General features: G+C 35.0%; 1 protein-coding gene and 1 non-coding gene across 2 annotated transcripts; both read right to left on the bottom strand.

The window, feature by feature from the left end:
• Positions 1 to 16857: 16857 nt before the first annotated feature.
• LOC127097862 (pathogen-associated molecular patterns-induced protein A70) lies at positions 16858 to 18230 on the bottom strand. Its single transcript, XM_051036350.1, has one exon. The coding sequence runs from the start codon at positions 18087 to 18089 to the stop codon at positions 17190 to 17192; it is 900 nt and encodes a 299-aa protein (XP_050892307.1). The 5' UTR covers positions 18090 to 18230; the 3' UTR covers positions 16858 to 17189.
• A 25290-nt stretch (positions 18231 to 43520) lies between these two features.
• Positions 43521 to 43593, bottom strand: TRNAR-ACG (transfer RNA arginine (anticodon ACG)). The gene has a single exon. It is a non-coding gene; the product is annotated as a tRNA-Arg (tRNA).
• Between the last annotated feature and the right edge of the window lie 28496 nt (positions 43594 to 72089).

The raw sequence follows: 72089 nt of genomic DNA, 5'->3' as shown, positions 1-72089 counted from the left end.
TATTGAGAAGTAAGTAGTCTTATCCTTTGGATGTAAAGGGACATCGTGGGGTTGTCGATTGGTCATTGAAAGCAACATTTATAAGGATACCTTAGCATTCGAAGGGACGATCATCATTTAATCGTAGGCTACAACGAAGGGTCATCGAGGGACAAAGTCATATATTCGAAGGCAACGTTCGAGGGACAAGGTCATATATTCGAAGGCAACGTTCGAGGAACTATGATTTATCTTGTAGGGACATTGACCTTTTGATCGAAGGGACTATGACTTATCTGTTTAGGGATGATGATGATTTAATCGAAAGGGTCTTTGCTAAGGGTATCCCCACATTCGCGGGACATGATCGTAATATCGTAAGGCAACAAAGAGATGGTTACCCTAGAGGTGCAAGTGTGGAAATGATTGGATTCAGATATATTATCTTGAATTAATTTATCTAAGTTCGATTATTTATCTTTCCATGCAATCCTATTAGCATACACCTAGACAGTTATATTCACAGTATGGAAAAATTAAAGTGCGAAAAATAAGACTACGCTATTACATGGCTTCGGGATGGGGTACATAATTTAAAAGGGGATATAAAATATCTAAATCTTAATTAACGAGTACAAAATAATAAAACCTAATTAAACTAAAAAGAAAGAAATAAAAAAATCCTAATTAAATCTATTACATAGAAAGTTCATGACAAATGAAATAAATAAACTAAATTTAAGAATGAATTAAGAATATTTTTAGTCTATAATAATAGAAACTCTTTTTTTTAATGAATTTATGGAAAAACTTAGACTAGATTGATAGAAATTTTAAAAGAAAAAAAATATATATAATTAGATTTTTATTATTCAAAATAGCCCATTTTAATTAATCAAGTGATATATAAAAATTTAATTAATAAACTAGATTAAATTATATCCTAGTTTAAATAACTAATATAATATATTAATTAGAAAATTAATTAATGGATTTTACTTTAATAATAGAAAAATAGTGGTGAATTAATTATAGTGGAAAGGGAGTAAACATAGTAAAAACACTGAAAAGCTAAAAAATAGGTCCTGGGGGCTCGAACCCAGGACCTCTACCAACGAGCCATGTTGGTCTATTCGTTATTTATTCGCCTTCATTAAAATATATATTAATTCTACATGGATTTTTCCCTTTTGACACAACACCACCATGCATGTTACAGCTTTCTCTCTTACGGCAAGCTACTTTATTTTTTCTCATGCTGTTTCTTTCATGTGAATACAACAAACCTGTAACTTCATTATTATGTAATAACAGCATGTGAAATAAACATAATCATGCTAGAAATGACAGATATAATTCTTTAATCATACAAACCTTGCCTTATGTATCTTCTTCTGCTGTATCTCTCCTCCTTTTCGTCCTTTTCCCTTTTTTCCCTCTTTTCGCTGCAGTCATATGAAGTATTTATAATGGTGTGGATTAGGGTTTAACCTTGCTAAATATTTGGATCCTTTCCTATACTTTAGGATCTCACCCTATAATTTAGGAGAGTTAGCTCTAACATTTTGCATGGGCTGGTATTTCAAAAGTTCAAATTCCACGTGAGGCATGGAATACCCATTCAAACTTCACTTTTCTAAATTATAATAAAATGCAATTTAATAATAAACCAAAAATAAAATTAATTTAAAGCTTTAATTGCACAATTAAAATTAAAATTTTGTTATTAAATTAGAGCCAAAATTATTTTTATAAAACAAAACCATCATGTGATAAATAATACTATGATTATTTATATATTTTTGGTTTGGATTTGGTCTTAAATATTTATTAAATATTATTATAAATAATGAATAATTTAAATGACTTTTAACAAATAAAAATTAATTTAAATTTTAGTTACATAATTGAATTAAAATTTAAACCTATTTCTATTTTTACTTTCCTCATTTAAAAAAATCAAAATTATTCTTACTTATATCAACCAAAATTATTTTATAATTTATGGGCTTTTAAAAAAATGTTACTCTTATAAATAAATTTTATTAAATAAAAAACGTGAATTACTAAATAAATACTATTTATAAATAATGAATAAATGGAACATGAGTCACTAAATTATAAAAAATAGTTATTATAATTTAATGAGCTTTAACAAATAAAATTAATTTAAAATTTTAATTATACAATTAAAATTCAAATCTATTTTTATTTATCATTAAATTAAAACTATTTTATTTATATATATATATATATATATATATATATATATATATATATATATATATATATATATATATATATATATAATTTATTTATATCATACAGATAACCAAAATTATCATTATTTTTTATATCTGTATCACATAATAAATAAATTAAAATTTATAATTTATATGAGAATGTATGCTAATGAATGAATGCAAATGTGAAATGAATGCCATGCATGAATCAATTTATCATAAAAATTAACAGGGAAATTTTGGGATATGACAATTATAAGGAGAAACGACTACTAGAGGAGAGTATTTGTAACCTGACGCTTCAACAAGATACGTACCTGCAAGAAGTACAAAAGGATTATATTTCTCTGACTCGAATAGGTTATGCTTTGAATTCCTTCAATATCCCCAACTCGTTAGTTGATAAGGTAAAGCTCTTGGTGAGGGAAATAACATGGAATATAAAGACATGGCCTTCGCTCCAGTCACTTTACCAGTTATAAAGGCATCACTTTCCATTGTTCAAGAAGATCTTGAAAACTTCCACCTTGAGAATGCCTCCCTGGCCCAAGACCTAAAAGAATAATCCAATGTCAGTCTTTTGGTTGTTTCTAAGTCCTTTAAGAATTCTTTACTTCAAGTGGACATTTTCACTCTTCTCTAGGGATTCCGAGGGAGAAAGTACAGTCAGGCCAAATGCTTAAAGATGGAAAAGTCGTCTCGCTTAGAGATTAGATGTGCCCTTATCCTCCTTTTTAAATGTAATACATTGCATTGGTAGGTGTGAGTAAATGAATTTGACATTGAGACATTGCTTTTACCTATTTAGAGTACATGTGTTTGATCCTTTGTTAATTGTTTTGGGTTTTGCATTAACTTACAAGGTTTTTGCTTAAAGTTTATTGGACGTCTCTGAGACCGTGCCAACCCAAGGGTCAGTACCACTTCCCCCTCCCCTCCCCCAGGTGAAAACCTGTTCCAAGGTTAACATGTGACATGCCCATCGCGGCCTTTGGAGTAGCTAGCTACCAAGAAGGGGTGGGTCATTTATATCCATTTTAGTCTTTTTTTCCACTTTCTTTGTGTGTGTGTGTGTGTGTGCGCGCGCGCTTTGCATTTTGGGTTTTTTATTCCTTTAGTCATATGTATGTGGCATTTATGATATCAACTTTGAGTCTTTGTGTTAGAGCTTAAATCTCTTTGGTCGTACTTCAGACTCGTTGTTAACTTATACGATCACAAAGAGAAGATATCCTTTAGAAATTGTGTTTTTTTTTCATTAATAATAGAAATATCGCAATACACTTTTTGAGGTTATTAATTATACAAAGAAATGATATCAAAGATAAAGTTATAAACATAACCACGTGGGTCTGCCACCGATTATTCACCCTGGTTTGTAGCTTGTTAGGTCAGCCATTCCTGCCTATTGGGCCAACATGATATGTTTTTCCTGTGGGAATCCAAATGTCCATGTTTCTTAGATGGTATGTGAGGGAAACTATGTTGATATACATGGCCTTAAACTCCCCTGGTCCTGCTGCAATGTCTGGTAAATTCTTTTGGCTCCTTCGAGGTTGACATTGGTCATGGTTGGCTCATTGTGAAGATTGCGGAATTTGAGCTTGATATGGACACAGGAAGACATAACATCTAGGTTCGTCGTGAAAGTTATGTCGAGTATGCAGTTGTAAACTCTCTTGCAAGCGACTACAAGGAACTACGAGTTCACAGTCCCAATATCCTTTCCTTCCCCATAAATACCATTAATTTAATGTACCCCAACAAATGGGTGGTGGTGCCGCCAAACACTTGTAGGTGCAACTCTTTATATGGATACAAATTTTTGTTCTTGAGACCCATATTTTCGAGAAGCTATAAATATATTATGTCGCAGAAGCTTCCATCATTGATCTGTATCTGGGATACGACAAAGTGGCCGACTGTGGTAGTTATGATTAGAGGGAAGATATTGTTGGGGTTCCCCTGACTTTCTTTCTATCCTGGAACCCGAGCATTTGTCAATATGGGGTCTTGGTTGAGGTAATTTCTTATTTCTTATAGACGACCATCAACTTTGTAATCTTCCTCTACATCATCTCCTTTGATGGGATGTTTTCCCAAGGCACACCTCTAGTAATGGTCGTAATGTGATGGTGTTTCCCCTTACTTTCTCATTCATCTTCACTACTTTCACTGTTAGTCACGACATCAACAACCTCGGATTTTATTAAACCTCGATGGCATCCTTCTGTTGAATGCATTTATTGGTGGTGTTGTCTTGGCTCTTGTGGAAGCAAAAATATTTTACCTTGTCGGTCTTGGACGACACTCTGACAGGGAAGGGGTTTTTGAAATCGGGCTTCCAGAATTCCGTGTTGGCACACTCACTATTGGTATATCTTTTCTCATGAAGTTTTTAGAGCAGTATATTTGTGATATCAGCCACAAGTATCACAATCAGATTCCTGTATTTGCTTAATGGAATCTTTCTTAGATGGTCGGACGGAACCTGGATTTGTTATTGCCTAATTATCAGCCCGGGCGATAAGTTTTTCCTCAAGGTTAATGAAATGATGTGCCCTATTTTAAAACTATGGGCCTTCATACGCCCTAAGAAGAAGTTATACTGCTTCAGAAAGTTCTTAAAAATCCACTATTTAAGGCTCTCAACATATCCTTTTACTTCCACAACCACCTGTGTGAAAAAGTGGATGTACGACCGTAAGCTCTTCTTCTTCCCATATGTGATTCCTCTATAGGTAGTTATTATCAGCAATTTCCTTTTCCGTGTTGTGAAATGAGTGATGAAAATCTTGCACAGATTGTTCCATGAATCGATGCTCTTGTCTGGTAGAGCTTTTAACTAGAGTTTGGACGATATTGTCAATGTTAGTGCAAATATGTTGCACATTGTTTCCTAATTGCCATGGTAGTAATTTAAATGATCATCAACATGTTTTATCTGCTCATTAGGATCTTTCTATCCTTCATACTCCTTCAACTTCAGAGGTTTTTCCAATGATTTTGGTATCTAGCTGTTAAGGATATTGACACAAAGAGGATGTTTATGTGGGTTCTAACCTGCAGTTTCTCTACTCGTTCCTTAGGAGGAACATGACTACCCTAGCCTCATTTAGGATTATGAGGAGGATTTTGATGTCTCTTTTTCTTTTGGTGATTTGGACATCTTATAGCCATATTTTGTTGTGATGTGGTTGACTTGGGGACAATTAATTGACTTCTCCTAGAGGCGTCTTCATGCACCATGTTAAATTTTGGATTTGTGTTTTGCAGACTTTATTCCAGACGAATGGACATTTCTTCTACTGGTTGTAAGCTTTATCTTCGAGCTATGTTATACATATTGTTCAAAAACTCAGTCGTGCCTTGTATTCCAAAACTAGCTTGTAATAATTGGAAATTAGGCAATGTCTCTGGTCTCGAAGTCATTGATGGTTCCGAAGGCTCCCCTTGTTGGAACTGCGAAATACATCCTACAAATGAATGATGTTGGATGAGATCTATATGTAATGGATTATTCAGGGTGACATTACCCGCACCTCCTTGAGGAGGAGGCGATGGATCTCTTGCGTCTTGAGCAGTGGTGGCGACTGATTCTCATAAATTAGAGAAGCAAGTGGCTCTAGATCCATCCATTATCGAAACGTTTGAGGCTAAAGATTTAGAAAGTTAAAAATGGAGTTGGTTTGTTACTAGAGTATATAAAAATATAGGACATGTGGTTCGATATCAGGAAATCAAAACTAACAAATTGAGAAGGTTTGAATCGACGAATGAGATGTCGATTCTCATAGACGACACCATTGTTCCATTGAGGAGCCAAAATTGATCAGAGATTGGAGGTTTCAAGATGCAACAATGGACTTGAGCTTCCGATGCATAGGGGGAAGGGCTTACATGAAAGGTTATCACTCCAAATCTCAAGTTTGTATGTGAATAAGATGGGTGAATGAACTTTAAATTTGAATTGTGTGCTTGAGAAATGACATGCTTCTGGATAGTTGAGAGTTCATGAAAGGATCTATCCTACGCATGACCTTGAGTTAGTAGTTATAGTTTTTGTATTAAAGATTTTAAGGCATTATCTTTTTGGTTCCATATTGGCAGTGTTCATTGATCACAAGAGCCTCAAATATATGTTCGATCAGAAAGAGTTGAATATGAGGCAGAGGATATGGTTTGAACTTCTTAAGGATTATGATTGAGATTTGAGTTACCATCCAGGTAAAGCTAATGTTGTAGTTGATGCGATTAGTAGGAAGTTTTTACATATGTCGATGCTTATGGTTTGAGAGTTAGAACTGATTGAGCAATTCATAGATTCGAGTTTAGTGTGTGAAGAAACTCCTAACAATGTGAAGTTAGGTATGTTGAAGCTGACGAGTGGTATCCTTGAAGAGATCAGAGAGGGTTAGAGATCTGATATGAGTTTGATAGATCGTCTCACGTTAATCAACCAAGGTAACAAAGGTGATTTCCTAGTTAATGAGAATGGTGTGATGAGGTTTAGAGGTAGAGTTTGTGCTCCTGATGTACATGTACTTGAGAAGAGTATTCTTGAGGAAGGACATATGAGTAGTCTAAGTATTCATCCCGGTGCTAAGAAGATCTATTCAGATTTAAAGAGGTTGTTTTGGTGGTCAGGATTGAAGGAAGATGTTGATGAGTTTGTGTATTTGTGTTTTACTTGCCAGAAGTAGAAGATTGAACATCAAAAGTTGTTAGGTCTAATGCAACCGCTGAATATTCCAGAGTGGAAATGGGATAGCATTTCAATGGACCTTGCGACTGATTTGCCAAAGACTGCTAAGGGCAACAATTCAATTTGGGTGATAGTGGATAAATTGACTAAATCGACTCATTTCTTACCGATGAAGATCAATCATTCCTTATAGAAGTTAGTTGAGTTATATATCAAAGAGATTGTGAGGCTGCATGGTATAGCTTCGAGTATTGTGTTGGATAGAGATATGAGGTTTACATCAAGATTCTGCGAGAGTTTGCAAATTGCGTTTGGGATTAAGCTGAAGTTGAGTTCCACTTGTCATCCGCAGACGGACGGTCAAACAGAGAGGACTATCCAGTCTTTAAAGGATTTGTTGAGGGCTTGTGTGCTAGAACAAGGAGGGGTTTGGGATAACTACTTGTCGTTTATTGAGTTTACCTACAACAGTAGTTTCCATGTTAGTATTTGAATAGCACTGTATGAGGCGTTTTATCGTAGGAGGTGTAAGACTCTTTTGTGTTGGTATGAGTCATGCGATAGTGTTGTGCTCGTACCTGATTTTGTTCAGTAAATGACTAAGAAGATTAAGATGATCCAAAAGGAAGAAAGCACTTGAGTTCTAGGTGGAAGTCACATATTTTTTAGAGTTACCCCAATAACCAATATTGGCCGAGTCTTGAAGTCTCGAAAGCTCACGCCACATTTTGTTGGTCCATACCAGATCTTGCAGAAGATCGGAGAGGTGGCCTATCAGATTGCCTTACCACCGCCGCTTGTTAATCTTCATGATGTGTTTCATGTGTCTTAGTTGAGAAGATACATTCTGGATCTGTCTAATGTGATCCAAGTGGACGATATACATGTGAGAGAGAACCTGATTGTCGAGACATCACCTATGCAGATATATGATCAGAAAGTGAAGCAGTTGTGTGGTAAGAAGATTCACAAGGGTCACTGACAAATGCCCCATCACAATCCATATCATAGAAGGAACGACAACAAGCAGGTAATAGATGAGACCAAAGCCAAGCACGGAGCATTGGATCCCAACCTCCAACCTATCTCCCATTGTCATATCTAATCGAACGATAATCCATACAATGCATTGGGTTAAGCAGAAACAATTTTAACCGAGTCAAAGTAATTAAGGAATTACAACTCATGATGACACAATTGTCATTATGAGACAATTGTCATTATCTGCATCATTATGGACAGAAATGCAACAACATTATTTCCTTCCTTTTATAGCTATGTAAAGTTACTGTCATTACTATTGTAATTATAGATGGCTCAATTATAGGAGAATGACCATACACTATTATGTATATTTAAGCACTGTTGATACAATGAGAACAACATCCTATTATTTCCAATTTCTAACTTGGCATCAGAGCTTTAAGCTTGAAAGCTCCCTTCTTTTTATTCGATCCAACCATGTCTTCTACTGCCAACACAAAGAAAAATGACCTACCCATAATAGTTTCTGTCAAGCTGGATAGAGACAACTACCCTCTATGGAAATCCTTGGTCCTTCCATTAATCAGAGGCTGCAAACTTGATGTTTACATGTTGGGAACAAAAGAATGCCCAGACCAATTCATCACATCAAATGAAACAACAAAGAAGGCCAATCCCGACTATGAGGATTGGATTGCTCGAGATCAAGCACTCCTTGGATGGCTACTGAACTCTATGACAATAGACATAGCCACACAATTGACCCACTGTGAAACATCTAAGGAAGTTTGGGATGAAGCTCAAAAGCTTGCTGGAGCACATACAAAGTCAAGGACAATCTACCTAAAATCAGAGTTTCACAACACTCGTAAAGGCGACATGAAGATGGAGCAATATCTCATGAAGATGAAGAATCTTGCAGACAAACTGAAACTGGCAGGATCACCTATCTCAAACTCCGATCTGATGATCCAAATCTTGAATGGATTGGATGCTGACTACAATCCTGTAGTAGTCAAACTTGCTGATGAAATCAATCTCAGTTGGGTTGATCTACAAGCACAACTACTAGCCTTTGAAAGTAGAATAGATCAACTCGACAAACTCAGCGGTCTCACAGTCAATGCATATGCAAATTTTGCCAACAAGACTGAGCAGAGAGGAAACAAACATGGAACACGAAACTGGAGAGGTTCCAACTTTAGAGCTATGAGAGGAGGCAGAGGTAGAGGAAGGCCTATCTGCCAGATATGTAATAGAGTCGGTCACACTGCTGCTCAATGTTACTATCGGTTCGATAAGTCCTACACAGAACCAAACAACTATGGTGAGAATGCAAAACAAGGAACCCACAGTGCCTTCATAGCCTCACCCTACCACGACCAAGACTATCAATGGTATTTTGATAGTGGAGCTAGCAATCATGTCATACATCAAGGTGGCCAACTTGGAGATCTTAGTGAAAACAATGGTAAGAACTCACTACTTGTTGGTAATGGAGATACATTAAAAATATTGGCATCTGGTTCTACTAAGTTAAATGATGTTAATTTGCATAATGTACTATATGTGCCTGAAATCACCAAAAACTTGTTAAGTGTATCCAAGTTAACTGCTGACAATAATGCTCTTGTTGAATTTGATGAAAATTGTTGCTATGTGAAGGACAAAGTGACAGGGAAGGAACTTCTAAAAGGGAGGCTTAAGGATGGACTATATCAACTCTCAACCAATAAAGATCCTTCTGCCTACATGTCCCTCAAAGAAAATTGGCATAGGAAACTTGGACATCCCAACAATAAAGTTCTAGAAAAGGTACTGAAAGATTACAATGTAAAGACATCACCTAGTGACCAATTTACATTTTGTGAAGCATGTCAGTTTGGCAAACTGCACCTGTTACCTTTTAAATCCTCTTCCTCTCATGCTAAAGAACCTTTAGATTTGATTCATACCGATGTATGGGGCCCTGCACCAATATTGTCTAAATCAAATTTTAAATATTATGTGCATTTTATTGATGATTTCAGCAGATTTACTTGGATTTTTCCCTTAAAACAAAAATCAGAAACTGTGCATGCTTTTAACCAGTTCAAAAATTTAGTGGAAAAACAATTTAACAAGGAAATAAAAGTGATTCAGTGTGATGGTGGAGGTGAATATAAACCAGTACAAAAACTTGCCATGGACTCTGGTATCCAATTTAGAATGTCTTGTCCATACACCTCCCAACAAAATGGAAGGGCTGAAAGAAAACATAGACATGTAACTGAACTGGGATTAACATTGTTAGCACAGGCCAAAATGCCAATGTCATACTGGTGGGAAGCTTTCTCTACTGCTGTTTATCTCATAAATAGACTTCCGTCATCTATAAATCCAAATAAAAGTCCTTACTCACTATTGTTCAATAAAGAACCTGACTACACGACCCTGAAACCGTTTGGTTGTGCTTGTTACCCTTGCCTCAAACCTTACAATCAACACAAGCTTCAATTTCACACAACTAGGTGTGTATTTTTGGGTTACAGCAATACTCACAAAGGCTATAAGTGTGTTAACTCTCATGGAAGAGTGTTTGTGTCAAGGCATGTAGTGTTCAATGAGAATCACTTTCCGTTCCAAGAAGGTTTTCTTGACACAAGAAATCCTATAAAAATTGTTACTAATGATATTTCTATAGGATTTCCTTCTTATCCTGCAGGTGTAGCTACAGACAACATAGATGATGCAACCGACAACGTTGTTGATCAACAAGAGCCAGAAGCAAATGACAATAACACCATAGAAGATGAACCAGTCGTGGGTGAAAATTCTGAACCTACAAATAACAACAATCTCAGAGACAGTAGTAGTGAAACGGAAAACCCAACAGAAGCGGTTGGAAGAGAATCGGTGGAGGAAATCACTCAGACATTCTCAGAAAATAATTCACCACCGCAGCAGAACATCACCAACACACACTGGATGAGAACAAGAGGCAAGGCAGGAATATACAAGCCCAAACTACCTTACATAGGGCTAACTGAAGCATCTAAAGAAGATAAGGAACCAGAGAATGTAAGAGAAGCACTAGTCAGACCAGAATGGATAACAACAATGGACAAAGAGTACAAGGCATTGATGGACAATAAAACTTGGACCTTGGTACCATTTCAGGGACAAGAAAATATCATTGACTCAAAGTGGATCTACAAAACAAAATACAAGGCAGATGGCACAATTGAGAGGAGGAAAGCAAGACTTGTTGCTAGAGGTTTTCAACAAACAGCAGGATTGGACTATGACGAAACATTCAGTCCAGTCGTAAAATCTAGTACTATAAGAATCATTTTGTCAATTGTTGTACATTTTAATTGGGAAGTCAGACAATTAGACATAAACAATGCGTTCTTGAATGGAAATCTCAAAGAAACTGTTTTCATGCATCAACCGGAAGGGTACATTGATCAAACCAAACCATGTCACATATGTAGATTAAACAAGGCAATATATGGTTTGAAGCAAGCCCCGAGGGCCTGGTATGATAGCCTGAGACACACACTATTAAGTTGGAGGTTCCAAAACACCAAGAGTGACTCGTCCTTATTTGTCCTAAAAGAGGTTGATCACACTACATTCCTTCTCATCTATGTCGATGATATTATAATAACCGGCAGCAACAATAAGTTCCTAGAAGCTTTCATCGGCCAACTTAATCTTGCCTTTTCACTAAAAGACCTTGGAAATCTACACTATTTTTTGGGAATAGAAGTCTATAGAGACAACAGTGGGATGTACTTGAAACAGACAAAGTACATAGGAGATTTACTCAAGAAATTCAACATGGAAAATGCAGCATCATGTCCTACGCCAATGGTAACCGGGAGGCAATTCACAACAGAAGGAGAACCAATGTCCAATCCTACACACTATAGACAGGCTATAGGCGCTCTACAATACTTAACCAACACAAGGCCTGATATAGCCTTTGCAGTCAACAAGCTCAGCCAATACATGAGTTCTCCAACAATAGATCATTGGCAAGGTATAAAGAGAATACTGAGGTATCTCCATGGAACAACAAACCTAGGCTTGCACATTAAACCTTCAACGGATCTTGACATAGCTGGGTTCTCAGATGCAGATTGGGCCACAAGCATAAATGACAGGAAATCCATGGCGGGACAATGTGTGTTTCTTGGTGAAACTTTGGTGTCGTGGGCCTCAAGAAAGCAAAAAGTGGTGTCCCGGTCAAGTACAGAATCAGAATATAGAGCCTTAGCTGATCTAGCAATTGAAGTAGCATGGCTGAAATCATTACTAGGGGAACTCAAACTGCTAATACTTCGAAAACCTGTTTTGTGGTGTGATAACTTGAGTGCTAAGGCACTAGCCTCCAATCCGGTTATGCATGCTAGGTCTAAACACATTGAGATAGACATTCACTACATACGTGATCAAGTTATTCACAATGAAGTTACAGTTGCCTATGTCCCTACTGCAGACCAAATTGCAGACTGTCTAACCAAGGCTCTAACTCACACTAGATTCAACATCATGAGAAGCAAACTTGGTGTCACTGAGTCACCACCAGTTTGAGAGGGGGAGTCAAAGCAATTAAGGAATTACAACTCATGATGACACAATTGTCATTATGAGACAATTGTCATTATCTGCATCATTATGGACAGAAATGCAACAACATTATTTCCTTCATTTTATAGCTATGTACAGTTACTGTCATTACTATTGTAATTATAGATGGCTCAATTATAGGAGAATGACCATACACTATTATGTATATTTAAGCACTGTTGATACAATGAGAACAGCATCCTATTATTCCCAATTTCTAACTAACCGATCATTATATATAAGTTTCACACACATCAATTTTAGATATCAAATTTCATTCCCAATTTCTAACTAACCGATCATTATATATAAGTTTCACACACATCAATTTTAGATATCAAATTTCATTCCCAATTTCTAACTAACCGATCATTATATATAAGTTTCACACACATCAATTTTAGATATCAAATTTCATTCCCAATTTCTAACTAACCGATCATTATATATAAGTTTCACACACATCAATTTTAGATATCAAATTTCATTCCCAATTTCTAACTAACCGATCATTATATATAAGTTTCACACACATCAATTTTAGATATCAAATTTCATTCCCAATTTCTAACTAACCGATCATTATATATAAGTTTCACACACATCAATTTTAGATATCAAATTTCATTCCCAATTTCTAACTAACCGATCATTATATATAAGTTTCACACACATCAATTTTAGATATCAAATTTCATTCTTACGTTCAATCTGCTTTTCGAATACTTAATTAACAACAACATTATAAACTATAGTATTAACCTTTCAAATTCACCAAAACTCCACTCCACTCCACCATAAACACATCACCATCCTACCGGGAGATCTCATTCATTTCTTATCTCATATATCTAATGTGGAGAACATTCTTAAAACTATATCTATAAATTCAATTTAAGAGATGTCATTACTATTCATAGATGTTTTGAATCCTTTATTAGATAAATGAAATGAATTATATAATATAGACTTAGAAGAATTTTTTGTAAAATAGTTATATTTATTTATATTGAATTATATTTTGATTTCACATTAGACATAAAATAACGAAGATAATTCATTTAAATATACACGGTTCTTGTTCTGACAATTTCCAGGCGAAGAAATTACGCAAATCTAACATGACATGACTGGCATCTCAGAAACAGGATACTACTATAAAAACAAGATGACAAAGGTAGGTATATTAGAGCATGTGGAAAACATTACAGTTATCCTTAAATATAGGGATAACCACGTTTTCACCGTCCACATGACAACTCAACCAAACAAACCCTTCATTAATGCCAAGAATGAATTTAGTAATGCTAGTTGCATCCTTTCTTTGATTTCACTCTGCAATCCAACTGTACTCGCACTTAGCCAACTTCCAACTTGTGTTCCCTCCACTTTTCACTGCTTGCTTACATAAACCTCCAACTTTTATCTTTCTTAACAAGTTATAAAATATATATATATATATATATATTCTTAGTTAAAATGATAATATTTTTCAATATTATTTTATGTTGGTGCAAGTCTGAGTGATTAAATTTTCATATTGTTTATTAATGAATGAAATGTTAGATTTATAAGAGAGATGACATATTTATCTAATATATTAAAATTTTAGATTGAGATGTGACGTCTCCCCCTCTTATAGTCCTAAAACATTAATCCTGTCGACGTTTCATTTTTCTTGACTCTAAAAAACAATGGTATTAGAATCGTAATTCAGTTTGGTGGGAGAATCAGAACTGAATTTGGTGTTGGAACCTGTTAGGGTCAATCCTGACATTTTAGAGTTCAAAGTAAATAATAAAATAGACCTTTAATTAAAAATTGAGTGATTAATCTTAAATTTTGAATTTTGTTTCTATAAAACGGATCCCTAATCATAATTTATTTAAAATGATGTATCTAAAAAATTATTATTATTTTTAAATTTATTTAAAATAGCATTAAATTTAAGTGATATTTTAAAATCTAAAAAAATATAATAAAATAAATAAAATATTAAAAATAATATTAAATTTTTTAAAATAAACTACACTTTGTTTATTTTAGGATCACAAATTTCTAAACAATAATTTTAAGTAATTTATAAAAAAATCTAAATTATTAGGTAGGTTAATTTGTGATTTAAAAATGAGATCAAGCTTAAAACTTTTATAGAATCAAATTTATTGTTGAATTAATACAATTGAATTGCAAAAATAAAAAATCAATGGTATAATAGTTGGTGTCGAACTTAATACATGCCACTCTAAATCCCATTCCCTAAAACTGAATGGAATCTGCCGGGTCATTTCTTCAATGAAATAATATTATAATATGATAAATTTAATATATTACCATTGAATTTACAAAACTTATCACATAAAATTTGAGACTCTATTTTCTTTAGGCCTTAGGTTGAGCCAAGGCAAGCGGCCCTGGATCTTGTTATAGAATGTGTAAGACTCATACTTGTGGCGAAAAATGTTGGGTACAAGTGTGATTGGTTAAAGTCTCACATTGTCTATGATGGATGAAATGTTTGATTTATAAGATATATGACTTGTTTACCTAACACCTTAAGATTTTAGATTGAGATGTAGTGTCTCTCTTGTGGTTTTAGAGCATTAGTCTCCTTGGTGCTTCCACCTTCCCCGGACTCTCCAACAGTGGTATATCTCAAAGCTGTGGTTCGACTTTGTGGGGGGAACGGAAGCTGGATCTAGTGTTGGATCTTGTTATATGATACGGGGATTCAGACTTGTGGGGGAAAATGTTGGATGTAAGTGTGAGTGGTTAAAGTCCCACATTGTCTATGAATGAGTGAAATGTTGGATTTATAAGAGAGATAATTTATTTACCTAACACCTTAAGGTTTTGGGTTGAAATGTGGCGTCTTCCTCTCGTATGATCATGGAGGATTAATCCTGTTGATGCTCCCACCTTCCCCGGACTCCCCCAACATTTTACTATATACTACGTAAGCGCCACCACATGTACCTATCAATCTCTAATATATATTTGTTATATACTGCGTAAGCGCCACCACATGTACCTATAAATCTCTAATATATATTTGTTAGGATTAAAGCTTTAAAAAAAGGATGGTCTGAACATGCTAGCACTACAATTTAAAAATTGCAAAAATTTAAGTTAATATTCACGCCCACTAGAAACGGTCAAGAGTATGAAATATTAAGAAATACTATCGATTTAAATTCTTCACCATCCTTATAAAAATACAGACAAAACATATATGATTGACACCAATCTGCTTTATAAGGACTCTAGACAAGAGTGTGTGTTAGATTCTAAAATTTTATTAGAGTTAATTAGAGTCTTATTTTAAATAATTTTGTAAATCTATTTTTAAGTTTTTAAAATTTAAAAATCTTAAAACTTATTTGATAGTTTAGTTTTATAATACTATTTGTGAAAACTATTTTGTATTTGAGGGTTTTAAAAACTAAAAAATAAAACATGTTTTTGGAAGTTTTTAATTTTGATTTTTAATTCTAAAAGTTAAAAATTAAAACTCATTTAAACAAGTCCATAATCTTTAAAATTTCAATAACCATTTTCTTACCAAATCTATGAAAAAAAACTCTATTTGATAATAACACCAAGCACTTAGAAAGATAAGTCATTTGCGTAATCACAAATTTTCTTCCACTTTCACCAAACCTAATTATCATCACAAACACGGCACTAAGTACCAAAACACAATCTTCACAACAATAAGATATTTATAAAATCTATGGTCGTTAAGTGTTCTAATATAGAAGCAAACTCCAGTTGATGAAGACATTTATAATAGTGAAAATTCTGTCAAATTATTTATTGGTATTACGTGGTCATTTAATAGCTATGCAAGGATATTACTATAACGTAGATGGCCGAAATTTCAACCATTAAACTACTTTTAAAAAAAAGTCAAATTATTTGTTGTGTGCTCTTTTAACAACAGTAGTGCTTAGTGTTTCATCTAAAGAAAGTGATCAAAATTACTACTACTACTAATCACTTATTTCAAAGTCATACTAATTAATATTTGAATTATTCTACATAAAACTTCCTAAAATTAACTATATATAATAGTAAATATACCTAAATCAATTCAATTCAACAAAATCAAGCTGATCCACACACATCTAGAAAGTTCACACTTCACAACTAGTCTCTTTCATTTGTTGCCATGCCACAATTTTCAAACATGTCAATTTTCTAAACTTTACTGAATATAGCCAAACATATAGCTTATTTTCCAAATTATCATATAGCTTAGTATATACCTTATAGTAGTATTTCAAATTATTATCATACTTTATCACAAAAATAACTCTCCTTATCAAATACAAACAACAAAAAGCATATATTCTGTTATTTATAGAAATACAAACAATAATTCTTCACTACTACTTCCATCATCCACAAACAAAAGGCTCAAATTAACCCAACACTCACAATTCCACTTAAAAAAAATTACTTATAAAAACAATTTTTTAAACTCTGAATCAACAACTCGCAATTATCTAAATCAACTAACACATACGTACTCACAAAAATGACTAATTTTACATAACAAAGAGAAATGAAACCCTAAATTAACTAAATTAATAAATAATAATAATAATAATATATTATAATACTAATGTAATTATGATAAACATGATTATTATGTTAATTTACTTGCTAATTCCTTTGTTAACCATATTCTTATACCTCATAATTGAATCAATCCTCTGCAACTTCAACTGTTGTTTGAACTTGTTGATGAAATCATCCGCCTTAGAATCAACCAACTCGTCCTCATCCATGGCGGCAGCTTTAGCCTCTTTCACGGTGGCCGGCCGGCGGCTCTCCACAATGTCATCTTCCTTGAAATGAGAAAACGCAGATTTATTGCTTGCAGATTTCTTCATCTTCCTCGACAGCTTCACCGGAACCTCCCCTGAATCCGGCTTGGTGTCTGAATGCGTCCTTGCGAAATTACCTCCCTGCCCCTGCAATTTCATGAAAACCTCTTCTAAAGAAACATGATGACCCTCCTCTTCTTTGTTTCCTCCGAGGTTGTCTCTTATCTCTCCCAAAACATCGTTTTCTTCTGATTCTTTAACTTCCACGTTGGTGTTTTCGAGTTTTGTAGTGAAGGGTTGAGTAGGGAAGTAACTATAAAGGTTGATGGATTTGAGTCTCTGCAAAACAGAGGGAGATCTAGCGAGTTGAGGTACATGGATTTCGTTTTCGTAGGTTTGAGGCTGTGGAGTGTGATGTTGTTCATTATGGTAGGTTTGAGGTTGTGGAGTGTGATGTTGTTCATGTTGGGATCTATTATAGTTTTGGTAAGAGTAAAGGTTGATGGATTTGAGTCTTTGTAAAACAGAAGGAGATCTAAAGAGTTGTTGTTGTTGTGGAAAGTTAGGATCTTGTTGGTGGTGGTGTTTGTGGGTGGCATTTGCAAGGGTGGAAGTGATGTAAATGGTGGCAATAACGAGCTGGAGGAGGAGGAAGAAGACAGTGGGAGTGAACCAGCTGTAGAGAGCAGCCCAGAATGTTGGTGAGGATGATAATGATTGTTCCAACATGTTTTTGTGAGATTTGGAAGTTGTGGGTAGGGTGGAGGAGATAGGAAAGAGGAGAGGGTTTGGATGATTAATTGTTTATGGAACTCTAGTGTACTTGTTTGTGTTTGTGGCTTGTGTACAAGGCTTGATGATATTATTTGGCTTTTATGCTTTTTAAGACTTAGGCCTACATAAATATAGAAAATATTTAGGATATAAAAAACATGACTTATTCTTAAGGTTTTTGAGTGAATATATATTAAAGTTTATTGGATTTTCAACATCTAATTCATTATTCATATAGGGTGTTTTTTTAGATTATGCAGTAAGTGGTTAAAATTCAAGTATGGAAGAAAATATTTAGTATATAAGAAAATTGTCTTATACTTTGGTTACTTTAAGATTGTGTTTTGGATGGGATAATTATGAATTTAATAAATAAATAAAATTTTAAATAATTTAAATGACTCAATTGAAATCCGTTTATTTTTAAATTTTTTTGTTTGGATAGAGTGTTAAAATTATTTATTGTTAAATTTTTGGGATCATTTTTATAAATTTTAAAACTTTCGAAACAAATTTAAAATATAAAAAATAAAGACCAATTTGCAATTTTTGAAAATTTAAGAGGATCAATTTGTAAAATTTAAAGATTATTAGAAATTTATTTGCAATTTTTAAAAAAAAATTGGAGTTAAATTTAAAATTTTCAAAAATATGAAGATCATCTCGCAAAATTTGAAAAATTAATAATAAAAATTTTATCATTTATATTTATAAATTATAAATTATTTATTTTTAGTGTCATTTCTTAAACTCGACTTAAATAGAATATTTTATAAATATAAATCAATTTAATAATTTTTTTATATTTTTTATTCAAATAATAAATTTTAATCAAATTATTTTAAATTATTTTAAAAAATTATTTTACCTTATTAAAATGTTTCATCAAAACATACTTTATTGTGATGCAACATACTCCCTCTATCATATAATGAATGATCCAGTTGACCATATCACACATATTTTAAAAAATGAAATAAATAATAATATTTTCACTAAAATACCATTATTATGTATTAGAAATGATGAAAGTAATATTAATTGGAGGATAAAATTGAAAAATATACATTAAAAAATGAAATTGATCATTCATGAACACTATTTTATTTCAAATGAATCAATCATCGTAGAACATATGGAATATTTTCTAAATTTATTTTATTATTTAATTCACTTAATAATTTTTATTAAACCACTCTTTTTTACTATTAACTTCATGCTGAATTTTTAGAAAAGTTATTTTTATTTTTATTTTTGAGAGAAATGAGAGGTTCGAGAAACACGTGGTGGCATATGATGATTCTGCTACAAAGGGACAAAATATGGGTGTAGATTTATTTGTGTAACGTGAAAAAATTGTTATATTTTTATGGTATATAATATGAGATTTGACTTTAATATGGGGGTTGTGTGAATGGGAATGACTTAAATTTGAAGTTGGAGGTGGGAATGGGCGTTGGTTGGTTAATGGTTGTTGCCATACTGGATCGGGCAGCAGAGCCCTTAATAGGGCAAGAGTTTAATGATGGCCAAGTAAATGCCTCTTCGGAATAGAAAAATTGGTCAATGTCCCATTGTGGTGAGGTGGAATATATTATTTCTCTCATGTTTATCTTTTTGGTAAATGATGACTCATATTGTAATTATTGTTTTTGAAAGAAAAAAACAATTGTGTTTTAAGGAAACAATTGAGAGGGGACTGTAATTATTGTTTTAAGAAAAAAAAATGTGAATTGGAGTTTTAAAAAAGTTTAAAAGAATTAAAGATGTTCAATCTTAGAAGATGGGAGGATCACTGAGAAAAACTCTTAGTTAAAAAATCAACACAATCATTTATTTCACGAAGAACATGAGAAAGAGAGACCGACTAAATTCGGTATGATAAGTCATCAATCTGGAAGAGCACGCTTGCATACGAGTGAAATTTGTGATTGTTTTTATCTAGGATGGTTTGAACTGTCGTCAAGGTACCAATTTCTTAAATCACAGTTTGATAGCACATATCAAAGGCAAAGTTCAAACCATGCTTAATATCCAAAAATTCATATAACAACACATCTCCAGAACCTTCAAAACTACTAAACTCAACCAAGAAAGCTCTTAAAGAGTCTATAAACAAACCTCCGGAGACGATAATCGAGAAATTAGAAAGAGAATTATCATCGGTATTAACTTTAGTGGATCTAGCTAAAGGAGACGTCGACCAAGTCAAAATCCAAGAAGACCAACATGTTCGCTTTTGCCGACAAATATAGTTGAAAAGTCACACTGAGACAATCTAACTTTAGGCATAACCTTAGAGATATATCACTTTTATATCCAAAACTCTTGTTGTTTTGTTAGAACCAATACTATTAGATACTAGTCGGAAAAGTAGTGCCAACCTCACCTTGACTCATGGAATGAAGCCAAATAAGAATAACACTCGATGAAAGAAATCCAAGACAATAGAGCATGCAAAAGACCAACCAAATCTCTCTAGAAGGGGGAAATCTCATAAACAATTGAAAATGTCTTCTTCCTAAAGAGAACAACGATGACAATAGGCGTTAGAATTAGTGTGAAAAACATTATGATAACATAACCAAACCAGATGTTGAACCATAGTTGGTGTTGGTACCCGTCAAATCCCCTCTCAATTAGCATTAATATTTCAATCACAATCTCACTCAAGCAACCAATGATACGTTGAAGAGAAAGAATACATACCATTAATTGCACAATCCCAAGTAAAGAATCAAGGGAGTCATCCCTAAGATCTAAAGGACTAGGTTGACTCAAAACTTCACTCTCAATATCGTGAGGCAATGGAGTAGCAAGTTCGTCAAGGTTCCAACCACCAGGTTGCCAAATGTCCTTACGGTATGTTTGTCAAGGAGGAGAGTTACCATTACCAACTCGAAAAAGGAACCCATCACGAAGAGAAACAATAACTTTAATGATGTTGTGCCATACTATCGAGGCATATCCATCCTTTTGATTATCCCACAAAGCATTATGTCAAATATGCTTATGAGGCAACATTTGGACCCAAAGCTTATGTTGATCATGAAATAAACTGAGAAAATTTCATGTTTTAATAATAACTCATCTGCCATCCAATATAACAAGGAAATTTGTGATGTTATTTAAGTTTTATTATATTTTTATTTTTTATTTTTATTTTTATTTTTATTTTTATTTTTATTTTTATTTTTCTTCAAAAAATTATTTAAAAAAATATATTTTATATATTTTTTCTTTTTGTTTGATTTTGAAATTAACTGAGGTATTTTTCTTGTTTTCGTGTATACGAGGTAAAGGATCAGACAAATTATTATTTGATTCAAAAATTGAAAAAGGTCGTGAAAGCAAACTGAAAAGTAGCTTGATTGGCAAAACAAGCAGAAAAAGAAATCATGGAAGACTCGAATTTAGAAAGACGACACGCGGATCCTACCTTGTAACCACTTATTCGTACCTTATGTGATTTTTGTACAAGGCCCAGATGAGGGAAAATCATTCACAGGTTCCAACAGGTAGATCTAGTTGCCTTTGATATTAAAAAATATGTTCTTATAAATTTACAAGACACACAATGTAATGAAGTATCAGTTCTTGATTCGTATGAACATTCAAGTGGGTTTTATGAAGCTTGCTCTTTTTGTTGTCTAACTGGAGTAACTAAAGATCAGAAAATGTTGATACTATTTACTTTCACCTTGATGGGAATAACAAATGACTGGTTAAATTCCTTGCCAAATGGTACAATCGATACTTGGGATGAGCTTGAAGAAAGATTCTTGGTGCGGTTATATACAATTAGTAAGTAGTTGGACAAGATGGCAGGCATCACAAATTTTGAACAAGGGGATGTTGAATCTCTCTATGATTGATGGAATAGGTTTAAATTGATGCATAAGAAATATTTGACACATGGTTTAAATGATATGACACATTTACAACGTTACGTGGGGTTTAAGAGGTAACACTTGAATGTTTATTTATGTCTTTATTGGGGAAATATGAGGAATAAATATAAAATAGAGGAAAAATAAATCAAAGAGAATATGGTGCAGAACTAATATCGTGCACTAATTCACAGAGGTGCGAGAAGGAAATGAGTATTACTACTTGATACTTAAAGTGCACTGCTATCAATTCATAAGGAGATGAGTAATTAACATAAATTGTTGATAAAATAATTTGAAAAGGCCAACATGATAAACCAGCTGACACCACAAGTTCAAGCTCTTTGATGTAATTTTTGTGGTGATAGTCACGTGAATAACCAATGTGTTCGTGAAGGTAGATGGAAAAAGGAGTCAAATTACATGTGTAATTTCCAAAGAAGAAATATATACTCTAGCGTGTATAATTTGAAGTGGAAATACCATTTTAACTCCAGGTGGAATAACAACCAATGTTAAGCTTCAAATCAAGGAACACAATGGGATCAACAAACTCATAATCAACTACCAAAAAAGCCTTATGCCTTAGAAGAAACCTTCACTAAGATTAAAAAGATGACTCAAATAATAAATTAAAGCGATTGAGGTAAATCAAGAGACATACTATAAAAATAATGAAGTCTCCATTAGAAACTTGGAAACTTAAATTGAGCAATTGTTAAAACATATGGTCGTTGAACCCGGTGGAGAATTATTTGGAAACACATATAATGACGGTTGTGAAACACATATAATGACAGTTGCAAAACACATATAATGACGGTTGCACGTCCCTTATTAGGTAGCGTGTGATTTTATGTATGGTGGTTTCCACCACGAGCGTGTGATCGTGGTTATAAGTTAGGTAGCGTGACCTATCACAATGATATATATGTAGGTCATGGGTTCGAAACCCAACAACAACAATAATTTATTTGGAATATAATTAACATTTCACCATGGTTGCAGAAGATAACTGTCATGAAAAGTACATGAGTTTATTATAAAATATGTAAATTACTTATTTTTTTCTTAAACCTCACTAAACATATACAACCATTAAGATTGATATAGAAGATAATAATTTGAAAAATTAAATTGTTCTTGAAAAACAACTTAAGCGAACCACTATTTTTCAAATTGCATTCATACTGTAATTCATCCCTTGCTTCTTAACACGTAATATTTGATTTCATGCTCCAAATTCTTCAAAGCAACGATTCGTTCCTAGTTTATTTTGTAAATCATTAATATGTTGACTAATTCGGAATCATCACCATCGCTATTATCATTATTATTATTTTAATCAATGATGAAGATTATTATGATGACAACGATGAAGATGATTCAATTTCTCAACAAACTTCGTATTTTGCAATACAAATTAATAGAGAACAAATTGTTGCTTTGAATAATTTGGGGGCAATAAACTAAGTTCTACGTGTTAAAGAGCAATATATGAATTGTGAGATGGATGCAATCCATAAAACATGTTTGATCTAAGTTGCATTTCAAATATAACTTAATTTTCAAATTATTATTTTCTAAATCACTTTAAATGAATGCATGTTTAATGAAGGGTGAGTGAAACAAACAATCTACATACATTATAATAAACTCAACAACAACATACATCAACAATAACAACATTTATCAACAACAACATACTTTTTATTAAAAAGATTCGTGGAATGATATGAACTTTATCTGCTTTGTGTTGCCATGAAAGAAAAATACAACCCAAATGAAGTAAGAACAACCACAACATACAAAAACTTGTCAAGAACAACCAACAACAAATCATGTGAAACATAACAAGTAGTACATTGTATCATAACAAGCAACAACAACCATAACATACAAAAACTTGTCAACAACAACCAATAACAAATTATGTGAAACATAACAAGCAGTACATTACATCATAACAAGCAACATCAACCACAACATATAAAAACTTGTCAACGACAACAACCAACAACAAATCATGTGAAACATAACAAGGTATTAAATCTTCATGCCTAGTTGAATTCGTGCAGTCCTCAAGGTCTTCATAGTTTTCAAGGTTTTCATCTGATTCGGAATCAGATACATCAAGATTCATTAGGTCATTCATAGTAGCCTCTACCTTCTTTATCTTTTCAGGGTTAAGATTCTTTAAAAAAATCTTCTTATAACTTGTTCCATAAAACGGTTCAACAACACTAATGTGATCCCTAACAGTTTCAGTTTCCTTGGCTTTGTTCAACCATAACTCCACCATTTCAATAACCCCCTTTATAACCTGGATCACATGGATAAGTTTGTTGCTCCCTCTATTCATGTTGAGAGAAAGATCTGAAATCTGAGAGAATGATCTGAAATCGGAACAAGAAGAGAAACCCTTTTTCAAAATAACATACAACAACAAAAAAAACATAATCTCTCAAACAAGAAGAAAATCATGTGAAAATGATTTGAAAATCACGTGATGAAGAAGAATACCTTTATGTATGAAGCGAGAGTTAATTCACTTATATTATATATGAGTATAATAATTTCACCACGGTCGTAATCAAAACTGTGATTCAATATATTGACTTTCACAACGGTTCACAATAACAACTGTAGTGATAAGTATTTTAATTTTAATTCTTATATTATAATTATAAGAATAACAATCATTGGAATGAAAAAGTAGAAAATTGTTGGAGCTGAGATTCGAACTCTGTCACTCCACATATGCATAATCATGGTTTATTAGTTTGACCATAGTGCAATGTGCTTTCATAAATATAAATAAACAAAGTGCATCCAAAATAACAGTCAAACTGTTGTAGTTTACTGTGATAAAAAGGTCTATTTTGTAGTAGTGGAGAAGGAAATGAGTGTTACTACTTGATACTCAAAGTGCATTGCTAGAAATTCATAAGGAGATGAGTAATTAACGTAAATTATTGACAAAATAATTCGAAAAAGGCCAACATGATAAACCAACTAACACCACAAGTTCAAGCTCTTTGATGTAATTTTTGTGGTGATAGTCATGTGAATAAAGAATGTGTTCATGAAGCTAGATTGGAAAAGGAGTCGAATTACATGTGTAATTTCTAAAGAAGAAATATGTACTCCAACGTGTATAATTTGAAGTGGAAATACCATCCTAACTCCAGGTGGAACAACAACCAATGTCAAGCTTCAAATCAAAGAGCACAATGGGATCACCAAACTCATAATCAACTACCAAGAAAGTTGTATGCCTTAGAAGAAACTCTCGCTAAGATTAAGAAGATGACTCAAATAATAAATTAAAGCGATAAATATAAATCAAGATACATATTATAAAAATAATGAAGTCTCCATTAGAAACTTGGAAACTCAAATTGAGCAATGTTAAGACATATGATCGTTCAATCTAGTGGAGAAATATTTGGAAACACTTCGATAATCTAAAAAATGAAAGTTGTAAAGTGATCGAGTTGAGAAAAATGAGATTCCTTACAAAGGTAAATCCTAGATGAAGTATGAGAAAAAAATCATGAAAGACCAAATGAAAAGAGAATTGAGGGAGTAGTTAAAAATGAGGGAGAATTTAAAAAAGAAATGAATAAAAAATGTGATAAAAGTGAGGATAAGGAAAAAAAGTGGGGAGAAAATTTTGACTATGGAAGAAAAAAAATAAAGTAAAAAAGTTGCAGAATATGCTAAGTTATAATATACTTATTTGAAGAAGAAAAATGAAAAATATGGGTGATTTAAGAAGTTGAGTGGGATTTTTATAAAGTCGCAAGTCAAAATTACTTTTGTCAAAACATTTGAACAAATGTCTATTTATGCTAAGTTTATGAATGATTTGTTAATGAGAAAGAGAAAATTGAATGACGATGAGATTGTGGCTCTCTCAAGATAATGTAGTTCAATCCTTATAAGAAAGCTTACACCCAAATAAATGATCATGGTATATTTACAATTCCATGCATAATAGGGAAGTTAAGTGAATTATTGAACATGTGACTCCATACACAAGAGGAAGGGTGAATTGCGGATGTTTAAAAAATGTTGGTTAAAATAAAAAATATTTGATAGAATCAAAGTTTTAAAACATTTGTAAAACAAATAAGTAGGCAATGGAATAAATAAATAAATAGATGGAAAAACAGAGGAAATAAAATAAATAAAAAGTAAAATAAATAAGGGAAAGAGAAAGACACCAGAGATTTATATAGGTTCAGTCTAACCACTTGGCCTACTCATATCCCTAAGAATTCTTGAGAGTTTCCACTATCTTGAGAATTTTCAATAGGATATACCCACAAACCTCCTTTTACAAGGATTTGAAGTTTTTAAATGGGTAACTTCTAACTAAACAACGAACAAAGTTTTGATTTGACATCCAATAAATCGATATGGAGTTTTATATTGGCTATCCTCCGAACCAAACTGGGTTTTTACATGGATTGGCCTCCAAACCGAGATGAGATTTTATACAAACTAATCTCAAACCAAACTGAAATTTTACACAAGTTAATATAGAACCAATATGAGATTTTACACAGGATAATCTCGAACCAGCAAAGCTTTTACAACGGGCTGAGATCAGGAACCATTATGGAGATTTTGATGGTTGATCTTCACGAACCAAAAGAGAGCTTTTGCAATAGACATAACTCAATAAACAAAGACTTTATAAGACAATTCCCAAACCAAACAAAAGCTTTTACTAGTTTAGGTCGCAACCAAACAAATTCTTATAGAAGAAAAATTTACTCAATAGTTAATACACTCTTGATAAATTACAATAATACCCTCACTCAGAAGAATAATCCTCACTAACCACAAGAACACTCTCAGAGCACTAATGAAAAAATATAAGTGAGAAAATGAGAGATTTTTAAAAAAGGATGAGAGAGTGAGAAATCAGGACCAAATATTATTTTCTAAGTGTTTTAAAATGATGGACAGGCTCTTTATTTATATGTTAAGGCGTGTTTAAAATTGGAAACATTCCATGTAAAATTGAAGTCTCATAATTTATTAGGATAATCGATTATTTGACCCCAAAAAGGAATGTTTTAATTTCTAAATTTTTCCAATCATTAAGAGACTCTTTCTCAAAGATTTTTAGTGTGTGTGATTTTGCCTTAGTAATTCCAGAAATTCACATATGCCTTTACAAGGCACTAGCCACTCATATAGACATGACCCGACAAACTTTTATACTTCCTTTCTTTCACAACTCTGAAGCTTCAAGTCATGACATCATTATATTTGACTTTAGAATCAAACAATAACTTTGATTCTTCTAGTTTGATGAAGCTTGATATGTGTTCAAGTTTATTACTGTCATTAGAGAGTTGAGAGACCGAACCACCAGAGAATCTTGAAACAAAAATATTCACTTAAACATCGTTGGGTATCAGGTGTTTACTTCAAGGAGATGAATTAATCTTCAAGAGCGTCTTCAAAAAGATAGCTTGATAAAACATCTTGAGCATCTTCGACCACTTGAGTTATCTTCAAAAGATAAGTACTTCACTAGATATCGTTAGATATCAGGTCTTGTCATCATCAAAACTAAAGAGTTGATTAAAAAAATTCTATCAACAAACTCCACCACTTTAGATCATATTGACAGTACCTGCAAGCACATAGATCCATATTCTCCCACTTTTTACGATGATAACACATTTCAGAGGAAGGTGGTGAAAGATAAAACAAAAGAATAAAATCAGGAGTGGTTAAACTCCCACTCACATGAGTAAAGAGTATAATATAATCCCTTTGACAATATACCTACCCCTTTTCTCCAGCATCAAAAAGGCATGAAAAAGACGCGGTAAAAAGCGCAAGCACATATACCATGTGAATAATTAAGTAAAAGGAATGAATTACATGATAAAGAGATGGAAAAAATATAGTCTAGAGTGACGCACAAATAAGCAGGACATAAGACCATACTTCTCCCACTAATGGCAATGTCTTATTCTTTCTTGTTAAGATTTCTTCCCATAGATAATCATTTCCTCTTGGGAGATCTTTGGATAACCTCTTTTCACCCTCCTTGGTATTTTGGGTCATGGATTGATATCGGACCTTGGCATATTGCTTTTGGCTTGATCAAGAAACACTTTAAACTCAACCGAAAGGTTAGTAAAAGTAATTTTAAATGTCTGGACATTTAATAAACCACTTTCTAGAAGGATAAGTAGAGTTTTCTGATTGTTCAACCTCTTTTAAGTGTACTACCTCAAACCTCAAGATAACTTGAGAAATCCCCCCTCAAGAGGGTCCGATGATAAATTGTCAAAAGTCAATTTCCACGAATCTCTTGATACGAGAATCGACTAAACATCATCTAAAGTGATATGATCACTAACGATCCTTAGGTGCTAAAATCAACATGACCATCAAGACTGTTGAGCACCACCATTAATACGAACAAACAGCTAGGTCGAAAACAACTTGCTGAACACCACCATTTATGCTAACAAACATCTGTTGAGCTTAATCAATTGTGCCAAAAACATAGTTAAGCAGCACCATCAATGATTTAACGATAAAATGCTAACGAACAACTATTGAGTACTATGATTGACACGTCGTAAGCATGCGACAATATCAAAGTAATAAAATAAGTATCCTTCATAGAGTTCAATTCGAGTACCGAGTTCTACTATATCTATGTTTATCTAAGACGATCAGTTGGAGTTATTTTGAGAATAATTTTGATTGGTTTTTATTAAAATGTACCTTACAAAGAAAGACTTAGAACTATGAATTTTAATTATATTACAAACCAAATAAATCAATTCTCTCAACTCTATTTTGGAAAATTAAGTTTAAAAAAAAATAATAGAAAAATATAGGTTGTATCTTCTTTCGAAGCATACTACCATATCTTTTAAAATACTTTATTTGGCTCTATTGTGGCTCCAAATTTTCATAGTTTGTCCCTTTTACCTGAAATCTAGAGAAAACACAAACATGGAAGTAAAAAAACATACAAAAACAAGGTTTAACTACTTAAAAATTTAGAATAAAACAAGGTAAAGAATGTCACTTGATCAAATCCCCCACTTGAATCATTTATTGTCCTCAAACAATTTGACTAAAATAAGAAAAACTAGGACTAAGCATATTTCTTTCGAGAAAATTTGAAGAGATACATGTATGATATTTGCTTTTAATCCATGTTGTGTCTTAGCCTTGGTTTAGATCATTCGATACATAACTTAGGTCAAAGTTCTTAAAAAAGCCGACTAAAGCCTCCCTCAAAGATAAAAATATTGCCACAGTTTTGACTATAAGTCTATGTACCCACCACCATCTTTCCTTTAAAACACAAATGTGACCATTTTTAAGGTATTTTTAAATCCTTTCTTTGTTCATACTTTATGATTTTTATAGTTGAGCAAGATATCCACTTTTACTTTGGATTCATATAAATTTTGGGAAAGGCAACGAGTTAAGGTTTTTCCAACTTACTTTAATTAAAAGATCATTTATTCATACTTTTTTTCTTTTTCTAGGCATTGATATTAACTCTCCTCCGAAATGAATAATTGGGTGAGGGTTATCCAACTTAGTAAGAGCAATTTTCTTTTAATGCCTTTAATTATTTATTTTCTTCTAATTCAGCTCCATCAACACAAAATATACATGTATCACATTATGCCATACCATCAAATTATGAATTTTAGGAAAATGACGATAAAGTAACTAAGACTACAAGTCAAAATGGGCTAAATCAAAATCTAATGGTGAGGCTCTAGGGGTTAGGATAAGAACAATAACTAATTTTTTCTCAAATTTGTTAAACCTATACCTTACGTCTCACGGAATAACTGCTTTCTCAAACAATGCATCAAATCATTTTTTTTTTCAATTTTCATCAGTGTGGGTAGATTTTCACAGCAACAACACACACAAACACATAAAAATAAACAAACAAAACAAAAAATAAATAAATCCTCCGTACTTGAACTAAACAATGTCCTCAACGTTAATAGTAAAAGAAAATGGAGAGAGAAAGCTCACAATATTTTATGGCCGAGGCAACGAAAAATAGCTTGACTTTGTTGATTCGCTTATATGTTTTACCCCACTCATGTTTAGAATATGTTGATGCATATCATCTAGTAGGAGGTGGTGGTGAATGAAATATTTTTATGAAACTTTATTTTTATTCTTACAAAAATAAACACACAAACAAAATTAAGCCAGATTTCTTCGCTACCTGCTCCATTAATCTTTAAAGTGTCGCAAAATTTGACGAATAAGGAAATATGCATGTTTGGGTCTTCAGTCGACGACCCTGAAAATTGGCTTTGTTGTACCATGACAACAATGAGGGTTTTAGTTCAAAATTATTAGCATTCACATTATGACACATTATGCTCGAATGAGGTTCCTCATTAGTGGGGGTATCATATTTCAAAGGGTGAGAAGTGTTTTCAGCTTTCGATATTGACCTTTGTTGTAGTCGCCGTATTTCATGGATATAACACTCGATTTTTTTATCGGATCAGCGAGGTTCCCTGAACTGCGGGTTCTTCTCATATAATTAAAAAAAGAAAGTTTATGGAAAAATAGGAAAAATATCTTAGTCTAGACAACGAAATAACAATATTGAAATTGATAACCGGTAACAACGTCAAAAATTTGATATGCCGCAAGTGTACGACAATATCAAAGTTATAAAATAAGTATCGTCCACTGAGACCAATTCAAGTATCGATTTATACTATATATATGTTTATCTAAAATGATTAATTGGAGTTGTTTTAAGAACAAATAAAATGTATTTTATAAAGAAAGAGTTAGAACTATGAATTTTATCTATAGTAAAGACCAAATAAATCAATTCTCTCAACTTTGTTTTGACAAATTAAATTTTTAAAGAAATAATAGAAAAGTATAGGTTGTATCTTCTTTTGAAGCATACAACTGTATCCTTTAATAATTTCTATTTGCATTTATATGCACTTTCTCAAATAGGTCGTCAATATATTCGTCTGGTTTCTTAAGTTTGGATATCAACCTTCACCTTTCAGTTCTTCGATTGATATCTCAAATTGTCTTTACTTTTATAGATACATTTGTTAAACGCATAAAAAGTCATATTGTAAAACGAAATTCGATAAACATAGTTATGAGTCAATTTATTTTCTCATGCAAGTTCTGAATTCAACTAATAATGAGATTCATTAATTTGTAGATATAAATACAAATTACTCGTAATTGTGAAAAAGATATTCATCATCCTTCTTAGCTTGATTTTAATGAAGACAAAATGCTATCTTAGAAGAGAGATCAAAGAATAAAAATATTGGAATCAAAGTATCAAGTTTGCATAAGTTTTGGATTTCAATAAAATTGGATCATAGACCAAGGTATAATGTGAAATTTAGTTGTTATAAAGTTGTGCTCAAGAATTAATCATAAACTTTTAAGCATGCATAAATTTCAAAATTGCATTTTTAAGTTAGATTTTTTTTCTAAGTATGAGACAAGTTAATCAATTAACCTATATATGTTAATAAATTAACCTTTAGATTAATCAATTAACCATACATGGTCAATGGATTAACCATGTTCCTTTTTCAAGTGAAATTGCATTTTTTTTCATAAGGATAATCGATGATCCTATTTGATCAATCAATTAACCATTACAATTTTTCATTAAGTAAATCAATTACCCTCCTTGGTCAATCGATTAACCAAGTATATTTTCACATAATTTTTGAACATTATGAAATTGGTAATCGATTAACCCATATTAGTCAATCGATTAACCTCTGAATAAAGTTGAAAAATCTTGAACCAATGCAACACCTCTTCATCTCTAATGATAACAAAACCTTTTCATAACATTGAAAATGATCATGAGTATTTTCCAACTATTGTTTCTAATTTTCTAAGAGACACTTGTGTTGGTGTAAGCCCTAGAGGCCAATACTTTTGGTACTTGTATCGAATTATTTATTAATAATAAAAGGCATTTTCTTTATTATGGTTGATTAATAAAGTCCCTAGAATAGATAGTCCGTTTAATGTATTAAGTGTGACTTAATCATGAGAACACATTAAACATAAGGACACTATTCTTAAAATATCCGTAGTCGAGCTTTAATGTGAAGTGGGATAACATTAAAGCATTAAGACTATTATGTTTGTAGACTGATGATCACATCTCATGGATCATGGATAAAGAGTTATCAAGTCTTAAACATAGGTATGAATATTAGGAGTAATATTTATATCGGATTGACCCGCTATGAGAATACTATATAGAAAGTTATGCAAAGTGTCATAAGTTATTCTCATGGTGATAATAGTGTATACCACTCTTCGACCTGAAACCACTATGGATCCTAGATGTAGAGTTGAGTGCTTTATTACTGATCCAACGTTATCCGTAACTGGATGACCATAAAGACAGTTGATGGGTACTCCACGAAGCATGCTGAGGGACATGAGTGTCCTAGATGGAATTTGCCAATCCTGCGTAACAGGATAAATGTCTATGGGCCCAATATTGAACTGGACAAGGGTGACACGGTCTATACCTTGTGTTCAATATAGACATAAGGGCAAAGGGGTAATTATACACATAATTATTATCACAGGAGGTTTTGTCAGATCACATGACATTTTCGTGACTTGGGTAGCAGTGATGTGTTGCTAGATACCGCTCACTGTTTATTATGTTAAATGCATGATTTAATATAATTGCCAACGCCGCGAAAACCTATAGGGTCACACACAAAGGACGGATTGATGAGAGATAGAATAATTAAGGAACATCGTAAGGTACGGTGTACTTAAGAAGAATACGAAATATGGTAAAGTACCAAATACTTAAGTGATTTTGGCATATTCTGAGATATGGGCCAAAATGCACTTAAGTGGGCTTTTTGGCTTGAAGCCCACACAAGTGGTTCTATAAATAGAACCCCTTGGGTAGAAGCATTTACACTCCAGACAACACAACTGAAGAGTTGGAATTTCGTATCTCTCTCTCTCTCACTCAAAGCCTTCACTCACAAACAGCTAGCACTGCGATTGAAGGAATCCGTTCGTGTGGACTGAGTAGAGACGTTGTCATCGTTCAACGTTCGTGATCGCCCCGTGGATCTGTATCAAAGGTTGATCATTGTCAGAAATCTGCACCAAAGGTTTGAATCTCCACAAGAGGTAACGATTCTATCACTGATCATGCTCATTCGTAAGGATCACTAAAGGAGAAATTTTTATATTCCGCTGCGCCTTGGATGGCAATTCTCCTTCAACTTGGTTCATTATAAATAGAAGGATTTTTCAAATTCAAAATCACCTCTTTCATGAACAATTTACTTCTATTTTCAAGTGTTAGTAAAATATTGACAAATAAACTTTTTCTTGCATAATTTTTATTCATATGTGAAAAGGTTTAGTGAAAATATGTTAACACTTAAATGTTTATATCATCTTGATTTCTTTATTGAAGGAGAAGATTGAATTGTCAATATATCAGAAAAACAACAAAACTCTCAATTTTATCAAGTATGTCTGTACTAAAATTTATCAGTTTTTTGTATTTTATTCACCAAGTGTGTGGTAATTTTTGTTTCTAAGAACTGGTTTTTATTTTTATAGGTGTTTGAAAATAGGAAGGGTTATATTTCTATTTATTGGGAAAATCCTTTGAATCGGGGTGATTCAAAGTCCACCATAGTTGTTGGTGTTGTTGGAAATCAAAGAAGTGATTTGCTTTTTTGTTGTTGTTAGAATATTCTAGGAGAAATCTTGGTGTGAGGCTTGTACAAATATCTAACAATAGTGAAAATCTCTTATGGGGTGTGAAAGAACTAGATGTACTATTGGTTGATACGGGAAACTAGTATATATTTTGTGTTATTTATTTTTTTGCATTTAAATTTTGCACTTTACTTCATAAGTTCATCAACATTTTTCTGGAAAAATAAGAACATAAGAACTAGTACTTAAAAACTCTAAAAATCTGGAAAATCTAATTCATCCCCCTCTTAGATTGCACTTTATACTAACAATAATGCCTACTTTCGTTAGTGCATTACCGTATTCTAAACTAATGAGTTACTTGCTTTCACAATGTATCTCGTTCGTTTAGAATCCTGTAGACATAATAATTTTTTCTTTAAAATGGTAAAACTTCTTTCAATTGATATGAGACACTTTCGCCGCCTCATATACAATTGTTAAAAAAAATTATATTGGGAATCAATTATACCCTTTCAGTATATAATTAATGTCTAACATGTTCATACTTTCATAGGTAACCTAATCATTTAAAAATAGAAATCGAAACTAACGTGTATTTTAGACAATCCTCATGTCCTAAGTCCTAAAGTTACTACTTAAGAATGGCAAAGGTAAAAACGCACATATTAAACGTTCTCTAAAAAATGACAATTGCAATGGTTTTTATTTAAAAACGGAGTTCAACCGTTGTTGTTTGAGATCAATCTCTAAAGAAAAATACAACAACAGTTCTAAACAAGGTGTTGTCATTGGATAAAAAACAGTTCCTAAAGATTAAAGCAACACCTCGGTTTGACACAATTTGAAAACCGTAATCGTAAGTAAATGCAACGTTTTTTTTTTTAATTTTGCAACAGTTTTTTTGCTTTGGGTATAGTTAAAATGTTGTAGTGAATAAAAGACCAATATACTACTTTAGTTACTTTATAGTTTTTACATAAACATCCAAAATATATATATAATTATTTATTGACCCAAATAAAAAAATTATTTTTATAAGAAATAATAAATTATTAATAATAAAAATCAAAAGTAAGGGATAAAATTAAAAATATTAAATATATTTTACAAAATTTAACACTAAAATACAAAGGTCTTACAAAGAAGAATAAGGAAGTTGAATAACTAACTAACGACGGAGGTGCAACCTTATGACGACAATAACTTACAAATACGCTGAACAAATTAAATATCATTTTTGTAAAAAGAACTTAAGTAGGCTCTTATTGCTTTGTATTAATTTAATACCATGTAGATTAGCTACTAAAGCATTATATTTTAATAAATTGAGAGTCGTGATAGTAGAAAGGAAAGTGAAAAAAAAATTAGAATGTGCGGTATTGAGTTTCTAACTCAATAACCATGTATGGTTTGTTAACAACCAACATATTCAATAAAGTTGAGCCATCAAACTTAACTAAGAACAATGATTGTGGGCAATGCCACACATAATATCATTATCTAACTAGCCAAGACTGCTCATATGTGAACCTAATATACATAGGCTTTTTCTTTTAGAGCAACACCTTTGTGAAAGACATACCATATATTCACCAAAAACCTTAAGGTAATAGATGGGTGGATTCTCTCACTTATAAATGCTCAAATCTCCATATTTCCAACCAATGTGAGACTATTATCCACACTACTCACACTTGATACATTCTGAATACTCCCCCTCAAGTGTGAGTCCATAATGCTCCCCCTCAAGTGGAAGATCTTCTCACTTCCACAAACTCATGACACACTACTCACACCTGATACATTATCAATACTCCCCCTCAAGTGTGAGTCCACAATGTTCCCCCTCAAGTGGAAAATCTTCTTACTCACCACACTTGTGACACTCTTCAACAGAATGTTTCTTTACTCACCACACTCGTGACACACTACTCACACCTAATACATTCTCAATACTCCCCCTCAAGTGTGAGTCCACAATGTTCCCCCTCAAGTGGAAAATCTTCTTACTCACCACACTTGTGACGCCGTTGACTTTCGATACAAGTAATGCAGTCTCTTTCTCGAACCAAAGGCTCATGATACCATTTGTTGGAGGAATTTTTTATTAGGGAGCATTGAACATTGTGGGACTTCTTCTTTTAGAGCAACACCTTTGTGAGAGACACACCACATATTTACCCAAAACCTTAAGGTAATAGGTGAGTGGATTCTCTCACTTATAAATGCTCAAGTCTCCATATTTTCAACCAATGTGGGACTATTATTCATACTACTCACACTTGATACATTCTCAATATATATATATATATATATATATATATATATATATATATATATATATATATATATATATATATATATATATTTCATTAATAAAATTTAATTATAATTAGTGATAAATATTGGGGTCTATTACTTGAATGTAAATATTGTGATAAATGGAAATATATTTGTTACTTGACCTATTACTTGAATAGTAGGTCACACATAATCAATCATAACTATTGAATTTATTTATTATTAAGTTATTGGTAATTTTAGTAGTTTACCATGATGAAGAAATAAGTTTAGTTCACCATGTTATCCTTCACCTTAAAAACATTATTGAGTTCTTGTGTGATAGTTTAATTTGTGTTTAAATGTGTGGTAATTGATATTATTGGTGTTCAAAATCAAACAAACTCAATAGAAAACTGTAAATTAAACCAAATCAAATCGAAAAATGCAAAAAACTGCATTTGACTCAGATGTGTTCGGGCCATATTTTAACAAAATTGTGCGATTTGGTTATGCTTGCAGTTTATATTTTGCAAATCAAACCAAACCGAATCAAACCGCATTATGTTATAACTAAATTTCTATTAACTCACATTGAACAAAAACTTAAATCTATTATGCCTTAACTTTACCATTACGGACAATTTTCTCCTCATCACACTAAGGGTTTCAGTTTGAGCCTTCTCAAATATCTCATAGAAGTATCACGCCTTCTTTGTCAGATACATCTTGCCTCTTCTTCTCTAATATCTACTATCTTATATTCTTTCTTTCCACCTTCTCATATTTATGTTACTCTTCTATCTTTCAATTTCATTTTTATCGCACCTCTTCTTCTATAATCTCTCATTTCTTATGTTCTTTCTTTTTCTTCACTAATCTCTCATATCCTCTATTTTTTATATTTCATTATAATATTTTTGATATTGTTTTTTGTTTACTATTCTACTTTTGTCTAATATAATTTTTATATATTAAATGGGAAGTTGTTGTCAAAATATGATGAATTTTGTTGTTATTTGATAATGTATGAATGACTAAATACAAAGTTATGTTGTCATCTATATGTGTATGTATGACTCAATATTTTTTTTGTAAAAAACCACACCAACTGAACCAAATCAAACTGCATTTATTTGGTTCGGTTTTATTTATAAAAGTCAATCGAACCAAACTAAACCGCATATTTTTTCTCTTGCGGTTCGGATAGTTTTTAGCGTAAAAACTGCACAAACTGCACCACAAACATCCTAATTGATATATTGTTTATATGTGAGTTGTGTTGAGTATTATTTATATGAATTGTTGATTACTAATGTGTTACAATATTTTATTATGCAATATTGAGATGTGTTTGATTAATTTTTTCTATCTAGAAACATTATTAAGATCTTGTTTGATTTAAATTATGTTGAATGTGTAGTAATAGATGTCATTGTGAAAACTTGTGTTATAGTCATGTGTTAATTGTTGTAATTATATAACTATTATAATATTTGATAATTAACAAGTTGATCATATGCGATGAATGACTTGATGTGATAATTTATAGTAATATTATATTAGTGATGATATTGCGCTTATGACTAACTTTCAATGAATATTTGGTGTGTTGGATTAAGATGAATTGATTTAAGTATTTATGTATATCTATGCTAAGTGATGTGTGACAATACAATGTATATAAAAATCATGTGAAAATGATGAATTTGATGTGGTGATTTGAGATGATATTTGATTTGAAGAATTTTTATTGGTAAATATAATTATTTGTCAAAATATTGTGATTGTAATTGGAATCTTATTATTATTATTATTATTATTATTATTATTATTATTATTATTATTATTATTATTATTTTATTTTTTTCCTTGATGGATTTAGATGAATTGATATACATAATTCTGACGTATATGTATTAATTGATGTTTGAATGTGTAAAATACATTTTGATGAATAAGAAGATATGAAATTGAAATGTAATTTTTTTATGATTCCTCGTAGTTGATGAGATAAAAGATGGTTTTGACTCGTGCTAAAGATGATACTCCTAAGGAGTAACCTATGCCAATAACGGGAGGGACTAGATGTTAGGCTTTTGACATAGAAGTTATTTGTCGTCATATAGGTAGACAAGCCTAATAGATGTCAGAGAAGTAATTGACTTATAGAGTTGGTATGGTTCACTATCAATTAGAGCAAATTGTCGAGATGAATATGGTGTTGTATCACTAGAGATAAGTGACCATATGATGCAGTACCGCTTGAGATAAACACACCCAAAATTGAATCATAAAGTGTAATACATTATCACTTGAGAGAATTATTACACAAGTACAATATCAATTGAGAGAAGCACAACTGTATTTGGGTTATGAGTGTAGTGCAATAACGTAGAGAGAAGTACTATATAGTGCAATATCATAGAGATAAGTGTGATCTTTTACAAAGTAGAACGATACCAAATAAACTTAAGATGTTTAAAGTATATGAGTATGCATAACATTAAGTAAATTGTTGATTGAATAACTCTGACGAGTGGAATGTATATATGTTCTATCATAACAATTTGTGCTCAAGTTAATTTTTTATATGAGATCATTTATATTGTAATGTTGAGAATTATGTTAATGTCTGATATTGATATTATTATATTATATTATTACATGTTTTTGAAACTCATCCCTTCATGTGTGTTTGTCTTGCTTGACCATGTGTTTATAAAATCACAGTAAATACATGTTAATGAGTCTTGAAGTTTATGTTTTGGAGAAGTTCACTCATTTAAAAAAAAAGAAAATAATATTAATCAGTCACATTTTATTGTTATAACAATGACTCGATTTCATAATATTTAATTGTAACGTGTAAGTGAAAATGCGGTACCTATAACCTGTTGTGCAAAATATTTTCTTAATTATTTTAATTTTTATTATTCTCTCTGTTGAAAAATATATGTCACAAAGTATTTTCTTCTAAAATACTTTAATTTTAGAGTAAGTATTAATTTGGGGTTTAGTATCTCATAACCCTTAGTGGTAAGGTTATTATTTGTGTACTTTTATTAGTACAATAACAAATGAGGGATCGTAGGTTCTGACACGGTTGGTAAGTATCTCAATTCAATGATTGATTATGTTTTATTAGTTTAAGGTTCGAAACGTAATTTGGTAACTATTATTCAGTTATGTCACAAAGGTAATAAAGTAACATTTGATTCATCTGTATGCATGATTGTAAAAGCTAAAAGCAATCAATTTTTTTACTATTTTAAGAGTGGGAATACCTACATTGTTAACTTACTAAATTGCATTCAAATGATGTTCGTCTGTTGAGTAAAAAAGATAAATCATAGATATGACATAAGAGAATATCACATATCCACATGAAACATTTGAAGAAATTGGTCCACGAGGAATTAGTAATCGGTCTTCAAAACTTATGTTATGAAAAGAATCAATTATGTGATGTGTTCCGAAAAGGTAAACAAGTAAAAGCCTCCTTTAAATTAAAAATTTTCATTTATATTAATAGGAATTTATAAATTTTGTACATGGATCTTTTTGCCCTTGTTATGGTGGACGATTAATCTCGCTATATCTTGACAATTTTCTTGTCTCATGAAAAGGACATGTTTTTTCCTTTCAAAAATTAGCTAAAGTTATTTAAAACGAAAAGGCTTGAGCATTGCATCTATTCAAAGTAATCATAAAGGTGAATTTCAAAATGTGGAATTCGAAATTTTTTGTATTGAGAATGGCATAAAGCATGTTTTTTTTGCTCCGGGTACTCCCCAACAAAATGAGATAGTGGAACTTAAAAAGAAATCTCTTGAATAGTTAGTGAAGACAATGCTCAATATAACCGACCTTCCTAAATATTTTTGGGCAAACGCAATAGCATTGCTTGCTTTGTAATAAGTTGTGCCTTGATAAAGTCAATTCTAAAGTTAAATCCCAATGAAATATATAAAGGAATGAAGGAGAATATTTCTCTCCTCCGTATCTTTTGATGCAAGTGTTTTGTCCTTAATAATAGAAAGGATAATCTTAGTAAATTCAACACTAGCACTGATGAAAGTCTCAGTAGAGGTATATGTTTTTAGTGTGCATGTGTTACGGAGAAAACTCTCGTAAGAGACAAATACCCAAATGAAGATATAAATCAAACCAAAGACAAAGACAAAAATCAAAACAAAGACAAAAAGAAATGACCAAGTTGAAGAAACAAATAATCATCAAGATCTACCTAAGGAATATATAACAATAAGAGATCCTTCAATCCATAATATAATATAGGGCATATCTAAGGGGGGTAACCACTCGAGACTCCCGTAACAAAGTATGTAATTATATGACATTTTTTTCAAATTAAGCCAAAAGACTTCTTTCTATGAAAAAATAGTTAAATTAATTTGAGTGAAACAATATTTGGGAACATATTCCCATATCTATGACTAATATAATGATTAGAACTAAATGGGTCTTTTGCAATAAACATGATGAAAATGGAATGGTTTTAAGAAATAAAGCAAGACTTGTTACAAAAGGATACAACCAATAACAAGACATTGATTTTTATGAGACATGTGCCAATGTAGCTAGATTAAAATCCATAAAAATGTTTTTAGTTTTTTTCATGCACCATTAATTTCAAACTTTTCCAAATGGATGTAAAGAGCAAGTTTTTAAATGGTTGCATTCAAGAGAAAGTGTATGTTAAGAAACCTGATAAAAGTTATTTACGGTTTAAAATAAGCCATTTGCACTTGGTATGCCCGTTTAAGCAAGTTTATGATTTAAAACAACTCTCAAAGAGGAAAGGTTGGTATTGTATTGTTCATTAAAACATATGAGCATGACATTTCAATTGTGAAAATTTATGTTAATGACATCATAGTCGGTGATACTAACGAGTCTATATATAAGGATTTCTCTAATATGATACAAAATAAATCTGAAATGTCTATGATGGTTGAGCTAAGATACTTTCTTGGATTTCAAATTCATCAATAAAAAGAATGAACATTCAAAAATCTAGCTAAAAATATTGCAAAGAGATACTAAAAAGATTCATAATGGAAAAAGAAAAACTCATTTCAACTTTCACGAGCACTGTGTAATTTAGATAAAGATGAGGGAGGAAAACTAGTAGAGGAAAAAATGTGTCATTTATGTATATCGTCTCAATATCATGTTTTTTCCCTGTATGTGTGCATGATTTCAAGCAAACCCCAAAGAATCACACATTATTGCGATCAAATGCATTTTGAGGTATCTTACTATTACATCAGATATGGATTTAAGGTGCCATAAAGGGACTTATTATGCTTTAGTTAAGTAATCTTATTCCCATTTAGTTCGTTGTAAATTAGATATGTGTCATTTGATTGATAACTTGTTTGTCTCTGGGTATAACAAGAAACAAGCAAGTGTCGTGTTATCCAAGTTATCTAGAATATGTATTTGTGTGTAGTTCTATTGCACATGTAATTTGGATGAAACAATAGTTAATTAATTATGGAATTAATCTCGAATTGTATCGATTAAATACGACAACACTAGTGACATAAACCTTACGAAGAAATCCAGTATTTCACTCTCATACAAAACACTTTGAGATTAGGCATCATTTCATTAGAGATCATTTTGAAAAGGGAGATTGCATAGTTGAGTTTTTGTCTTCATCTAATCAACTGAAATGCATTTTTACTCAACCTCTTCTTAAAGAAAACTTATTTTTTTATAAGAACTGAGTTAAGACTTCTAAAAAAATCACGCATTGCTGAATTTCTATATGTTATTTCTCAATGCAAAATATGTGTTGTTTATTTTTGTTCTCTCCTTATTTTTCTGCGATTTTTCATAATATCAAAGGGGGATAAGTACACTCTTATGGGGACTAGAATACACTCTTTTTATTTCGAGAGGGATTTAACCACTCAAATCCTTTTCATCTTAATATTTCTATTATATCATATTCTTGAGAGATACATTATCGTCATCAAAAAATATGAGAATTTGATTCTATATGTTATGCAAATAATTGTGCTTTTTATGATAACAAAGAGAATAAAGATGAATTATCATAAGCATCAACAACATCCACAACACTCAAACTAGATGTGATTCGAGCATCTCTATGTGACTCTATCATATTTATTTATTTTCATATGCATTTTGTTTCATTTATTTTATTTTATTTCAATTATTATTTTGATGTTTTTTTTTTTTAATTTTAGAACTTGTTTGTTTGGCAATTTAGCGAGGGTTACTCCTAACGCCATTTATTTGTATTGTCTATTTGTTAATGAATTTTCTTGTTTCTTGAGTATTTTTGGTTGCATTGCATTCTCTCTTTAGTTATTCATAAGCAAAAAATCTAAATATGAAATATATCATACACATACGTATGAATGCTCAGTTGTATATGGAAATTCAACTAGACTAATGAATAGATAAAGAAGAATAATGAATTCCATATGATGACTTATTCAATTTTTTAGATATATAAGTTGATGATATTTGAGTCAAATACTTATGTTTTAATATTTTTTTCCTTATATAAGAGAATATCCATAACCCGTGTATATTTTCTAGAACTGTTTAATCCATTTTTTTTTGACCAAAGTCATATTACATGTCCATAGTCTAAATACTTATTATTATCCACCTCTCTTTGAAGTTTTGCGATATTTAAAAAAATCTAATTTGGACACAAATTCTAGATTTCTAGTTGTCCATGTGATATCTACCTATTAAATTTGAGAGTGGTGGTATTTAAAATAGAGATATTTGAATAAAATTATTGAAAAACAAAAGAAAAAAAATTGCCTATTGAAATATGAAAGAAAAAAAAAATAAGAAAAAAATAGTACCTATTGAAATATGAAAGAAAAAAAAAGAAAGATTTTTTTTTTAAAATAGATATTTTTGTGAATAAAAATAAATAAAGTCTTTAAAAGTTAATACCATCCCCTAAATCTTATCTTGTGGTAAATATCTAGTTTCATTCTTTTACTATTATATTTTTAGATATTAAATTTTAAAAAAAATCACTTAAATTTAAAACTATTTCGAATATCTTTTTATAAAATTATTTTTAAAAAATACATCTTTTAAAACAAATTATGATTTTAATTATATTAATATATATTTATGTTATTTGATGTTAAAATTAATCTTTTTGATTTATAAAAAAAATTGGAAAACATTTTTATTTTTATTTTAATATAAATATAAATATATATTCTTTTAAAAATAAGACAAATGAGTTTATAATATCATAATCATATTTTAATTGGGTTAAATGAAGGAGTTGAGATTCTATATTAGGAGATAAAGTTGATTGTTTTAATTTAAACATGTTGCTCATACTATGTGTTATTGTATCATAAGGATGATAATTAATGAACGAAAAGTATATTGCTTTCTTTGTAAAAAAAAAACTGGAAAACGACTCTGCTGGGGATCGAACCCAGAATCTCTGGTTCCGTAGACCAGCGCCTTATCCATTGGGCCACAGAGTCCTTGTGTCATTAAATATTTTATTTTAGAAATTTATAAATAATTAAATTAAGGGAGAACAGTTTTTTTTTTTAAATCTATCATAAATATGAATTTGTCCGCTTTTTGTTTTATATTAGTAGTATGTTAACGTGTGTATATAAAGGAAGACTTCCACAAATATATAAATTATTGACATATACCACATTCTACAAGTTAAAAACTTAACCAATAAAATATTTAAAAAATGTACTCAAATATTTTTAAAAAAGATATAATATTATTGTCATTCTTATTTTTTAATAGGAAGTTCAAACGTATAATTAGTAGTAATTTTTATTTTCCAACAACGTATTTTATTGAAATAAATTGTATGAGTTATTTAAAGAATTCAATTGATATACACTGACGGTGTAAATTTTTTTTACACTGTCAGTTAATCACAACCACTAATTTATTTAAAAGATTTGACTTTCATTTTAAACATTTAAAAAGTAATACAGACGGATGATTGTGATGCATTGACAATGTAAAACTTTTTATACTGACAGTGCATAACAATTAATCTCTTATTTAAATATCTCTATGTTATTTACTATTTTATGATGTGTATTGGCTTGGGAGAAATGTTTTTAGAAAGAGGAGGGAGACTCTCTAGCACGCGTGTTCCTTCAATATGAAGATTTTTAAAGCCCTATTTCTTATCCTTCTTACCTAAGGCACCTTTAAAGGTCATTGTTATGATCCTTTGGTCATGTTTGTCCTAACTATTATGAAAGAGTCTTTGATCATCGAAAAACCTCAACTAATTATCGCAAAAAAATCGCTCAAGCGTTGAGCAATGTTTCTAACATATAGATGAGTCAACTCCCACAATCTTTTGTTGAATAATACATGATTGCCATTACAATCCCTAAGGATGAGTATTTTGTAGGTATCGAATCTTACAAGAACAACTTACATGGCTATATACTTAAGCCCAAAGGTACTACAATGCTCAAGATAGATGCCTTGCACGCTAAGCTTTCTTCTTTATGGAAGTATATCGGCAAGTGGACAATTACTTCCTTATGTAAAGGCTAATATGAGTTCTCTTTTTATTATTTGAAGCTATGTAGAGTTTGAGAACTTTAGGGTCTTGGAATTTAGCATCAGGATTGCTAAAGCTCTTTGCTTGGACTATAGACTTTAACTCAAGTTTGTAACAACAATCAACTTCTCATGTTTAAATCAGAACATCTAGGTTGACTTAAGAGTATTATAGGCCTAAGATTTTATTTCCATTTGATGGAAGCATTGGAACCTAATTTGCACTAATGCTTATATCAATAGGTCAATATTTGGTAGAGATTTTGGTCAATTTGTTACAAGATGCTTGTGGAGAGAATTGGGTTTGTCTTTTTTTTTTATATATATACTACGAAAACCTACCTGCATACTGTTACTTTTGCAAGTGCGTTGGGTATGAGGTGTCTGCTTACAAGAGATGTAAAGGTCACTAGGCTTAATGAGAGATGTCAAGGAAAAAATCTTCACAAGTTAACCAAAGAAGTTATGGCCTCTCATACAAGTGATACAAGCAAGTTGGTAGATGTTGACAACTCAGTTCACTCAGATGATGATCAAATATTTGTAGATTTTGAATTTGTTAAAGAAACTCAACTAGAAGATTTAGGCACAAATGATATTGAAGATTTAGAGGTTTCAAATGTCAACCAACCCATTCACCAATTCAGACACCTAAAATTTTCTCCACGAGTTGGAGTCTAATATGGTTGAGCAAGTTGAGCAAATTGATGATGACTTTGCAGGATCTTGACTAGACTTTGATGAATAACCTTTTCAATTGGTGACTTCCAAAAAAGAGATGAAAAATCATTTTCATCAAAATAAATACCATGTGATTATGTTCACGGTTGGTACATCCAACACTTGCTCGTGAAGAACACTTGTTAGAATGTCATGGGTCTGGCTAACTCCCCTACTAGGTTGGCCATAAAGAAATTAATTATTTCTAATAAACATGACTTTTGCTTCATAATTGAGGCATGGATGGACTCACATTCCTTCTCAAAGGATTGGTTGGCAAGGCTCGATCTTAAGATTTTTGTAGTCAACTCCAAACCTAAATTACTACCTAATCTTTGGTGTCTTTGTCTCACTCAGTTAATTCTAATAATTGTTTCCATTAATGATCAACAAGTCTCATTCACTATTGTTGAAGATGGTAAGACTTTTAGCATTTATGCAGTTTATGCCTTCATCCTTTAACTTGGAGATTCATTGGGGACTTTAACATTATTGTTGAAGCCAATATGCTCTAAGGTTTTCGTTATCAGGACATCATATGGAAACCACAAAATTACCTTTCTATGATATTCCGTGATATGACAGATTATCATACTCGCGTAATTTGTTTTAGCTTGGTTTTCCATCACATAAGTTAAAGAAAAATCATTCTTAGATATTTGTCCAATATATGCTTCATTAGGATGATGATATGTGTTTCCACATAATGAATGAGATGAATGTATGGGCGCATAAAGCTAGCATTGAAAGGAGTAAGAATTCCATTATTTACATTAAATGGGCAGGAGCGAGAAACATTACCAAAAAAATACTAATCACATGTTTCTAATTCTTCTGGATTGTACCAAGAGTCGGTGCATGGAAGATCACATATTTTGTTGAATTCTTCCAGAGTCAAGGAGATCAGATGCTTTTGAACCTCTAAATTGATTATCCCATATTTGTAGTAGAGATTGGATTAGAACATATTTACTAAACTTGGAAACATATCTCCTAATGAACTGCAGATAAAGTCATTCAACTCGGATTGAACAAAAACATTGAAAAATTGACAATCTTCAAAGAACCCAAGATCCAAAGAGTAGGCTTGGAGAAGATTCTTGGCATAAAAACATTTGCTAAAATTGTTATCTTATTCTTGTGTTGAAAAAATATTTAAGAAATATGTCGAAACAATAGAGCTTCTAGAGTTTCTTACTCTTTTTTTGTTTCATTTAGTGATGATGAACAATAACACTCAAGAACTCACAAAAACACTTACAAGAATGCAAGAACAAAAACAATGTTAGAGATAATAAAAATGAAGAGAAAATATGAGATGAGATGAATAGAAATGAGGGGAAAATACCTTTTTTATAGCCTCGCCTTAATCAATTGGATGAGATTTAATCAATTAAGACAGTACATGTAATTGATTATGATGGTTTATTGATGGTGACGGCAGTCCAAAAGTCATCTAATCGATTAAGTATTTAGATTTAATCGATTAGATGGCCAAAAATTAGAATTTTGAACGTGCCTAATTAATTAGCCTATTAAGGTTAATAGATTATAAGAATCTTTTTAGCTTCCTTGGTCCATTTGGGGCTTGGATGACTTTGGGAACTTCTTCTTTATGCACTCCCTTTATTTTGTCTTGACACCCCTTGCTTAAATTCATATTTTCTCAAACCAAAATATTAGTTCATATAAAACAAATTTACTGAGCACGTAAATAATCACTTGCTAGAGGATTAATCTGAGATTTCTTATCTTTATTCTATATCAAGTGATTTACCTTAAATTCTCAAGAAACTTTGAGAACTCCCCCATTGAAGACAACAACATCACACCGTTGATTTTTCATCTCTCTGAACATCGCTTGATATGAGAGTTGGTTTACATATCTTCAATGGTGATAAAGTAGTATCACAAAACTTTCTAAAGAGTTCCATAGCCATAGATATCCTCAAAATTATCCTTGGGTGAACTTTTAAACTTGCTTTGCACATATATTCTTAATTTGCAATTAAGCCCTCAAAGTTGCAAACCATACCTTCAAGATAAGTTAGGTTTTCATCTTCGGTACCCCAATTGTTTTAGGTCCATGGGTATTAGTGTTTCTAAAAGGCCTTGGAGTATTTCCCTTTTGACTATCTTAAATCATACAATTTAGAATAATTACAAGCTTATACATGATCAATCTTATTACAATGCTTGCATTTAAACATAGGGCGATTAGATTTCTTCCTACTATAGAAAATACTAATTAAAGGTTTATTATGTTTATACCCTAATCCATTCTTATTATAGGACGTCGTTTGGTTCAATGGAACTAAGTTTATGTTCTTTTTACCCTTAGTGAATTTTATTAGGGTTTCATGCAATTTATCTACTTCATTTTTTAACTAAACACATGTTTCACATTTAACTTATTCTAATGATTAATTTCTAATATCAACTAATTCTTTCCCCAAGAATTTTATTACTATTTTCCAGAGAATCAATATAATATTTAAACTTCACGACACTTATTTATAAATTTTCATTCTCTTTACTGAGCTTGACACTTAACATAAACATTTGCTTATAAGTTAGAGTTGTTACCTCAATATTATCATCTTCTTTTATGGCTATGAGGCAAACATGTTCTTCTTTGTCCCTTTTAGAGGATACTTCATGAGAATCTTAAGACGAGTTATCTAATATACCTTTGAATACATATCTGCATTAATCTATACATGAGTCTCTTTAGGTCTCTCCCATTTATTACTCTTATTTTGGAGATATTTGATATGGTGAATATCCAAAGAATTTTCTAAATGTTGATTCTTCAAAGGTTATTTCAGATGTTGGTTCTTCATAGGATTGTTCATTTCTTGTGATATTTATTTCAAACAAAACATTCGGTGTTGATTTTTTTTATCACTTCTTTGAGTAGTCTTTTTGACGACGATGAAGACTCTTTAAAGAGAGAATAGGAAATGGAGTAATTGAAAGAAATAAAATCAAAGAGATGAAGATATGGAAATACAGCAAAAATAAATAAAGAGCTAAAAATTCAAGAGATAAGGGAATAAAGAAATAAACCAATGATTTATACAAGTTCAACCTAATCACACAGTCAACTCATATTCCCAAGAATTTGTTCTTGAGAGTCTACACTATACGAGATGTGAGCTTTTCATAGGTTATGCGAATGAACCTTTTTACAACAAAATAGCAGATTTTACACTAGATAATCTCCAAACCAAACGAGAAATTTTATATTGGGCTAAGCTTAGAATCAAACATAGATTTTATATTACGTTGAGCTCAAGAATCAAACAAAGTTATTGACATCTAAACATAATAACCAAACGATAGCTTTTAATAGGTTGAGCTAAAGAATCACATATGTATTTACCTAGTTAATCTCAAGAACCAAACAGAGTTTTTCATTGGTTTATCTGAAGAACAAAACATAGACTTCTTTTGAAAATATTACTCAAGATACACGACCCTCTTTATTAAATTATAGTATTATTACAACACCAATATTACAAGAAAACATCACATATATTTTTCACTCTGAAAGCACTAAGGCAACTTTGTGGGAAAAAAGAAAGATAATGAAATGAAGTAGAAAGTAAGAAAATGTGAGTGAAATATGTTTTATGGTGTATTTTGAAATCAAGGGAAACCCTCTATTTAAATAAGAGAAATTAGTCTAAAAAAGAAAAATACATATGGGCATTTAAATTATACAATTCGTTACGTATTAAGGATTAATCGATTAGAAGTTTCAAAATAACGGCAACCCTAATCCTAAAAAGGAAATCATACAACAATTGTGTGTCTTAATCAATTCAGAGTATTTCTAATTGATTAACAAGTCTTTTCCTTGGCTCTAATCTATTGGATTAAGTTTTGAGTCCATTAGGCAGATTATAAATGTTTCCTAAATGATTAGGAATGCTCTTGGTCAATTGCATGTGCCTCTTGATAGTTCTTACATAGGTTATAAGGTGTTTTAGAAAATTAAGAGAGGTTTAAAAAAAAATTTATGAGTGTGTGAGTTGACTTAGTAATTATATAATTACTCTTATATCTTTACAATATACTAATCACTAAACATGGACCAGACGAGCTTTCACACTTAATCTCTTTTACAATCTTTGAAGCTTCAAGATCCCTTGTTTGATTCATCATTTATACAATACTTCGTCTAGGACTTGATTCTTTTGTCTGATGAGGCTTAATAATGCTTATTTGATATACACCATCATTAGAGTTTATTGAGCAGGAGATCATAAAGGACTTCATCGAATGTCGTTTTACCTTAGGTGTTGTCCTTATTTATTTTGGCATTATATCTTGATCTCACAAAAGCTTCTTAATATAAAATATTAATCACCGTTTCTTCTTGATAGACGAAGACATTACTTCATGTCGTTTGACATTTAATGTTGTAATCAACAAAACCAACGCGAACACACTAAGGTTGCAGTTAGATGTACTTATAAGCGCATTAATCCACAACTATAATAGAACAATGAGTCACAAATCATTAACCATCATATGAACACATTTAGCAATTATTATGATTATTATTAAAAATGAATTATAAATGTTCAAATACAAACATATCTACCTAATAACACTTGAGTGTGTACCTTGATTATGACATTTTACATTCTTTATACTCAGACTCCATGGTTTTTGAGAGTCTTCAGCCATATTCTTATGGGCAGGTGTCATAATATTACTCGTTATGTCATCTAACGACCTTCATTTTATTATGTATCATGATCATGTGTATTATTAAGATGGAACTTGATATTAAATTTATATCTTGTACCACTTCCTTTTTATATTGTATTTCCTTGATCCCATGGTTCATGATTATTAACATTGGGATTGGATTGCCCTTAATATAGGCCAACATCTTAATGAGCCAATGTTATCTTAACCTCATCCTGGGTAGAAACAATTACCCCCAAGCATTTTCTAGAAGAGCAGGAACGTGTCTTGTGAAATCATTCTAAGAGGGTGCAAAATGGATGATGGTATTAGTATCCATCATTGACTTTTAGCATGGTGTCTTATCACTTTATATTCTTGTGAAATCATGATTTATCACTTTATATTCTTACCTCTCTTTGTCAGGAAATGATGGGTTTTCTTGAAATATGTTCCCTTAGCCGCCTGCCATGTGTGAATTTGTAGATTTTAGCATGGTGTCCTATCACTAGACTTAATATGATGATTTTTTTAGGAATTTTCATTTTCATTAACATTTTGACAATGTCATTTTTTACATGTTCTTCCATGCTTCACCATTCACTTATCATACTTATAGATTATGGGAATTTATCTTACTATATCCCCTCTCGAGGGAAAACACACATATAAATAATTGAATTTTTTACATGTATTTTTTCTCATTCTCTTCTAACTCTAATTCCATTTCATGCTCCTACTATTAGTGTTCTTTCTATGCGTTGAAGCGTTTTCTCCTTCTTAAACAATCTCAACTCTCTGATAAGTTTTCATTTTCCATTGCACATTGTATTTATAGGGTATGTTAGATTTGGTATAATAATGGTTTTAGGTTAGCGTGGGTCTTTTGTGTGTTGGTACGATAATTTCTCTTTCTTTATCTCTTTCACACGAAGGAGAATGGTGAGAAAACAAGATTGCTTTCCTTGAATCTCACTATTCTTTTTGTTTGATTAGGTATAATGTTTTAAGTCATCCAATATCATTTGAACCCATAATTTATGAGTATAAGTGCAACTTTTACTCCTATGTAAATGACATTTACCTAGGGACCCCTTTGATATATTTTGATTCGTCAAAATCGAAGAAATATGAAGTAGTTAATGAAGTAGGAGTTCCTATCGATGATTGGACTGTTAGCATTTTATCCTTCACCGATATAGTTTTCCAAGAGTTTCTACATCCTTCTTTTCCCATGTCAGGATTCATGTTGAAATACATGGGTTTCTTTCTTTTGTTTACTACCTTTGAATAAGACATTATTCGATATTTGGTATAAGTGCCTTCATAGTTGCATCCTAACCATTGGGATTTTATTAGGGCTTTCCATTTTGTATGTCAATATATAGATTGGGAAGCTTATTTGAGGGTCTTCTTCCAAACTTTGCAGTTGTTCGGGAACGCTCTACTTCCCCTTGGGTCTTAGTTCATTTCAAGTAATCCCTAAAAATGTTTGAATTTTTTATTGAGTCTCTACAAATTTTCAAGTTTTGTTATGTTGTTTTCATTGAGTTTCTTACGACTGAGGTTCACCTAAACATATGTAACTTTGAGGAGGAGGTATGTGACATTGTATGTGAATCTGAACTCCCTCGATGTTGGGATCATTATATTTTTAGTCATGCAAAGGCAAGCCTTTCTAATAAAATATCAAATCTTTCTCAAGTGGAGACAGAAAGTATTGCCACCGTCCAACATTTTGTTGATGGTTTTGATCAAATATACTTTTACGATTATAAATATGAATCCTATGAGATGAATTATCGACACATTGATACACAATCCCCTAATTTTGGATGTCGACTGGGACGAAGCTAAGGGTTTGTTGAGTGTGTCTGAGGACCTTTTTTCTCTTTTCCTTATACTTTGAATATTCTTTATTAGATTGTTATTTTTCCTTTCAATTTCTCATTATAGATAACATGTCTCTTGATGAGAAACTCAAGGCCTGAAAAAATATATGGCCCAAGCTTGGACCAAGGTCGCTCAAGCCATGTTGATTTAGGATGCCCCGATGGTTGAAGATGGAGGGATCCTTTCAAGTACAACGTCTAACATGATATTTTCTTCTTTAGTGGCCACCTTTCCTAATTGTTTATGTTTCAAAGAAGAGGAATAGTTTAGTTTGTAACACCCCGAATATTGTTAGATTAATTTAAATATTATTTTAATATGATTATTTGAAGGTAAAAGGATTTATTAAATAATATTGGGAATTATTATTATTAATATAGATGTTATTTATTTTAATAATAATTAAATAAATAAAGTAAATGGAATATGAAGAGTGGAAGGGTAAAAGTGGAATTGGATATAAGAGGCCAAAGTGAGAACTCAGAGTTGTTTTCACGTAATTTTGCCTCAGAGTCAGAGAAAGGGAGAAACGCTGAAGAGAAAGAGAAGGAAGAGGAAAAGGCCAAAGATTGCTCAGAGCTTCCTTCAATCCAAAGAGGTAAGGGGTCTGAACCTTATTAAACGATAATATGCGAGCAAATTCATGATATGTGTTGAATTGTTGATGGATTTTGGGGATTTTAGGGAGATTGGGAAAGTTGGGGTTTTGATGGAAAATTCTCCGATTTGTGAGTTTTGTTGAGTTATATGCATTGTAATCGAAGTATGTTGTGTATATATGACTGTTAAATGTTGATATTGGGTTGTTAGCTGTGGGGTATGAGTTATGGCGAGTATAGAAGCAAAGCTGCGCTGGTTTCCTTAGCAGATGGCTTCTGTTCGCGCGCGATTCGCGGCGCGAAGCCCAGTTCGCGGCGCGAACTGGGCAGGATTCAGAGGAGTTCTGTAACGCATCGTTCGCGGCGCGAACCCTGCTTCGCGGCGCGTACTGAAGCGAATTAATTGTTCGCGACGCGCTCCTTCGTTCGCGGCGCGAACTGTGCTGTATTGGAGAAGTTCGCGGCGCGTCCCTATGTTGGCGGCGCGAACTGTGCTGTGAAGTCAATGTTGGTGAGTTTTTGAGTACGTTGAGTTGCGAGACTCTTAGTAAGTCGCTGTAATTGTATTATAAACAATTAACAGTGATTATATGATTGTGTATGAGATGTTGAACGTACGTGTTTAGTTATAAATGTGTTATGTAACGATGTGATATTGTTGTAATGTTGTTGTTGTTTTGTTGAGTTGTATGTCATGCTATTAATGATGATGATAACATGACTATATGATGCTGTTGTTGCTATGTTGATTATGATGCATGTTTGATGTGCATGCATTCATGAAAGGCCGATGCCTAGTGATGAACGGACTGAGTTCCAATGATGTTGTTGACTCCGGGCTTGTTGAGAGGCTTGGTTCCTTGCGGGGAACTCGGATTCTATGGTGATGAATCTGGGAGTGGTGATCCTGTAGTTGGTCACAAAATGGGTATACCGAGTCGTGTTGAGTCATGCATGGGTGTGTGCATTGCATTTGATATGTTGTTTTGTTGATGTTCATGAGTATGTTGATTATGATGATTATGATGAGCTGTGTTGGCATGTGTGAAATATATTTATGTTTGTATTCCTGTCGTTATATTATTATTTAATAATGTAATTCTCACCCCTTCTGCATGTGTTTATGTTCATCTATGATGAACAATGTGCAGATAAAGAGGAGTAGCTATTGTCGAGGTTTGAAGAATAAGTGTAGAGTTATTCTACAGAGTCGAGTCAAATGCTCTGGTCATGTGACACCGGGGTTATGGGATTCGATAGATAGTTGGTTATTATTTACGTTGTTTATGATGACTAAATGTTGAGATGTTTTGTTGAGAAAATGTTGAGATATTATTATGAATTGTTATATGATGAATTATAATATTCGTGTTGTTGTCCGCTGCGAAGTTTTAAATATTAAATAATATGTTTTATGTTGTAATGCAATAAGTGTTATGTTGTAAGAAATGTAAACTCTTCTACATGTTGTACTCTGATAATATATTTAAATATGTCGTTTGGGTAGAAGGGTGTTACATTAGTGGTATCAGAGCATTGTCAGTCCAGTCGAGTCATAATGTGAGGTTTTCCCTGTTGGTCGATTAGTGTAAATGACACTGTCGATATTTAACGGTTGTAGTGGTGTTGTGCAGAGTATGGCTGGAGAAAATGACCGTGCGATTGCTGAGGCTTTGGCTGCTATGGCGCAGGCTATGCAGGCGCAGCAGAATCCGCCGGTCGACGAGTTCAAGAATTTGGGAAGGTTTCTGAAGAATAACCCTCCTACATTCAAAGGGCGCTATGATCCAGATGGTGCTCAGATTTGGCTGAAGGAAATTGAGAAGATTTTCCGGGTGATGACGTGTACTGAAGCACAGAAGGTGCAGTTTGGTACGCATATGTTATCTGAAGAGGCTGAAAACTGGTGGGATAACACTCGCCAGAGAATTGAAGTACCAGGTGCTGAGATGACTTGGGAAAGGTTCAAGACGGTCTTTCTGGAGAAATATTTTCCTGCTGATGTGCGATGTAAGAAGGAGATGGAATTTCTAGGACTGAAGCAGGGTAACATGTCTGTTGCTGATTACGCTTCGAAGTTTGAGGAGCTGGTGCAGTATTGTCCTCATTATAATAATGCTGATGCTGAGGAATCCAAGTGTGTCAAGTTTGAGAACGGGTTGCGTCCCGAGATCAAACAAGGCATTGGTTACCAGGAGATTCGTAGGTTTCCTACACTGGTTAATAAGTGCAGGATATTTGATGAAGATAGCAAGGCTAGGACTGCTCATTACAAGAGTCTTAATGAGAAGAAGAATAAGGATCGTGGTAGTCCTTATGCATCTCCGAATGGTAAAGGTAAGCAGAAAGTGGTAGATGAGAAGAAGCCAAGTGGGGGAGGATCTCCCATAGCTGGTAAATGTTTCAAGTGTGGCGAGCCAGGCCACCGTGCTGATAGCTGTACCAAGAAAGTGCTGAGATGTTTCCGATGCGGTCAGGCTGGTCATAGAGTTACGGAATGTAAGGATGCTGGTCCGACATGTTTTAATTGTGGCGAGAAAGGCCATATCAGTTCGCAGTGCTCGAAACCGAAGAAGGCGGCTACTGCAGCTCATACTACTGGTAGGGTGTTTGCTCTGAGTGGGGCTGAAGCTCCTAAAGAAGATAATCTGATTAAAGGTACTTGCTTGATTAATAATGTTGAATTGCTTGCTATTGTTGACACTGGTGCTACTCATTCGTTTATTTCGTATGAGTGTGCGACCGGGATTGGTGTGATTATGTCGTCCCTAGGCGGAAGTATGGTGATAGATACTCCTGCTAATGGTTCTGTGAAGACTTCTGTTGTCTGTCGAGGTTGTCATTTGACGATCTTTGAGAGAGAGTTCGTGGTTGATTTGGTGTGCCTACCCTTGCACCAAATTGATATTATTCTGGGAATGAATTGGCTAGAATTCTATGGCGTGTTTATCAACTGCTATAGTAAGACGGTGCGGTTTTCTGAAGTTGGTGAGAATGATGAGGCAAGATTTCTATCTGCTAGGCAGGTGGGGGATTTTGTGAAAGATGAAGCTCAGATATTCGCTTTATTTGCGTCTCTGCAAGCGAATAAGAAAGTGGTGAGTGTAGATTTGCCTGTTGTCTGTGAATTTCAGGATGTGTTTCCGGAGGATGTAAGTGAATTACCTCCAGAACGTGAAGTCGAATTTGCCATTGACTTAGTACCAGGTACGAGTCCAGTGTCGATGTCTCCTTATAGAATGTCGGCAACTGAATTAGTTGAATTGAAGAAGCAACTTGAAGAATTGCTTGAGAAGAAGTTTGTGCGTCCAAGTGTTTCTCCTTGGGGTGCACCAGTATTGTTAGTGAAGAAGAAAGAAGGTACGATGAGGTTGTGTGTCGATTATCGGCAGTTGAATAAGGTGACTATCAAGAATCGGTATCCATTGCCGAGGATTGATGATTTGATGGACCAGTTGGTTGGAGCTCATGTTTTCAGTAAGATTGATTTGCGGTCGGGTTATCATCAGATCCGAGTGAAGTCAGATGATATTGCGAAGATGTAACACCTCAAAATTTGCCCTCCTCTCTTGGGACTAGCATTAATATATTTGCATATCATTTTAGGGCATTAGGCATTTCATATTGCATAACATGTGGTTACATAGTGCAAGCCATCTTCCCAAGTCTTGATCAGGAGATGAGGAAGTTCAAAGGTGCAAGCCTAGGGTTTTATTGACTGATCATGGCCATCTGAGGATTGGACTGTGAATTAGGGTTTCATGATTTCCAAGGATAGTGGTCTTCATCTTGTTTGAATTGATACATCATCATCATCATGGTTGGATGTCATCAGGAGATTGGAGAAGATTCCTTGAGATTAGGGTTTTGACCACTGGTCAACCCTAATCAGTTGTATTGGGCCAATCAGGGCTGGATCAGGAGATGGGGTTTATGAAGGAGATGAGGATCATTTTGTGACTATATGGTGCTTATGGAGGCTAGGGTATCACCCTTGAGCCATTTCAGTTGGAAATTGGGGCTCAGATTGATCAATGCATTGCTAAATTCATCTATCAGATGAAAAGTCAACTGTGGTCAACTGTACATGATCTGGTGGATTTGGAGGTGGAAACAAGTTAGACACACTTCATTCATGTTGGAACAAGTGTTGAATGACATTGCAAAGCTTAAAAATGAAGAAAATCAAGTCAGGACAAAAACTGCCAAAAATAGCAAGTGACTTGTAATTGAAGTTTCCAAAAATGGAAAGTTTTTGACCTCAAAAACAGAAGTCCAAGGAAGCTTCAAATGAAAAATTGTTCAACATGACAGATGTAGATCTTGTTCTCACCTTTCCAAAAAGTCCAAGAACTTGAAAATCCGATGTACGGTTTGCGAGATATGGCTCAGTGAATTTCAGAAAAGACCGTAATCAGGAGGCCATAACTTCCACATGGTTTGTCCAAATTGCAAGTTCTTTATATGCACAAACTCCATTTGACATGTACTTTGAGGGTGCATCATTGGATTTGTTCAAAAATGGCCAAGGCAAAAAGTCACTTTTCAACTGGACAACTGAATTGGACCAGGGGCAAAATCGTCCAAATGTCAAAATAATTAGAATTTTTGAATGGGACTTTTTCCAACACCTCAGGAATGGCATTTTAAGTATGTTTGAATATTCATTTCATGGCTAGGCCTCATAATTTGAGTTTTGGCTCGAAGAATGGAAATGCAAAATTGGACTTTTTTCTACCACATAGTGAAATTCAAGAATAGGCATCCAATTGAAATGAAACTTGTTTCTACACATTGCATATGACATTTTGGACTTGTTGGAACCAAAATTGAGCTGCTACATGAACTGATTTGGAGAGAGGGCATTTTGGCCAAATTGAAGGAAATTGCACTTTCACTTAACATTACCATTTAACTAATTAAGTGGATTAGTGGAGGATTAAGCATCCATATAAATTCTAAATCATTTCCTAATCATAACAGAATCTCCACATTTACAAAATTCAGATCTAAAAACCTCTCATTCTCTCAAAAATTCCATTAAGAACACAAATCTTCAAATTCATCAATCTTCACCAATTGTGGATCAATTTGCGAATTTCTTTTTGCATTGATCTTGCCTCAACCTCTACTCCATCTGTTTTCATGTTTCAACCTCCAAAGCCGCGCCAAAAGCTGCTGCACTTTCAAGCTCCATCCATGGTGAATCGCGGATTCAAGAGCTGTGAGCAAAATTGAGCAAAACGGAGCTTCACACCACTCTTCCTATAGCCAATACTGCTGCTGTTTTGCCAAATCGCGCGCGAATTCAACCGATTCCACCACTGCCATAGCAGGTATCATCGAAATTCGATCGTCATGCTTTGCCAAATAATTGTGTGCGTGAGAAAGGTCTTGTCGCGTAGATTACGGTGCTGGTTTCGGAATTGAAAATGATCAATCGTAGGCTGAGAAATCTTGACTCGAAGTTTAGATCTAAAACCCTAGGTTCATCGATTCTTGAGATTTAGGAAGTTTTAGGTTAATTGGAGTTGAGATTCATGTACTACACGTTCGTACGATTCCAACGGATATAAGTTTGTTAGTTTTGGTTAAGATTTGAGAATTCGTGTTCTTGGACGTTCTTCAAATTTCTGGACGGAAGTGACGATGAAGAGGCTTGTAGATCCTGATTTCGTTTCAAAAATTCAAACTGGGAGTTTCCCGCCCCCGCCTCTTTAATTACCAAAATGCCATTTCCTTTATTTATTTAATTAATTCAATAAAAATCTAAAAAATGTTAATAAATATCATAACACCTTAGAAAAATCATAGAAAATTATAGAAAAATCACAAAAATATGGAAATAATTTTGTTGACTTTGTGGTTGAATGTAGATGATTTTTGACCTATTGGTCAAAGTTATGCTTGGATTATTTTGCATTTTTGCCTAGGGTTTCTTCCACATGTGCATTTGTGATACCTTACACCATTTTGATCATGAAATCCTCATAATGTAAAATAAATTCTTGAAAATTTTTGTGATGATTCTAGACACATCAATGGTCATTTCCATGTAAATTTCATGAATTTTTGATACCTGGTTAGAGAGCAGCAAATTCTGGAACTTAGGTGTGACAATTTGTGTCACACCTCTTGATGTCAACTTGCAGGATTTTTTTGAGTGACCTATACATGTTAGAATTGGCTGAAATTTTGCATGGTGAATTGTGGACATGTTAGGATGCTTGATGAATTTTTGTAGGATTTTTCACTGTATTTTCAATTTAATCTTGATTTTTCATTTCTGGTTGTTGAAATTGCAAGCTCATGTGATACATGTTGGTAGATTGATTGGGAAATCCTCATATTGTATTGTATGGCCATGAAATTTGATATGCATGAACTAGACACATTGTGTGACCTCCCTGTTTTGGTCTCATCCATTTCTTTGTTGTTTTCAATGAGATATGAATTTTTGAATTGGATGTATGCATTGATGGTGTGAATTGAAGCATGAAATTGTGTCTGTTTTTGTTGATTTTCATTGACATGGTTCCATTTGCCCAATTGAGCTCAAATTTGACATGGTAGACCTTGATTGACCCCTGTTTAGGTGTATTTAATTTGAGATTTTTTTGATGTGTTTTGGCATGGCTTTGAATGCAATACTTCTGTTTGTATATTTGGTGCTTCATTTGAACCAATATGGATTGTTTTGTGCATGAATTGAACTTGATGGATGATATAAACATGAGACCAATGATGTTTGCTCTTGTTTGATGTTAATTTGATGTTGGATGGTGGATACCTTGCTGTTTTAATTTTTTTCTTGCTTTTGGACCCTAGGCTTGGCCTAGTGGTCTAGTTGCTAATATTTGCTTGGTTTTTCAGGATCAAAAGCATAATGTACATGGAGAATGATCCAAATCCAATTTTGATTGATGTTGTGGATGTTTGTACACTAACATAACATTTTTTTGTAGGTGTTGGAGCTTGGGCTTAAGCCTTGAGCTTGCTTTGTGTTGTATTGTTTAAACTGTTTGATTGTTTGCCGTATAGTTTGTCTGATTGATTACTGATTGAGTTTGATTGTTTCCAGGTACTTTAGTTGCTCAGTTCTTTGTGAACTTTTGCTTTGCGTTGCTTAAGCAACTTGCATTTGAGGTATAACCTTCTTACTTCATGTAGTCTGGAGACCCGGCTGTTACCGGGCCGGGCAAATTGTCTGAAGTCCTCCTTAAGAGGCAATGCTTGTGTATGTTTATTTTTAAGCCAAGCAGGAAAAGCCCTTCAAGTAAGGCAATTGGTGGAAGGTAGGGACAAGCAACCTGTCCCCCACTATTCAGTTGAGTCTTCTCCTTGCTCCCATTACATGGTTGTAGCATTGAGATCAAAAGCCCAAGATCTGTGCAGTGCACATTGAGTCAGAGTCATCGAGTATAAAAGGGTTCCCCTATTCTGGACCCATGCTCATTTGTCAGCTCTCCCTGGTTAGGGATAAGAGCTGTGAGGTCTGATCCTCACTTCATCCCATCATCTGCTTCACCTTAGCCTCGTAATGGCAAGGTTAAGAGCGAAACCAGCCTGTACAGACGACTTGCTTAGGCAGTCAAACCTGATTGATTGAGCCCCTTGTTTGGCTATAGTGCGTGTTATGTGGATATCTGATTGACATGCTTGTTTGAGATACCTGTTCTCATTTGATGATGTATGATTGTATGCTTGTGTGCTAGCTTCTTTCCTGGTTAGGTTAGTTTGCTTATGCAAGTAGGATAGAAAACCGAACTTAGGGTTAACGATGCATGACAACATTAGGCTCGAGTCTCAGCTCCCTAGTTGTGTATCTTTCCCCGGTTTCTGGTTAGCAATTTAGTCCCTTTCAGGGGAACTACATCGCCCTGATCCTCGTGCCAGACGAGGTATGTAGGCAGGTGGTCGTGCGAGACCACTCCGGGCAACCTTTTTCTTTTTTGCGTGTGTTTACCTGTTATCTGATTGTGTTTGGGTTCGGATGCCGACGTAAGCCCATTGATTGGCAGTTGGGCTCCACGTTTGCCCTTTTGAGTGTGTTTTGGTTCGGATGTCGACGTAATTCCATCCAGTGGTTGTCGGGCTCCATGTTTGCCACCCTTGTTTGTTTTTGTTGTTTTGTGTTGTTTGGCGTGCGTAAGCCGAACTACAGAGGCTCTGATTCTTGTTCCAGACAAGATATGTAGGCATAAGGTGCGATACCTTATCGAGCCCGCTTCTCTTAACCCCACCTGCGTTCCCCTGTGTGTGTGTGTGATGTTTAGCAACCTTTTCTTTTCTAGGACGTGGATCCCTAGGAGTACCTAGGACGTGAGGGGTGCTAATACCTTCCCCTCGCGTAACCGACTCCCGAACCTTTTCTCTCTGGTCGCGAGACCATGTCTTTCCAGGTTTCTCTGAGCGTTTCCTTTCCCTATCTTGGGATAAATAACGTTTAGTGGCGGCTCTGTGTGTTTTTATTTTCGAGTCTCGCCGGTTTTTTCGCAGGATGCGACAGCTGGCGACTCCACTGGGGAACTTCGATGTTGACCTGTGCTGGTCCTTCTTCCCTAAGCGAGTCCTTCCTAGCGTTTTAGGATTGGTTTGGGTTGCTTATTGTGTGTTATTTATTGCATTTATTATTCTAACCAGTGTGTATCTATATTTGCATTAATGTCTGCATGCATCATACTATCATGTTGTTGCCGTCCTCTATGCAGGTGGTTCCTCTGTTTGGGGTGGGTGTTCTGAGTGGGGCTAAAACCCAGGCCCGAGTATACACCTAGGACTAGTGTGGTCTCACGTTGCCTCTTTCATGTTAAGTCAACATGTGCCTGGCGGCGTGATGTGCCACAAGCCGGACGAGGCTCACTTGATAGTGCTCATCTCTGTGGATATTCCGCTTTGTTTGAGTCACTCCATTTGAGTTGTTGACTCTGGTGACCGATCATTCCCGGATCTTTGGTTTAGACGATTTTAAGGGAGCTACAATGGCACACCCGCAAGGGCAAACCCATTGAGTATCTCCGCCCGATTGTCGAGACCATTATCCGCCTTAGGAGGACTTGATTAGAACTTACCTGTGAGGGGAGGGTTGTTCTGTCAGATGTTTGTTCAGATAGCCTTCAGATGGTGACTTTTGATCTGTGATTCAGAGACATAATTATAAGTCGGATTTATGGTCATTTATTGCCGTGACGCCGGAGTGCTGTCCGTGACTTATCAGTGGGGATCCGTTTATTTCGGATTCCCCGGGCCGAGATATTTTATCAGTGGGGATCCGTTTATTTCGGATTCCCCGGGCCGATTCAGATGGTGATGGTGTGTCTACTCGGATATGGTTTGGTGATGATGGTGATGATGATGTATCTGTCTTCCGTTTATTTCGGAACCTGTGGGTCAGAATTGGGATTGTACATTCCTCAGATGGTTATGATCAGTTCAGAGCCCAGATTCAGTGCAAATGATCAGATGGCTTGGAGGATGGCAACGCATTGCATTCATTCATCAGCATCATTACATTTTGCATTAATTGCATCTAACCCATGTTTACCCATATGCAGGGACACTTTTGATCGAGATTCTGGTTGAGAGATTTCTGTTCAAATATGAGGACCGGTTTGAAAGACAATGTTGCCTACAGTTTCTTTGATCCAGAGATTGGTGTGCTCAAGGATATGATAGCATTGATTACTCCTGACCATGTGGGAATGTTTAGAGAGTCATACGGCGGTATTCTGAAGATGGTTTTCAGACTCACTGACTGCGACAGGAGCGCCATCCACACTCTTCTTCAGTTCTATGACCCTGGGTTGAGGTGTTTCGTTTTTCCAGACTATCTGTTGGGACCTCTGATGGAGGATTATGTCAGCATCCTGGGTATTCAGATCCGTGATCAGATTCCTTTCCATGTCACTAGGGCGGAGCCGGATGTCCTTGGGATTTCACGTGCTCTTTATTTGAGTCCGGAAATGGTCAAGGAAGGTTGGAAGGAGAAGGGAAAGTTACCTGGGTTTCATTTGAGTTTCTTGGAGGCCAATGCCAAGGAACATGCTGCTGTGGGTAACTGGAAGACGGTCTGTGCTCTGATTGCTGTGAGCATTTATGGGATTGTGTTGTTTCCTAACCAGAAGAATTTTGTGGACCATAATGCTATCAGATTGTTTATGCAGAGAAACCCTATTCCTACCCTGATTGGAGATGTCTACTACTCAGTGCATAACAGGAATGAGAAGAGGCGGGGTGGTCTGGTTAGATGCTGCTCTCAGTTGCTCTTTAGATGGTTCATGGGGTATTTGCCTTCCCGAGGTGCTTTTGTTCAGATTGACCCTAGTGTCAAGTGGTCCTTCCGATTGATGGGTCTGCGGGCTGATGACATTGCTTGGACTCATAATGGTTTAGCTGGTCAGGACTTCATATGTAGTTGTGGGAGTTTACCTAATGTGCCGTTGGTGGGAGTTCAGGGTTGCATTAATTACAACCCGATGCTTCTCCGGAGACAGATGGGGTTCGCTATGGAGGTTCCTCCTCTCGGGCGAGAGATTCAGGAGTCCTTCTATTTCCCGATTGATGGTAACCAGACCAAGTTGAGGCAGGTATTGGACGAATGGCGAGATATCCAGAGGAGGGGTAAGGTTCCTTATGGCAAAGTCAACTGCCGGTATTTTCCACTATTTGAGGATTGGTTGCGGAAGAGGATTGAGTCTACATTTCTACCGTTCCCTGGAGGTGACTCAGTGTGTCCTAGGATTGAGGGTCCAAGTTCTTCTGTCAGCATGGAGGAGTTCCTTGAGATGAAGAGGGCCAGAGATCAGTTACTTGCAGAGAAAGCGGAGTTGGAGAGAAGTGTTGCTCATTTTCAGGCAGCTAATCAGGAAATCAAAGTGAAGATGGAAGATCAAGACAAGCGACATGCTTTGGAGGCCAAACGCTTCGAGATGGATACAGCCTACTATGGGAAGATCAGCCAAGCTTTAGCATCGTCCAACAGGGAGCATGACATCACAAAGGAGAAGCTGTTCAGAGCATCGAAGGTGATTGAAGATGAAAAGAGGAGGCAGATCATTGTCCGGGATCAGAGAGATGACAGAGTCAGGGGTCTCATTGCTGAGTGGGAGGCAAAGCTGCAAGTCAAGGAGTCAGAGAAGCTAAAGATCATTGCAGAGAGAGATCACTATATGGCTGAGAGAGACCACTACTTCAGGCAGATGAAGATTCATCAGAAGGAAGTTGGAAGACTACAGCAGGAGAATACCGAGCTCAGGTTCGCCGCAGAGTTCGCGAGGATGGAAGATGAGATAGGGCCATCTGTGGGACCCTCATCTAGCTAGATCTTTCATTTGTGTTGAATTACCGTCAGGCTTGTTGACGGAATTCACTTTGTCTGTATTTCTTTTCTATTCTGGAGGATTGTATTTGATATTTGATCTGATGTATGACTATTGCACCGATTGTGCACTTTTTGGTTATGTAATGATGGTTTCTATTCAGTGATTGGGTGACAAGCTTTATTTGCTTTACCGTATGCACTTACACAAGCACACACATGGTTGGGGGTATTCTTGCTAAATCACATATCTCCGATCTGCACAACAAAATCAAACACTGCTAATCAGAATGTTAATGTCGGCTTATTATTTGTCTCGATGATGCCAGGGTCGAGAGACAAAGTGTCCTTCGTATGGATAGACACTGCATACATGCATTAATCATGATAACTTGTGTTTTATTTTGCAGGTGACTATTACTAACGTGCTTGTTTGTAAACAGGAACCATTGCTCGCGCTCGAAGAGTAGTACCCCTGCACTCAACTCGCCCTCACCGATATTACACAAGAAGAAACACTCCCAGACTCATGGAGCTTCCCAGTGCTGATATGCTGGAACTGAAGGAGAAAATGAACGAACTGATCAATATAATGCAAGGTTTTGCCATTGGTCAGAAGTCTCTCGCAGATAAGGTTGAGAAACTCGAGCGGGTTTCTGCTGTGAGCAGTGGGGTCAACCTGGATGGAGTCTCCAACCAGGGGCAGGGATCTCGTGATGGTGGAAAGAGGACAACAGTTGGTCTGGTGAATAATGCTGGTGCTGCTGGTCAACCTGGGCCTAGTCAGAACATGAAAGACAACTTTGTGCCTCCGTTTTATGGGTTTGACGAAGATCAGGAGGAAGATAGAGAGGCTGACCAGTTCTCTATGCGAAATGAGCCTTTTGTGCCTTACGACATTCCTCCTCAGAATAAGGAAATCCAGCTGCTGGCTGAGAAAATCAAAGTGCTGGAGAGCTATGCCACGCCTGGGGTGGTAAATATGTCCAACATGGGATTGGTGGAGGGAATTGTGATTCCTCAGAAGTTCAAGGCGCCTGCGTTCGATAAATATAATGGTAGTTCTTGCCCGGAAACTCATCTCCAGGCATTTGTCCGCAAAATCTCAGCATACACCGCGGATCAAAAACTGTGGATGTACTTTTTCCAGGACAGCCTGTCCGGAGGTTCCCTGGAGTGGTATACCAAATTGAGATCGTCCGATATTAAGAGCTGGCAGGATTTGGGAGATGCTTTCTTTAAGCAATACCAATTTAATGCAGACATGGCTCCGAGCCGTACCCAGCTGCAGGGTATGTCTCAGAAGCACAATGAGGGCTTTAAGGAGTATGCGCAAAGGTGGAGAGAGCTGGCTGCAAGGGTGCAACCTCCTCTGGTAGACAGAGAGATGTCCGATTTGTTCATGGGGACCCTGCAGGGGCCGTTTGCAGAAAGAATGGTGGGTTGCCCTGTCACCAATTTCTCTGACATTGTGGTGGCAGGAGAAAGAATCGAAAGTTGGTTGAAGCTGGGTAAAATCCAGGGTGGTGCATCTTCTTCTTCTTCTGGTACGAAGAAACCGTTCGGTAATAACGGTCCGAGAAAGAAGGAAGGAGACACCAGTGCAGTTTATACACAGCGCAGACCCAGTAGGGACCGTTACTTCCAGCACAATGCTGCAGTAACAATTCCTGCTGAGTCTCAGTCAGCACAACCGCAACAACAACAACAGCAGCAACAAAGACAACCGTTCCAACAGAGGCCCCAGAGGGCTGGATACCAGGTCAGGGGCAGAGCAAATGATAGACAATTCGACAGGCCTCCGGTGACTTATTCGTTTCTGTTGAAGAAGCTTCTGGATCTCGGGCTGGTGCAACTGAGGACGCTGGCGCCTTTGAGACCTGATCAGAGGCCGCCCAGTTACAATGAAAATGCTAAGTGCGAATTCCACTCGGGTGCGCCCGGGCATAATGTTGAGGACTGCAAAGCTTTTAAGCACGTAGTCCAGGACCTAGTGGATTCCAAGGCAATCAACTTTGCGCCTTCACCCAACGTAAATGCAAATCCCATGCCTGCGCATGGTCAGAGGGGAGTAAATGCTATTTCTGGGGAAGATAGAGTGGGGCTGTCTGAGGTCGATCAGTTGAAGACGCCTTTGGCTGAGGTCAAGAGGCGGTTGCTGAAGAATGGGGTTTACCCGGGCTGTGGGTTTGAGTGTGCTGAGTGCGCTATTTCTGCAAATGGTTGTGAGCTTCTGCGGAAGCATGTCCAGGGTCTGATGGACGCAGGGGTCGTTATGATTGAAAGGGCTGAAGGAAAGAATGAAGAGGTCTCCACCATAACTATATACTATGATCCGGTGGATTTGTCTAACCTGGTGGAGGAGGCTCCAGTTACCATCACGGTACCTGGGCCAATTCCATATGACAAAGATGATGCCGTGCCATGGCATTATGGGGGAGAGGTATATTGTAATGGTGAGAGGTTGGAAGAACAATCTGCTAGTGAAACCACCGTGCTAAAGGTGGATAATGCCGGTCCCAGCAGTTTCACTCGCAGTGGAAGGTTATTTGCTCCCGATGCTTTGAGGAGGGGGGAGGAAGAAAAAGATAAAAAGGAAAAGGCCGAGGCTTTAGCCAGGGCAAAGGGGAAGGCTGTGGCAGATAGCGGTAATACTCCTGTGATGACACCGGCGCCTGCGGGGTCGGATAACAAATTTGATGATGAGGCTGAAGAGTTTCTGAGAATCATCAAAAAGTCGGAGTATAAATTGGTGGATCACTTGCAGCAAACACCTTCTAAGATCTCGATTCTTTCACTGCTGTTGAGTTCTGAGGGTCATAGGGAGGCTTTATTGAAAATTCTGAAGAAAGCCTATGTGCCTCAGGAAATCACAATCAACCAATTGGAGACGGTCGTATCCAACGTGCATGCTAGCCATGGGTTGGGCTTTACTGATATGGATTTGACCGTAGATGGAAGGAACCATAATCGGGCGCTACACATTGCGATGGAATGCAAGGGAGCCGTGCTTTCGCATGTGCTGGTTGATACCGGTTCCTCTTTGAATGTGTTGCCAAAGAAGGCCTTGGCGAAGCTGAACTGTGATGGGCTGATTTTGACCCCGACTGATCTGATAGTGCGTGCTTTTGATGGGTCAAAACGGGCCGTGTTTGGAGAGGTGGAATTGCCAGTGAAGATTGGCCCAGAAGTGTTTAAGTCGACCTTTTATGTTATGGACATCCAGCCAGCCTACAGTTGTTTGTTGGGTAGGCCGTGGATCCATGCTGCGGGAGCAGTTACATCGACTTTGCACCAGAAACTGAAATATGTCTGGGGAAGCCAAGTCGTTACTGTTTGCGGAGAGGAGGACATCTTTGTCAGCCACCTGTCTTCGTTTAAGTATGTGGAGATGGATGGAGAGATATGGGAAACGCCTAGTCAGGCATTTGAAACCGTCAAGGTGGAGAATGCTCTGTTTGCTAAGCAAGAAGAGGAGAAACCATCCATCGCTTCGTACAAGCAGGCTGCTGAGGTAGTTAAAAGTGGAGAGGCTCCAGGCTGGGGCAGAATGATGGAAGTCCCTGAGAAGAAGGACCGGTTTGGGGTCGGATATAAGCCGAGCCGAGGCTCTGGGCCGAACAGAGGGGGTCGTACGTCTGTAACTTTCACGAGTGCCGGAATGCTAGATCCAGACCACATCTGCATGATGGGTGAAGATACTGACAGCGACTGTGACATGGACCGGTGGATAACGCCGTGCGAACCAGGGATGGAAATCCACAACTGGAAGGCCGAGGAAATCATCCGGGTCACTCTCCTCGAAGAGTAATATTTTTCTTGTTTTCTTTCTTATTTGCATGCAAACCATGCGTGTTGCCCGACACGTAATGGTCCATTGTAAGGGCCACCTCATGTTTAAATTTGCAGAATTTTGCATCATTAATAAAAGGATGTTTTTCAGTTAAAAGCGGTGTTCCCTGTTTTTCATTTATTTTTGCAGTTTAAAAATTAAAAACAAATAAAAATGGCAATGTTTTCATTTTTCTTTTTCGATTTCTCACACCGGTTCTAAAGCAGTGCATGAATCAACATTCATGCAGATGCGATTCCTCTCCGGATCTCATTGATAACAATCCTGTTACACCCTTGTATGACTTCGACAATCCAATCTATCTTGCTGAAGAAGAAGACGAAGAAGATTGTGAACTGCCAGGGGAATTAGCCAGATTGTTAAAACAAGAGGAGAAGGTCATTCAGCCGCATGAGGAACAGATTGAGGTTGTAAATCTGGGTACCGATGAGGTTAAGAAGGAGGTGAAAATCGGGGCTGCTTTGGAGGAAAGTGTCAAGAGCAGAATGGTGGCATTGTTGAAAGAATATGTCGACATCTTTGCCTGGTCTTATCAAGATATGCCAGGGTTGGATACCGATATTGTTGTGCACAAGCTACCGTTGAGAACAGATTGTCCTCCAGTGAAGCAGAAGTTGCGCAGAACTCGACCTGATATGGCGATGAAGATTAAGGAAGAAGTGCAGAAGCAGTGGGATGCTGGTTTCCTTGCTGTCACTAATTATCCGCCATGGGTTGCGAACATTGTGCCAGTCTCGAAGAAGGATGGGAAGGTGAGAATGTGTGTGGACTACCGAGATCTGAATAGAGCTAGTCCGAAAGATGATTTTCCACTACCACACATTGACGTGTTGGTAGATAATACTGCTCAATTCTCGGTGTTTTCCTTCATGGATGGCTTTTCTGGCTATAATCAAATCAAAATGTCGCCAGATGATATGGAGAAAACAACGTTCATTACACCGTGGGGTACCTTTTGTTACAAGGTGATGCCATTCGGTCTCAAAAACGCCGGTGCTACTTATCAGAGAGCTATGGTGACTTTGTTTCATGATATGATTCATCATGAAATTGAATGCTATGTTGATGACATGATAGCAAAGTCCCAAACAGAAGAGGGGCATTTGGTAGATCTGGCTAAGTTGTTCGACCGGTTGAGACAGTTCAGACTGAGGTTGAATCCGAACAAGTGCACGTTCGGAGTGCGGTCCGGTAAACTGCTGGGGTTCATTGTAAGTGAGAAAGGAATCGAGGTTGATCCTGCAAAAGTAAAAGCAATAAAAGAAATGCCTGAACCGAGAACAGAGAAGGAGGTTCGTGGTTTCTTAGGTAGATTGAACTACATTTCACGGTTCATATCTCATCTAACGGCCACGTGTGAACCAATCTTTAAATTGTTGAGAAAAGACCAAACGGTCAGGTGGAATGATGATTGCCAAGCGGCATTTGAAAAGATAAAAGGGTATTTGCAGGAGCCTCCGATTCTGATGCCTCCTGTGGAGGGGAGACCGTTAATTCTGTACCTGACAGTCCTCGAGGGGTCTATGGGGTGTGTATTGGGGCAGCATGACGAGTCTGGTCGAAAAGAGCATGCCATATACTACCTTAGCAAAAAGTTTACCGACTGTGAAACAAGATATTCACTGCTCGAGAAAACTTGCTGTGCTTTGGTCTGGGCTGCTCGCCGACTAAGGCAGTACATGTTGGTTCATACCACTTTGTTGATTTCCAAGATGGATCCGATCAAGTACATTTTTGAGAAGCCAGCATTGACCGGACGGGTTGCGAGGTGGCAAATGATTTTGACTGAATATGATATTCAGTACACCTCTCAGAAAGCAATTAAGGGGAGTGTATTGTCTGATTACCTCGCCCAGCAACCCATTGATGATTATCAACCGATGAAGTTTGAATTCCCTGATGAGGACATCATGTTTCTCAAATCGAAAGATTGCGAGGAACCGATCCCGGAGGAGGGGCCTGACCCTGAATCCGAATGGATTCTGATGTTTGATGGGGCCGTTAACGTGAACGGAAGCGGTGTTGGTGCTGTTTTAGTTACGCCGAAAGGATCCCATATTCCTTTTGCTGCCCGGCTAACATTTGAGTGTACCAACAACGTAGCTGAATATGAAGCTTGCATATTGGGTATTGAGGAGGCTATTGATTTGAGAATCAAGAACCTTGTGATATATGGAGATTCAGCTCTGGTGATAAATCAGGTTAACGGGAAATGGTATACGCATCAATCTCATTTGGTTCCGTATCGAGATTATACGAGGAGATTGTTGACGTTTTTCACCGAGGTGAAGTTGCATCATGTGCCTAGAGAGGAGAATCCTTTGGCAGATGCTTTGGCTACTCTGGCCGCCTTGATTAAGGTGCAGAGGTGGAATCAGTTCCCCCATGTTGAAGTGGGACGTCTGGATAGACCGGCTTATGTGTTTGCTGTTGATACGGCCTCTGATGATGAGAAGCCGTGGTATTATGATATCAAGCGCTATCTAGAGACTCAAGAGTATCCTGAGGGAGCATCGAAGAAAGATAGAAAGACTCTGCGGAGGTTAGCCATGGTGTTCTACCTGAATAAGGATGGGGTTTTGTATAAGCGGAATTTTGATTGGGTCTTGCTCAGATGTGTTGATGATGCAGAAGCAAGCCAATTGATGAAAGAGGTTCATGAGGGATCGTTCGGTACCCATGCCAGTGGGAATGCAATGGTGAAGAAGCTGCTGAGAGCAGGTTATTATTGGATGACAATGGAGGCCCAATGTTTTAATTTCGTGCGGAAGTGTCATAAATGCCAGATTTATGCTGATAAGGTGCACGTGCCTCCAAATCCGTTGAGTTTGATGTCGTCTCCATGGCCGTTTGCTATGTGGGGCATTGATATGATTGGAAAGATAGAACCTACAGCTTCGAACGGACACAGATTCATATTAGTGGCTATTGATTACTTCACCAAGTGGGTTGAAGCAGCCTCTTATACGAATGTGACGAAGCAGGTCGTGGCCAGATTTCTCAAGAGAGACATCATTTGCAGATATGGGGTTCCCGAGAGAATCATTACTGATAATGGTTCTAATTTGAACAATAAGATGATGGCAGAGCTGTGCCGGGAATTCAAGATTGAGCATCACAATTCTTCTCCTTATCGTCCGAAGATGAATGGGGCGGTTGAGGCAGCCAACAAGAATATAAAGAAGATTGTGCAGAAAATGGTGGTAACCTACAAAGACTGGCATGAGATGTTGCCATTTGCATTGCATGGGTATCGAACGTCGGTACGCACATCTACTGGGGCAACTCCATTCTCGTTGGTATATGGGATGGAGACTGTATTACCTGTTGAAGTTCAGATTCCCTCTTTGAGAGTCCTGATGGACGTGAAATTGCAAGAGGCTGAATGGGTAAGGACCCGATACGAAGAGTTGAGCCTGATAGAGGAAAAGAGGCTAGCAGCCATCTGTCATGGGCAGTTGTACCAGCAGAGGATGAAGCGTGCTTTTGACAAGAAGGTGCGACCTCGGGTGTATCACGTAGGTGATATGGTGCTGAAAAGGATCCTTCCTCCTCAAAACGATCGAAGGGGCAAATGGACACCGAATTATGAAGGTCCATTCGTGGTCAAGAAGGTTTTCTCTGGCGGAGCCTTGTTGTTAACGACCATGGATGGTGAGGATTTTCCATCCCCTGTGAATGCGGACGCAGTTAAAAAATACTTCGTATAAATTGACCCGCTGGACGAAAAGAACAAAATAGTCCAGGCAAAAATGGGCATCCCGGCGAACCAAAAACAGAAAAGAGGTTCGGGCAAAAATTAGGGATAAAAATGAAAATGTACACCCGGCAAGTCGAAAACCTGGAAGGGCGACTTGGGCAAAAATGGGTATCCCGGTGGACTGAAAACCCGAAAGGGCGGTCCAGGCAAAAGAGGGATTGAAACGAACAACTGCGTCTAGCATGATCGTTTGCGCTTTGGTTAAGGCATCATGGATAATACCCGGTAGGGATCAGTCAGAGTTGTCTTGTTCAGAAGGCAGAAAGCATGGAGAGTCTGAGGATATAGGGGGTGTAACCGAGTTGGAACTTGATGAGATCACGGGTTTCACATTGCCATTAGGATAGATTTTTCCTTTTGAGCGCAATTACCTCTTTTCAGGAATTGCTTCCTTTTGTATTGCTCAATTTGAGCCACACTTTTCCAATCAATAAAATGCATATTCAGTCAAATAATTTTGTTTTTGTTTTTCATTACCGCTTTGATTGCAAAAACATCCAGATATTTTTGATAAAGAATCTTGCATTTTAAGACATACAGGTTCCTTCCAATGCATGTTTATAAGATTGAAAGCTTGAAATCTTATT

Source organism: Lathyrus oleraceus, chromosome 6 (genome assembly GCF_024323335.1).
Source record: "Lathyrus oleraceus cultivar Zhongwan6 chromosome 6, CAAS_Psat_ZW6_1.0, whole genome shotgun sequence".
Taxonomy (NCBI): domain Eukaryota; kingdom Viridiplantae; phylum Streptophyta; class Magnoliopsida; order Fabales; family Fabaceae; genus Lathyrus; species Lathyrus oleraceus.
Note: the sequence above shows the minus strand (reverse complement) of the source record. Positions and strands in the feature narration are given on the sequence as shown.

Excerpts from the sequence above, each read along its gene's own strand:
- LOC127097862 (XM_051036350.1), bottom strand. The coding sequence starts at position 18,089 with ATGTTGGAACAATCATTATCATCCTCACCAACATTCTGGGCTGCTCTC.